This window comes from Fundulus heteroclitus, chromosome 17 (assembly GCF_011125445.2).
Source record: "Fundulus heteroclitus isolate FHET01 chromosome 17, MU-UCD_Fhet_4.1, whole genome shotgun sequence".
In the NCBI taxonomy this organism is placed as follows: Eukaryota; Metazoa; Chordata; class Actinopteri; order Cyprinodontiformes; family Fundulidae; genus Fundulus; species Fundulus heteroclitus.
This window is the reverse complement of record NC_046377.1, coordinates 2,046,403-2,107,350: the sequence shown is the minus strand read 5'-3', so window position 1 is coordinate 2,107,350 and position 60,948 is coordinate 2,046,403. Positions and strand designations below refer to the sequence as shown.

The 60,948-nt window shown below is 40.3% G+C and overlaps 1 protein-coding gene across 3 annotated transcripts; it reads left to right on the top strand.

The window, feature by feature from the left end:
• Nucleotides 1-3,818: 3,818 nt before the first annotated feature.
• zgc:165507 (solute carrier family 16 member 7) lies at nucleotides 3,819-33,619 on the top strand. 3 transcript variants are annotated; one of them, XM_036148787.1, is made up of 5 exons: nucleotides 3,819-3,926; nucleotides 21,105-21,347; nucleotides 30,277-30,420; nucleotides 31,888-32,688; nucleotides 32,800-33,619. In XM_036148787.1, the coding sequence occupies exons 2-5, from the start codon at nucleotides 21,134-21,136 to the stop codon at nucleotides 33,078-33,080; spliced, it is 1,440 nt and encodes a 479-aa protein (XP_036004680.1). In that variant the 5' UTR covers nucleotides 3,819-3,926; nucleotides 21,105-21,133; the 3' UTR covers nucleotides 33,081-33,619.
• Nucleotides 33,620-60,948: the final 27,329 nt, after the last annotated feature.

Below are 60,948 nucleotides of genomic sequence, written 5' to 3'. Positions count from 1 at the left end.
CAACACATTTCTGTTTCCTGCAGGGCCTTTGCTGGGAACAAGCACAATCTAGTTAAAAGGTCTCCACGTGAAGTTATACCTAAATATTCTCAGGTTGCAGAAATAAGAGTTGGAGGATTACTGTAGTCTAAGTCAACAGTTGTGGGGGGTGACAGTGAGTTCAAATGTGGTAAAAGTCAGAAATAAGATCTAAATAAAATAAGGAACGGTGCTGTATTACTTTAAGATTATCTAAAAGGTAAAGTAACACTACTCTCCAACATCTAACAGACTGTGGGAAACTGTGATGCCACGGTTCTCAATCTGTGGCGCAGGGGCCAGCAGTGGTACTTAAACTGTCTGTATTGGCAGTCAGAAGAGCTGCAAACTCCTTTTCTGAGGCGCTGTGAGGAAAATTTCGATAACTCCTGGTTCCAACTGGGGGCCCGCAAAACAAAATGAAGCATTGTATCAAGGGCTACAACATCTAACAACTGAAGCAGAGGGGTCTAATGTAGAGGTAATTTGGTACACACAGAAGAAACAGGATTCAAGTGCGGGTGTGAATTTTAAAGTCAGACAATCTTTAATAGCATGAATGTGCTGTTGCCAAAAGATAAAATAACACCATCCTGTGCTAAACTATCTTCTGGCTTCTTCATCTTGGGAAGAAATGCTAACGTAGGGGTTTTGAAAATGCAGCATGACTCAGGAGCATGGCTCTTTATGCTCAGCTTCAAAGGGCTTGTTATTGATGGTGCATTGTGAGGATGAAAAATTAATGGACAACAAGCTGGCAGCCTGGACCAAGAGGAAATGGAAAACAAGGGAAAACGGTTTCATCCCCGCATACCTAAACCAGCTCATTCTATATCCATCCAAGGTGATAAAGACAACAGAACTGTAAGAAGGTAGCACAAAACAGAATTACTTTAAATTAACAAATGATAGGCACCAGCACCCCCCGCGACCCCATGAGGGAGAAGCGGTTTGGAAAATGGATGGATGGATGGATATAAAAAGGCCGGTCCTAAACTCCTCAAGCGGCATTTTTCCTCATCTTTTGGAAATTCCTAGTTCACTGAGGCACTTTTTTCTTTTTTCTCGCATTTTGCCATCAGTAAGTCTCAGGCGTCTTGCTTCGCGCCCAGAAAGGCGGCAGCACCATATGCCTCTGAGTGATCAAACTAATCCCAATGGGTCGGACACCGATGACCCAGATTGCATCTGTTGCTGCTGTCTGTGGGACTCCCTCACTCACAAACAACACTTCCAGGAGAAATCCGGCCGGTGTGTAAAAGGGAACCTGCAGCCGGAACCGCCTTCGTCACTCACAGTGACACACTTCAAGAACACCTGGGACTAACCCTGAAGCCTGTTGAGTCATATCGTACGGTTGAGCAACATGGCGGAAATACTGTAAAATCCCCCAGATATGGGTTTCAGATCATTTCAGATTAAATCCCTGCAGATTTTTTTTTTTTTTTTCTGTACAAGCAGGCGGATAGGATCCAGAAGGAATCCTACGCTCATTATGTTCTGTGCAGAAAGCAAAAGTAGTTATGTTAACCGACATTTTCCACTTCTGAAATGGGAAAATCTCAAAGGTGTGACATCCATTTGTGTTATCCTGACACCCCTCACTAAGATCCAGTACAGCCAGCTGCCTCCAGAGGTCACCTTACCGGCAAATAGTCCGCCTGGGTGTCGCTGAATTTCTTGCAGCTAACTGTGGAGGAGGCTTCACATTAACACAGTGAAACTCGGTGGTGGCAGCATCATGCTGTGGGGCCGCTCCTCTAGTTGCCCTCAGGAGGACCTGCAGAGATTTACTGCTCAGATGGGAGACTCTGTCAACAGGATATGATGAATTAAAGAAGTAATAAGTGCTATTTCACCCAAAAGTCATTAGGAGGCACAGCAATGATCCTCCTGTGGGGAGGATTTTTTTCTTTCTTTTTTCGGGAAGATGAATCCCGGTAAATACAAGGAAGTTCTGGGAAAAAAATATTAGAGGTTGCAAATGGCTTTGGGCTGATGTTCACCTTTCGGCTGCACTAAAGGGTGCATATTGGAAAAGTATGAGGAAAAGGATTTACAGTTCTCAAAAAAAAAAAAAAAAAAACCTTTGAAAGAATACAGTGATAGAGGGTTAGTGTGTTGTGCGCTTGTATTCAGCTCCATTTATATTGTTACCCCTAAGTAAAATCCAATGCACCCACCTGCCTTCAGAGGCTAACTAAATAATCTACTGTACATTTACAGTTTAACATGAGTAAGGTAGCTCTGGAGGAGCTGCAGAGCCCCACAGCTCTGGTGGGAGAATATCTGGTTTTCAGGAAAACTACTCGTTGTACAGCAGCCTTCATGGAAAAGTGGCAAGAAGAAACCCCTCGCTGAAGAAAACTCTCGAAAAATCCCCTCTTGAAATTTTTCACCAGCCATACAGGGAACACATATAAAAGTAGGTATGCTGGTCAGGCGAGACCAATGGTGACATTTCTGGCCGACCTATACAAAACTTTATTTGTAACAGAAAACAAAATGATCATGCACTTCCCCCGCGGTGAAACATGGTGGTGACAGCGGCATGCTGTGGGGATGCCTCTTTTAACAAAAATAATATTTCACATTTCGACCAGCAGAAATAGGGAGTTGGACTAAATTACTTAATGGACTACCCTTCTTAATAAGGTGAATTTGGCAATTCGTTGCAGTGGGAATCATTTATGCCAGGGGTGTCCAAATTTTTCGGCACATGGACCAAAATTGTCAAGTCAAAGGAACTCGAGGGCCAAAAAATTAACTCTACAAAATATGATCATTTTAAATAAATAAGTCAGATTTTTGCAGGAAATATATGTGCAAATCATTGTAGATCAAAAATGTAAAGGGTTTTGCTCATTTGTTGTATTCATCCAGTTTGCAGATTATTTAGAATAATTTAATTTGTCTCTAACAATAATAAACTGAACTCTTTTTGGTCTAGCAATATAAGAACAGTATTTGAATTGTTCTGTGAAAACGCTTGCTGTAATTAGTCAGTTTTAATAACTGAATTCAAAGAATTAATGCATCAAAGTCAGTATTTGAGTGATTAAATGCCATTGGATTGATGTTACAATGAAATTAAAGAGAAAGTCAAAAGGGTGTTTATTAAAAGATGAATACTTTGTGTTTTACTTAACATTTTCAATTGCAGGATTTTAACTTTTCTGTAATAATTTTGCCCTAATTAAAACCTAAAATCTTCCATCTTCATCAGCCACCTATGCTGGTAGACCAAATCTTTCTTGAAATGCAGTTGTGGGGCCACCAAAAATCAGTACAGGGGCCACAAATGGCCCCCGGGCCACACTTTGGACATGCCTGATTTATGCGGATTAGAGGGTTGGATACAAATACACACCACACTTTTCAGATTTTATCCATAAAATGTATTATTTTCCCTTCACTTTGCATGTATGTACTACTTTGTGTCGGCCATCATAGAATCCCCATAAAAAGCAGAGAATCTGCGGATAAACGTGAACCCCAGCAGCGTTGCGCTTATTCTCCAACCCAGAGCTAAGCGGGTTGAGCTCATAGCAGCTCTATACGCTGCGATCCTCTGCAGCACGATGGAGGAATGATGCACGAGATCAGGAAATAACGATGGAGCCGGTCTGAGCCGCCCTGATCTGCGCCAGCGCCAGTTGCGCGTCGTGCCGCGCCGTGCCGCGGCGCGCCGCTCAGCGCCGCCCTTTCGCAGCAGCGGCAGCAGCAGCAGCAGCAGCAGCAGCAGCAGCTCCGCCGCCTTTCCGCCGGAGCGGCTCAGCCAGCCACTCTCAGGGAAACTCCAAACTCACATCCACCCCCGTTCCCACGGACACACCGCATCTTCCCGCGGCGAAGGTCACGCAGCGCGGAGACGCACCCCCCCGGACGGACCGCATTTCACCCCAAAGGTAACGACAGACGCTAACGTGCGTGTTTACGCGTGGCGACCCGGAAGATCGGCGGAGCTTTCTGTTTCAGGGGGGCTGCATGCTGACGGGAATCCTTCGCGTGTCCTTGCTGGATGCCTGAAGACATCTTATGATGCGTTCAGGTGCCCGCAGAGGGAGGTGGACATCCGAGCCCGCAGAGTTCTAGTCAGCTGGACTGAGTAGGAATGTTTGCATTTTGAAGCCCCCCTCCGGTTCAGCCCTTACTCGGGCCAGGGGAATTAAGACCGGCTTCATCCGGTCCCTGTCCTTACATCATCAGCAGCAGCAGCATCATATGATTAAGCTGCAGGGCTGGCGGAGGAATCCCTCATCGCTGCTGCAGCACATTTTCAGCGACGGATTTGACTCCCGGTGAGTTTTTCCCCACCATGACGGGACGCGATGAGAAGTTGTCTTCAAGCAGCAGGTTGCCTACAGGTGCAGGATGTGACAGCCAGCTGCTTCTGCTCGGAGACTGGGGAAAATGCAGCCAGGTCCCCACATTCTGCCGGAAAGCGCGTTACCGGGCCTAGGCTGGTTGATAAAAGCCAGAATATGTGCCACACAGCATTTGTTTTTAAATTGACCTCTTTCTGAAATGAAACATCGTGACAGAACATCATGACGTCGCCCTTGTGACTCTACTCAACAGCGGCCTCTGTGGCCACAAGTTATAAAAACCAGATGCAATAAAGTAAAAGTACAAAATTTACCTCTCATCAGGAGCGTACTACAATATAATCAGACGTAACATTGCGACCTTTGAGAGAGGCGAAGTGAATGTTGCTGCTTATTTCTTCAGTTTGCCAGCATTTAGTGGGTGGGATATATTAGGCAGATAGTGGACCTGTTAGTCGATGTGATAAGGCACGCTTCCCCCCTCTGTTTCCACTGCACAGGCTAAAAACTGCTTTCCAGGGTAGAAATCTACCCCATTAAAAAGGCCTGTTAAATGAACCCCTGGATGGAGTCTTTCAGAGTTTGCCATTTTCTGCACCCCAGTTCTTATGTTTTCATGCATACTTGAGTCACTTGGCCTTATTTCCACGTATGGCTTTTCGGCTGCGACTCTTTCACAAAGACCACTTCTGTCAAGATTTCTCCGAACAGTAGCTGGGTGTACCTGGGTCCCACTGGTTTCTGCAAGTTCTGTGCTGATGGCACTGCTGGACATCTTCCCCATTTTGTAGGGTAATAATCTTAATGAATCTTGATTTCATCTTCTTCACTAGGTTTCCTTGGCATCTACGATCCTCAACGTTGCCCATTTCTTTGTGCTTCTTCAACAGAGCTTGAACTGCACGTCTTGAAACCCCAGTCTGCTTTTCAAATCTTTGCAGTATTACTACCTCGTGTCTTGTTGCTGTGCTAAATCTCGCCGTGACATGAGGTTGTCTTTCACAACCTCAGCTTGATAGCAGAGTTTGGCTGTTCCTCACCCAGTTTTAAGCTTCCCTTACAGCTGTCTCTGTTTCAGTTCATGATACTGGTTCAGCCTACGTGTGACAGTGATGACCATTAGCACCTATTTGGTATAACAAGTTGATCATACACCTGACTATAATCCAATAAATCACATTGTACTGTATATATATTAATTATTGCCAGATTTTTGAGAAACCACTGCTGTGTGTGTGTGATTTCCGATGCTTAAATATCTGTAAATGTTAAAAAAACTTCCTTTAATTTAGATAGGATTGTAATTCAATATCACAGAGCCCCCCCCCCCCTCCCCCCCTCCATTTTTTTGTTTTAGGGCAAAATATCTGATAATGTTTTTTTTTAAATATCTGATTTCTCAATTTCGTTCAATACACAAAAAATGAATTTACTGCTGTGGGTCTATCCAGGGATGGATGGGCTGACTCCCTGGGTCGCATTGTCAAAAAGTGCTTTTAGTAGCAGGAAAAGGAGCAAGAAAAATAGCGTGATTGTATTTGACCAGGGCCAAACTTATTGCTGGACATCTGGGTTAGAGGACCTCCAAAACTCGATCTCTTCTGTGGTGTTATTGTGTTTGCAGTGTTCGGTGTCTCTGTTGTCCAGGGAAGGAAATTTGGTAAATCAACAATACCGTCAAGGCTTGCAAATTTTGGCTGTGTGTATTCAGGTCTACATCCCATATCTAGCTGTTTATAGTCACTATCTGCTCTGTTGAATCTGCACACAAAGTCAAGTGCAGAAACAACACTCTGTCGGTTTATTATGGGATGTGCTGGAGACCATGATGGCCAGGTGTCACCACTTCCTGTCGTCAAGTTCAGGAACTTTACATATCTACAATACAGCCATGTGAATCATTTACCTAGCCAAATACTGTAAATATACTTTTTAACTATATTTCCTTAAATAATTTTTTGGGGGGGATGGCCATGTGACTGTGATAGTGGTGCAGCGCAGGATTGAGGATGTTTAACTGAAAAAGAGAAGCAATGTTAGCGGTGTGGTTGCTTTCCCAGTTTCAAAAGGATTGGGAATTTTATATCAGTAACAATAGGTTATCAGCCGTAACAGCGATATGAATTTTTAGAGTTGAGCATTTTTTAGAGTTGGGTTCTGAAGTAGAGAGTAATTATAAAGGTTCTAAAAGTAGAATGGGAAGTAGATCTTTTGGTTATCAGGCTCCTCTGCTGGGTAACCAACTTACAGTTTTAGTCCGCGAGGCAGACATCCTGTTGTTGTGCTATTGTTACGCTCTATTTTAAGTTATTCAATAAATAACTATTGGTCTGTTATGTATTGTCTGGTGAATATCAGTCCAAACAGCTGATATTAAGACAATAGTTTAAAGGGTCATTTGAGCACTGGCGTTCTTTTAACAGCAAACTCTGCAAACATGTAGAACAAGGAGTGACAACTTCTCTTCAAGTTCAAAAACGTATTAACAGAAATAAAATTAACATCCAGAGAACATCACTATAGACTGCTGTTTAGCTGAATAAACATATATTTAAATCGACAAATCATCTCTACTAGGCTAGTGAAGCTTAACTAAAACTACTAAGCCAAATTAAGATATAGAAAGGAACTATGTACACACAAAAGCAACAAAAGGACAAATAAAATAGTTGAAAAACGTTATCAGAATAATTTATTGAATCCTGGTTCACTGAAGATTTTAGTTAGAGAACTAAAGTTCATCTTAAGGAATATGGAATGAGATTAAATTAGCTTGACTAATTTAGAACATCTGGTATGTGTTTCAACCCATTCACAATGGAAATCCTGAGTTAAACAAAAAATTATTTAATAAAAATACCTTTTTAAAGAACGATTTGCTCAGTAAAATCAATAACCTTCAGGACAGTTGATTTAATTAATGCAATTATTCCACCGGAAAGCTAGGGGTGGTGTAGCGATCGTTCGCTTGTTGAGTAAATCATAAAGTTATAAAAGACACCATTAAGTCAACATTAATCTTACCTATTAATGATGTACTAATGCTCATCGCACTATCAAACGATGGCGGACTGAGACGAAAACAAGCTTTATGTTTAAAACAAACCGTAGTTGCGTTGACTCGTGGTAGCACTAATGTAATCCGGGGAGCTAATAGCACTATGCTAGCAGACATTCAAAGCTAATTAAAAAATACTTATAAACTGTATTTGGTCGTAATGAGTGGACCGGACGCCACAAACATTGATATCCCATTGATGTAGAAAACCCTTCTGGAAATATGACAGGACAGGACAACTGCGTGTGACACACGCATTTCATCAATTGCACACGCTGACACGCCTTACTTTGAAAATGTCAATCTTACAATGAAAATCTCACTCTTGAAACGCACGCGTACGGACGCTTCGCGTCATGGCGGAACCAATTTGCGGTGCAATGGTTTCCGCACGTCCAGTAGTAGAGGTAACACAGCTCCAAGGACCGCCGCCGCGCAAACAAGTTTCCGTCATCCAAAGTGAAACACTTCTACGGTCCGTGTTGCGTGCGAATTAAATGGTAAGTCGTCATGTGTTATTACAAACTGTAACATGAAAGCAAAGTCCGTCTAAAATAGTGACCGTCTTGAATCGAACAACAGCACCCCCCCCCCCCCCAACCCCCCCCCCCCCCCCCCCCCCCCCGTTGGACCATCTTCAATCGATCAACAGCACCCCCCCCCCCCCCCCCCCCCCCCATCAACAATCTCACTCTCAACAGTCGTCAAAAGTTGAGAGGTATGGCTATGCCTGTTAGCGCCAGGTGTTTTCAAAAAACACTGTGAAAACACATTAAGTAAGCCATTCTAAATTTCCCTGTGTATTTCTCTGCCAAACCTCTGCCATTGTCTCTGGTTGTGGCAACGGGGGGCCCGGTTGCAGTGAATTACGCCAAGGTACAGCTGGCTATCTGAGCAGCGAGCAGACGGCTAGCACGAAAGCGGGGCTGTGAGGAGGCGGCTCCCAATCCTACATGCGGGTCTCAGGCTGTAGGAAGCGCAGCGGTGCGGTGGCTGCACCATGTGGATCTCTGGACGGCAGAGGTGTGGTTTGCTCCAGGGTCAGCCTTTCTCCTGCACAGCTTAGAAAGATAATACACAGCCTGTTTCATGGTAGTCGCCTGTTCAAGTTCCGATGATGGAAAGGGCAGGGATGTACCGTACTAAGATTGGCCATTGTAGGTCTCTTTAGTGTGTGTGTCCCGCTAGTGCTGCGCATGAAAGAGGGTTGTAAGTCTTTATACAGTGGCCTCCCTGTTGTGAGAGACAGTCCCCCGGGGCCTGTAAAAGTCTCACATTTCAGTGGTTTTAAACTTTAACTGATTTTATTCTTCATGGCTTGATTGCACAACAGCCCAAAGTTTCATATCAGTGCATCCCTGGTTCCAGCCTATCTCTCATTTTTGAAGAAGTCTGTGCAGACGAGATAAAGAGGCCTCATGGCGTGCTGTTGTATTAACTGTTGAACTTATTGACCAGACTGACAAAAATGGTCCAAGTTGAAATTCTGACTTCCAAGTAGTCTTCTTTAGTGCATGTTGTTGCCTTTGTGTTAGCGGCAGCAGTGCATAACCTCAAAGTGCTGTTAAAAAGTAGCAAAAATCATTTCTTCTTAATATTTCAATCCGTTCAGATTAATGACTAGGAGTGTAATTAGATCTCGAAATCTACTAAAACGCCACAATATTGCTCATCTAAGGGAAGTATGTACTATTCAAACTATACTAAGATTTATTGTGTCCTTATTTTCCTGCGGTTGTGTTGATGAAGTTGACTACTGTGAGGTATTTTGGCTGGGTGACAACACAAATTAGAACTGAATACGCCGCACCGCTTTTAAATAATTAGCATGGTAACAGTGGTTGTTAAAAACATTGACAGAGGGGAAGACAAAATGTGTACAGTTGGCATTGTAGGAATACCACTGACTGGGGAACTGCTATTCTGCTAAATTAGCAGTAACTTTGCAGCTTTCTGCTGGCAATAAGCCAAAATGCTTTTTCATAGTTTTAGAACGAATCTTGACAGAAATTGATCATCTCCAGTTAAGAATCTAAAATACTAGTAGAACCTAAACTTAATTCTGCTTAAAGGTTCTTTGAACTAAGTTTTTGTTTTGTAAAAGCTTTCTTGTATTTGTTAAAACAAAGAAAAAAAGGAGATTAGTTCTCCCTAAAATATTGCTATTACCGTCTTGTTCTCTTGAATTCAAAAATCTCTGGAGCCTAAACATTGCTTCCGCTTTGCTTTTCTTTCTTAGTAATTGGGGGGAAAACTGCAGATAAGACTAAGCTTCTGTGTACCATTTGCTAAATAAATCATAGCTATTTTTTCTCAACTAAACACATCTTGGATGCATTTGCACATTAAGTAAATCTTCGATGCTTTGTACTGGTTCTGTTCATACCTGTCAGACAGGTTTTTTGTTGCAGCTACTTGTATGTAATAATAATAATAATAATAATAATAATAATAATAATAATAATAATAATATAATAATAATAATAATAAATTTTATTTAAGAGCCGCGTTTCTGGACACTCAAGGTCACTGTACAAAAGAATTGCACTCTGTGGCCCCAGAGTGCAAAACGCTCTTCCTTCAGACCTGAGATTGGTTTCTGTTAGGAACCAGTTGAACTCCTATTTTTGAAGCTCTCCTTTTGATGATTCAGTCTTGTTTTAAATGTGTTTATTTCACTAGTCTGTTGTGAAGTACTTTGTGTTTTTTATAGTTTGAGAGGTTTACTAATTTACAACAGAGAGGTAGAAACACCATAAGCCTCTGACCATGTGGTCTGAGAGGTGTGGGAGCACACAAGCCCTGGATAGGCTGCTGAATGTAGGTGTTGGCAGCCCACATGGAAACGCCAAGGGGACTTTTTTTTATTTTTTTATTTCCAGGCTCATGTTCAGAAATGAGCTCAAGGGCTTTGAAGTGAAAAGGTTGAGTGGTTAGCAGAAAGGGCATTTTCACATGAATGTATTTTACAAAAAGATCACCTGACTGTTCCGTCAGTGGGAAGCTGAAGAAGTGGGAAGTCTCTTCGCCACTTCTCCTTTGCTTTTAAAGCAAGGTCAAGTATGTTTATCCAGGGGACAACGTCATTGTGTTTACTGTAAACCATGTGTGCTTTAGTCCAACCTTCAGAGAGTCCATAATTATCTTAACTCCGTCAAACAAAGTCGGTGCTACTATACTGAGGGGTCCTTAGAGCGTATCTTGCGTTGCCATAACTTTAAGTCCCTGCATGAGATTCCATAAGGGTGGGTGGGGGGGGGGGGGGGGGGGGGGGGGTGATGGTCACACTGGAACCTGCTGACTGTACAGGTCAGGTTACCTCTTTGGAAAGTTTGTTTATCAGGTAGGTGTTTAACTTAAGTTGTCCCAATGGTTTTATGCAAATACTAAACTCTTTAGGATGCTGTGAATTGCTTGAAGTCCCCCATATATCCAAATATATATCTTCTAACTAAATCTAAATGTATATGTTTAATCTAAATATTAAATCGAAATCTTATATCTAAATACAGAGTTTATATCTTAAGGATAATTATTTTTTACTAAATACCTTATATTTAAGTTTTAAATCTCAGACTTAAATCTTCAAAAAATATGCTAATTAACCACACTCCATTTTCATGTTGGCCATGAGTAATTGAAGGAACATGGTCATTTAGCATATTTTCAGGAGATATAAGCCTAAGATTTAGTATATCTATCTATCTATCTATCTATATATATATATATATATATCTATCTCTATCTATCTATCTATCTATCTATCTATCTATCTATCTATCTATCTATCTATATATATATATATATATATATATATATATATATATATATATATATATAGAGAGAGAGAGAGAGAGAGAGAGAGAGAGAGAGAGAGAGAGAGAGAGAGAGAGAGAGAGAGAGATCCATTTTCTCACTTGGTTATCTCACATTGTGTCTGTGTGCAGGATTTTAAAAATAGATTATGTATAATATAATATTTACATGTAGGCTATATTTCGCGTTTCCCTCTAAATGTTAGAATAATGCACAACATGTGTGCTGAATAACAGAAACATGACTAAATGTCGACATTTTTGGCTCTCTTCTGCAAAGATGGTTCAGAGTAGTTTCGATCCCCCCCCCCCCCCCCCCCCCCCCCCAACCCTCTACCCCCCCGCCTCCCCTCTACAGGGTGCAAACCTTGCTTACTTCCTCCTTCCATATGTAGCTCATTGTGATGACTCACCACTGACTTCTGTTTAGTCTTTCTGATGGTGGGGTAACAATATTATATATAATTGAATTTGTTTGATAAGACGTTTGCTCTGTCAGGGCAGTTTGTAGGAGTGGTGTGCTCAACCTTAAGAACATTGTAAAAAAAAAAAGGGGTAGTTATAGACTATTTATGTCTTTGACTGTCCAGAACATTTTAGGATATATATTATTAGGGGTGTACAGTGCCTTACAAAAGCATTCGTGCAAGGTGTATGAATGCTTTTGTATCAAAAACCTGTTGCCACAAGTTCTCTCATTTTATCTGGGGATCTCGGCAGCTTCTCCAGAGATACCTTAGCGGCTCCTTTGAAAAAGTACTACCCATGCCGAGCCGGTAACTTTATGTAGACAACAGAACCTCAGCCCTTCTTTAAACGTGTGCACAACTTTCTCCCTGACATGTCGTTATTACGTGTTTCTTGGATATTATTATTATGCTGTTTGTTCTCCAATGTTTAATTACCAGTGCTCGACTTAGAATTCCACCTGACTGATGAACTTTAAAGAAACAATAATGACACCAAGTGGTTAAAATCGTTGTCAACAATTACACCTACACATACAACACATACGCAATGCCTTTCACAGACACCTGCCATGTTCTCAACGGTCCGTTGAGTTTTTACTTCCACAGGACAGGTGTGTATGATGAATTATTTTCTATTTCTGGTCCGCTTCTCTTACTGGCTTCCATATTTGCAGGCTGCTGCTCTTTTGCCAAAATAAAATACGAAACGCTGCGCCGGGAACTCTCATACGATTGGCTCAGGAAGCAGGAAGTAAACACGGGCTACACTTAGAATCGAAGTAGTACCGGACCGTAGTTCTAGGTTTGAAAGGAGAAAACCGTGACTGAAACATTATTGATGTAGAGGACTGATTGTTTTTAGGGAATGTTACTTCCATCCCAGGTGACAAATGACTTATTGCTCCTTTAAATGAGCCAGATAAATCATCACAAACCAACACACTAGAAATTACATTTTATCTAATTCAAAAGTGAAACATTTTTTATTCACAAAATTTTAAATAAAGGGTCACTCACCTGTTTTGGTTCTTGTCTTAGTAGTTAGCAAGGACAGCTAATGCTAGATAGCTGCAGACTATCCAACAGAACGTAAACATAACTTCTGCATTTCCAGTATTTTGATTGGATGATCTGAGTTTGGGGCCGTAGTTGTTGTGCCCCATGGCTGTCTATTAAGAGCGTGTTGGGCATGAACACAGTGATCTCAGATGTTCATTATTCAAACAAATATCGGTGGGCTGGCCTCCAGTTTACGACCCCTCAAGAGGACGTAGCCTACTGAGCTTGTCAGTATTCTGGCAAAGACTTAGATATGTGTACACAAATGTTTAAAACGGGAGACGCCACAGTTGCTAAGTTATTTTTCTTCATGTGGTCCTGAGGAGACCATCCATATCCCGACTAATTTGGATGAATTTGGTCCGGTGGGAAGTGATCTAAAGAATGGGGAACTCTGTGTTAAATAATCGAGATTGTTTTAGCCTGGACATGTACCCGTTAGCACAAAGTCCTTTCTCAACATTAGAGGGAAAAAGTTTAATTATTGTTTCGGTAGCAACAGCAAACAAAACGTGATGTCATTTACTCAGTTGTTACTAGGTTTCAAACTCAACATTCTAATCTATTTGTGATGACCAACACTCCCCCTTGCTCTGCTTACACTTACAACTTTGTAGTAGTTTGTACACAGACTTTTGCATTACATTTCTCAAATTTTCATTCAACCTAACCATCTGATTATATTGTTAAAACTTTGTATGTGCTGTAAACCAGTTTATTATCGCTGACCGTTTCATGCTTACAGCTTTATGATAAGATAAGATAAGATAAGAATTCCTTTATATGTCCCGCAATGGAGAAATTCGGGTGTGACAGTGGCAAAGACACAGATAGAGACACACAATGATTTGTAAAGAAAAAGAAGGAAAAAGAACAAACTAGTCTAATCTAAAAATTAGCTCTTAAAAAACAGAAAAAGTAAATACCAAAGTAGATATTGCACAAAGCAGTACAAAAGACTCCAGCCTACTTACAGACACGTTATAATATAATGTGCAATATGCATGATGGTGCAGCAGTAATGTAACTAAGGCGTGTGCAAGTTACCTTAGCATCCAGTATACAGGCATGGTTTGATGACATTAAAACCTGGATGACCTTAAATATTCTGCTTTTAAATTCTGACAAGACAGAAGTTGTAATCTCCGGTCCAAAGTCCTTAAAAAAATAAACTGCTTAATCAATCACCTAATCTAAATGGCATTAAATTTGCCTCTAGTAATAAAGTAAAAAAAATAGGTGTTATTTTTGACCAAGACATGTCATTTAAATCCCATATTAAACAGGTTTCCAGGGTTTCCTTTTTTCACCCCCGTCGTTCTTCCAAAATTAGAAACATTCTTTCCAGGAGCTATGCTGAAAAACTGGTCCATGCATTTGTTACTTCAAGGCTGGACTATTGTAATTCTTTACTATCAGGAAGTCCACAAAATGCAGTTCAAAGCCTTCAGCTGATCCAAAATGCTGCAGCAAGAGTTCTGATGAAAATCAACAAGATGGATCATATTTCTCCTGTTCTAGCTTCCCTCCATTGCCTTCCTGTTAAATCAAGAATATGATTTAAAATTCTTCTTCTAACGTATAAAGCCCTTAATAATCAAGCTCCATCATATATCAGAGCTCTGATTACCCCGTATGTTCCTAACAGAGCACTTCGCTCTCAGACCGCAGGTCTGCTGGTGGTTCCTAGAGTCTCTAAAAGTAGAATGGGAGGCAGATCCTTTAGCTATCAGGCTCCTCTCCTGTGGAACCAACTCCCAGTTTTGGTCTGTGAGGCAGACACCCTGTCTACTTTTAAGACTATTCAATTCAATTCAGCTTTATTTACATAACGCCGATTCACAATACATGTCATATCAAGGCACTTTAGAAAGTCTATTGGTTGATATGTCAAAATGTTTCCTATCTAAGGAAACCCAGTAGATTGCATCAAGTCTTGACAAACAGCATTCACTCCTCCTGAGAGAGCATAAAGCCACAGGGGACATTCTTCTGCGTTATCAATGGCTTTGCAGCAATCCCTCATACTGAGCATGCATGAAGTGACAGTGGAGAGGAAATCTCCCCTTTAATAGAGAAGAAAACATGCAGCAGAACCAGAACCAGGCTCAGTGTGAATGGTCATCTGCCTCGACCGACTGGGGGTTTGGGAAGACAGAGCAGAAACACAAAAAGCACAGAAGCACACATTGACCCAGGAATCCTTTCTATGTTATATGACTAGGCTTAAAACATTCCTTTTTCACAAAGCAAGTAGGTAGAGTGGCTATCTCTATACTTATGCTGCAAAAGGCTTAGCCTGCAGGAGGACATGAAGATCTATTTTTTTCACTCTACTAAGTTCTCCTACTGAGAACAATTTTGCATTGATTGCTATTTCAACTTTTAACTTTTTTCTCTTCATATTAGGTAGACCTGATCTGGCATTCTTTTAGCTGTGACACATTGAAAGGATTCCTGGATCAATGTGTGCTTCTTTGCTTTTTGTTAAAGTCAAGTTAAAGGTTTGAAATATACTGAGATATCAGGCAAGTGCTGTTGGGTTATTTCTTGTGGATTAGGATCACTGTTTCTGGTCAGTTTGTGTCAGTTTAACTCATCTGATTTAATCCATTGCTTTGAAACTCTATAAACCCATTAGAACTCACTAGAACCAGTCAGTTAGGGACACAGCAGAGATGACTTCTATTAACTTCAGCTATTGGAAGCAAAATTAGAAAGTGTTGACATTGTAATGACTGAAGAGTGACTTTGCGTTTTTTTTTTTACTTCCTCTGTGCTTAAAGGGCTCATTATAAGCACGCTCTGTAAAGCTGGACTGTTGCTTTTTTTAAACTCTACCCACTGCTCCTTTATGGCCCTTCTATTCACAGCTTCATATTCAAACCCATCAACTTAAGCTGCTTATGGATTACAAGAAAATGCAATACATTGCTGTTGCGTTCAGTCCAAACCAGCATCTCCACTGAGAGCTGCTGTCTGTAATCTGATTAGCATGGATTAGATCCTCTGTGTGGAGCCGTAGTAAAAATAAAAAGCTTAATCTCTAACTTTGATTAAAAGAGAAATACAAGGGACTGATATTACCGAATTACAGTTCCATACACAAACTTAGTTTTTCTTAGCTATGAAGTCATGCACTCTGTAAAGCAATTTAAAGCTGTACAATTCGCCAGCTACAGTCCTGGTATGTTAACTGGCAGTTCTAAATTGCTCTTTAACGTGGGTACACGGTTATTTGTCTCGTCTTGTGTTACTGTCCTTATCCTATGATGGACCAATGACCGGTCCATTTTTGCCCACGTCTCACCTGTAGCTGCCAGATAAGCCACAACCACAAACGGATTTCCAGTTGAATGAATTATTGATACACTAATTTATGGCAGTTAGGAAAAAGTAGAAGCTGCTTTAAAATAAAGACTTCCAAAAAAGACTTCTACCGCCTTCACGTTATTGGGTAACTACCTATTTCAAAAGCGTATTAATAAAGGTAGCTTTAGGAAAATAAAGTCTGCTAGTGTACTGTGGGCAGTTTATTCTCCATCTAAAACAGGCTGACACAGAATGTTTGGAATTGACAAAAAAATTCAATGGTACAGTTGTTTGAATACTGATGAAATTACTAAATCTCCTGCTACACTATGCAGAACCTCTGTCGGCACAAGTTTCACCCACCTTTTGAAGGCCAAACTGGCTCCACAGGCAGGGCAACCTGAGAAGCGATTTAGCCGATGATCAATTGACCCCTTGGGGAAGCAGTAGCAGAATGAAAATGTTGCACCCTTCATTCACACACATGCATTACTTCGTAGACGTGACAGGGCTGGATGTTCCACAAAATCTGCTTCATCGTGTATGTTTACATTAGAGCTGCACAATGTAGGGAATTGCAAATGTCATCATAATATTAATGTGTGCAATATTGCGACTACATCTGCCTATCTGCGGCGATCATTGTCGCGCGAGGCGGGCCCAGCACAAAAAAGACAACATGTGTGGCAATATAACAAGATGTCGGATGCCACCAAATGTGTAACATTTTTCACTTATTAAAAAAAGCCAATCCCCAAAGGTTAGATGTAAATGATACGTTTTGTAAGATATATTTTAAAGTTTTACTGCTGTTAAGGGAACTGTTGGTAAAGCACTTTGAACCGCCTTGCTGCTGAAATGCGCAATACAAATAAACTTGACATGATTTGACTTGGTACAGATAAATATAATAAAGGAACAAGCAGTGCAAAAAAGTGGTTCATGGTGGAAGAAATGACTCTCAGAGAGAGAATTAAATAATGAAATAATAAGTGTCAGTATAATTTAGGTAAGAATTGTTATATTAACATAATTTAAATGTTCATATGCTATAATCTTGCATAAATGACCATCCAATCAATCTACATATGCACAGTTTTGAATGTTTTCATTGATTTGTTTCAGTCAAAAAGTCCTTTTGTAATTCTAAAGCACATTCCATTTGGCAAAGTCACCACTGGCGCAGGAAGTGTGTGCGCAGGTAATGCTGTCCTGCTGCTTAATATAGTCTGACCTGGTTTGCTTGCGTCTTCCCTTTATTGCAACCTAACCAGATTAGAGCAGAGACAAGGAAGGAGAGTAGCCTCGTTTCTGCAGGATTATTGTCATGAGTCACTCACACGCACTCTAGAAACTGAAGAGTCATCCTCACTGGTAGAGGCTCCGTGGTTTTAGTCATGCTCGCTGCTTTGTGGTCTGTGGAGTTCCTCTATCAGACACCAGCTCAGATTAGGGGACAACCTTTATTATTCAAGGATTCTAATATCGAGACGTAAGAAAATAGAATCTGTGAATAGCAATTAATGTTTGAAAAGTTCAGTTTTGACATGTTTATCCAGCTTGTTTGGAACGAAAGCGTGGCTGGGTGGTTAAACTTGTAAGATTGGCTTTACCTCATGGCTGACAGCAGAGCCGGATAAAAGCCGTGTTCAAAGGTAAGCTGCATTTTTAGACCTTCTGTCTGTGTCTCAGATTTGTGTCTTCTAATTAACATGTCTCTGTGGAAACTAATTTAAACAATTAAAAGCTAATCAAAAGGCTAAAGTTACATAGTTGTGGGCTCATACCTGTTCTAATGAACTAGAATGAATGATCCCAAGCAATTAGAATATCGTGGTAAAGTTCATTTATCTCAATAATTCAATTCAAATATTTAGAGTAACGTACAGACCCATTATTTCTGTTAATTGTGATGATTATGGCCTAATGAAAACCCAACATTTTGCCTCACTGGTTACTAATTGAAGCAATTCATTTGAGTTGTTTCAACATTCTCTTTTCAGAGCGTGGAAAGCTAAGTGGAAGGAAGACACCGGGTAGATAAAGGTGCACAAACAATGCGGATCGATCCTCAGTGTCAGGGGGATTGTGAAGCACATCCCAAAAACAGAAACTGTAGACCGGGCTTGAAGCCAACATGTCAAAAGCCACTTCACACAGACATGAACTATAAGCCACTCCTGATCCAGAGACAATGTCAGAAGCCTCTTTCCTGGGGAAAGCAGAACGAGAACCAAATGTTACTCAGTGCTCCAGAGTCCTCTTTTCAGAAGAAAATTCATTTTGCATTTTATCTGTAAATCAAGGTCCCAGAGTCTGGAGGAAGAGTGGAAAGGATTTAAATTCCCAGCAGGACTTGGCACCTGCCCGCTGCTAAAAGTGTTCCAATGACCATGGTGTCATTGTGCTTGGTTGGATGGGCTCTTGTCCAGAAAAAGAGAAGCGATATTAGAGCCAACGCTAAGTTCAAAACTAAAGGTTGCTATTGAAGCAATCTGGGCTTCGTGAGCTGCTCAGTAAATCAACAGGCTGATCTCCCTCAACGCCATGCCAAACCGACACTGTAGTCCATGCAGTAAGGAGCCCAGAACGAGAGTCGTGCATATATTCTATAATACACAGGCATACTTTTGAGTGGGTCTGCGTTTCTGGATTACAAATAGTTTTTTAGTTCGGTCTGATGTAATATTCAAATTTTCTGAGAAACTTAGTTTTGGGTTTTCAGTATCTATAGGCCATAATCTAGACTGAGACAGACATTGTCAATTAAACCGCACATTCACAACGTCCATTTGAGAGAAGTTTTATCACCAGGCTCCGAGTAAAAACAGAAGACACAAGAGAAACATCATAAATATAAGTATTTGTCATCATAAATATAGAAGGAAATTGAACAAAATGTATTTTATATGTACAGAAAAGTTAGACGTAAGACCATGAGCGGTGCAGGTGTGTAGATGCAGTATTGCAACAATGAACGAACCCTATGACGGTGCAGGTAGTTCAGGAGATTTCACAGAGGCCATGTGAAGTAACTGGTTTTGTATGTATGGGAGGAGGGATTGTTGGGAGTGTCGCACTCTTATGACATGTTTCAATGAAGCTGTTGTGGAATCCGGTTGTTCCGCATTTAAAGCTGCTGAACCTGCTCACCACCAAAATGACCAGAAATATCAGGTTGAAGTATTTCCGTTTTTGTGAGACAGAGCAACATCATTTCTGAGTTTCACTTTTATCATCGGATCACAGAAATAACATAACTTTTCGTAGACATTCTATGACGTATTTCTCCTAAATCATCGGAGTGTTTGGGATAAGAACTCTAGATGTTGCCATGTAAGCAAAGTCAGGCTTGACCATGCGCTCTGTAAGCAGGCGGCGCTTTTCTAATTCCCAACGTTAAAATTGGCAGATGTGTAATTATTTCACAGTCATCTATAATTAGACCAACTCAAACTGGCTTCGTTCAGGTTTGCATGTCATTGTCCTGTCAAACCTGTGGGTCGTTTGAAAAGCGTGGCAGGCCGCCAGCACTTTTAGTTAACTATACATCTCAAAATGACGGCCGACTGTTAAACTGACTGATAAAGACCTAAATCATTTCACATTCTCTGCGCACGTTCTAATCTTTTTTTATGAATGTGTAGCCGTTGGCTTTTTATGGCTCGTTTAGTATGCCACTGCAGACAGTCGCTGCTGGTGTATGTGCTGGTACTTCAGGCGTGTTGACTCTGAACACACCGCCTGACCTAATTTTACGTTTCTGTCACCTGATCCCCTCATGCAGAAATGTGCCTATTATCTCCCGAGGCTGGAGGTGTTGGCTCAAGGTGAATAGTGGGTGGGGCAAGCCTGGTCTCTCAGGTACAGTGAGTTCAACCCTTCGAGCCATGGGTGCAAACATTTGCATACGTTTATGATCCCAGGAATGGAGCTCAGGAACGTTGCTTTACAGTTGACAGGTGTTGCACCTGAATGACACTGAGGACGAAGCTTTGTGGTTACGTGGATGTGTGTGTCCTGTAAATAGGTCCTGGCCCCTTAAATTGTCTTCAACAATCCGGGACACTTTCCTATAACTGTCCCTTTGTCTCTAAATCTACCAATTAATATGGCTGCTTGGTTGCGTTTATCTTATTAGTCTCATTTATAAAATGTATCTATCTCATTTGTGTCATACGAGAACCACACTACAGCCACTTGCAGCGTGATAAAAGGGTTGCTTTTTAACTAGTCATTTCTAAAATTAATAATTAACCTATTAGTAATCAGTAATATGTTTGTAATCAATAATTAGGTAAAGAAACAGACTAAAATTGAAGGTTAATTCTGGAGGAAACTGAAACTGAATGTTCAATAAAAGGTGTGATATTATGAAATGTTTTATCAGTATGTTTCTCACATTAAAACAAAGCTTTGAAGAAGTTGAATTCAAAAGGAGGAAAGCCTTTTAGGCCCGGCAGGTTCTAACTCAGAAAACAGTGCTGAAAAGACAGGTCTTCCCTTTTGCTTGGGTCCTTTTTTTGTCGCCTCTCGATAAACCAGGCTTGGGCCCTGGACCTGTGGATGAGCTCATCCCTTTTTCTTAGCTCAACGGTCAGGGTAATCTTGGGCTCAACTGTTCCACCTGACATCGAGCTTGTTTTACCAGTTGTTGTCATCTGGAGCTTGTGTTGGATTCTCGAGGTTTCTCTTTTTGGAGTTCAGAACTCAATGGTTCCCATCTGCAGCGGTCATTGGGTGAGTTGCGCAGTCCGCCCTGTACAGGTCGCCGGTACATCACAGGGCAACATAGTGACACACAGGACAAATTATCATACACACTAATTCACAGCTAACATCAATTTAGAGAGACTGATTACCCTAACCGTTATGTTCTTGGACTGTGGCATGTGGCTGGAGCCCCTGGAGAAACCCCACACATGTACAGGGAGAACATGCTAATGCCATGCAGAAAGACCCCAGGCCGGGGTTTCATAATGCTTAACTGCAAGTTTTCTACTCATTTGTCTTTAACCTTCCTCGTTTTTGTCTGTCATTACAGTGAAAACTCAGCTTTAAGGTGGGCCAGTGATGCCACCCCCCACCACAGTTGCTGCAGTGCCCCCACCTGACGGTGGGTGGGGGTGGGCTGTGGTGTTGGGATCTTTCATCTCCATCGGCTTCTCCTACGCCTTTCCCAAAGCCATCACGGTCTTCTTCAAAGACATTCAGATCATCTTCGATGCCTCCTCCAGTCAGGTCGCGTGGATCTCCTCCATCATGCTTGCAGTCATGTACGCTGCGGGTGAGTAGTTCTTAAAGTAAAACAAAATCAAGGTTTTCAGTTGACATCTGTTGTGGTGCATGGCTCATTGAGAACTCTCGTACATTATAGATTGCACAAGCCTCCCTTTAATGAATTATAAACTGATTGTCCCCAGATATCAGTGTTGACTAACAGAGGTTCATAATATCACCATTAGCTGAAGAATCTTCAGTATTTCCTTCCTAATCAGCCCAGCTAACGTAGCTAACCTATCGTTAGCTAAACTGTTTGCTAGCAACACATTGACTAAGTTCAAGATTTATTATCTTTATTAAAGAAAAATAATGGATGACATTAAGTTGGTTATTATGAAGCTAGGCAAGAAACTTATTTTAGGTGTTTATGGCATTGTGTTAGCACTGCTGTTAAAGCAATTAGGAGGAGGTAGAAAAGTCACAGACTGGTGTAGTTTTACTAAGCTGGAGTGTTATTGAGACTTTGTCCTCTGTCAGGATGAAGGCGAGAGAAAGATTGAACTGTCTGACTTGGATTTGGAAATACTTTTAACCAGGGTACAGACCAACAATCTGTGTTCTAATTCGGAGAAATAGTTTGTTGGAGCTTGTGGTTTTGCACTCTAGATTATAGGTGTTTTTTTTTTTTTTTCAAGAAAATAAAGATGAATGGTGTAGGGATTAACTAAATCCTGTTGCTAAAGATTTGGGTAAGTTAACCAATAAGACAACGGTTGCCTGGACCCGAGGAATAGAAGCCTTTGGCTGATCAGAATTCCTCCTCAGCAGGACGTTGGCACCAGCATATTGCTCTGATCACCCGCTGCATTTAGCACGTTGCTTTGAGACAGCCACTACTCACCCAGGCCGTGCCATGGCTGCCATCTGTCCACGCCGTGATCCTCCGATCAGTGCTTGCGCCGCCGGCACCATCTGTGCTGGTGAGAAACGAGCATGATGAAAGTGCACGATTGGACAGAATTAAACAAAGAGACATTAGGTGAATCTTGGACAGGGTCTACACAGTGCGTTGACATTTCCCCGCACAGACTACAATTGTCGTATTTCTTCGCAAACATAGATTTGTGGAGGAATCCACAACGGGTATGATGTGGCATTCATTAGTTTAAACTCTGATCATCCTGAAAACCAGGAGGGTTTGATAAAAAGCTTAAACAATAAGAAGGCTGTTGGTTATTGCTCATTATTAGCCTGCCTCTAACAGACTGCAGTGCAGGAATAGGTGCACAGACCTCCCTTTTTTAGCTTCCCAAAGACTGACTGTCATTATCCTGTGTTGACGCTGTCAATATGTGCAGGTACTAAGTGAGTGGCTCTTGTTACTCACTCATTCATATTGATTGCACTCATCAGCTATTCATTAAACACCTGCTCTCTTGTCCTGCCTATTACACCGACGATTCCATCAGTCTTTGAATGTTTAACACCTTTCTAATTCCCCGCAGCTGCTTCTGTGTGCTGTTTACACAGCTCTATCATTACTGGGAGGCTAGCTGTTAATGAGCCAACAGCAGCAGACACCCACAAGTAATAACGTAGTGGGTCCAAATGGCTGAAAAGACCTTTTCCCTTATTACCGCTGCCCGGCGCTCACCTCGTCTAACAACATGCAAAACTAAATATCAGCTGCGCATGCAGAGCAGGTTTCAAAGGTACCTGATGAAATCTTTCATCATATTAGCACACTTCTCAGTTTACTACCTTCAAGGTAAATATCAAATCAAACAGACATCTGCATTTGCTTTCTTTTATAAAGAAGAGAAGCAAAAAAGATTGCGTTGTTCTTTTTATTTTATTTTATAAATACACAAACCAGCTCTCAATCTTTCTGAAACTTTTTTTTACTGAGTTTTTGTGCACTGGTCATTTCACCCCTTTGGTATTTTGTACAGCCGCAGTTTTGGTTGTTTCATGCCCAACTGTTTTGGGTTGGACAAGGTATTGTCTATTGGGGTCCGTTCTTCCTACAACTTCTGTCTTGTCAGAATTTAAATGCAGGAAATTTAAAATCATCCAGCTTTTGATGTCATCAAGACATCCCTGTAGTTGAAGTAATAGATTGGATTCATCAGGATTTATGGATAAATATAGCTGAGTGTGATCAGCATAACAGTGGAAATTAATTCCATGCTGTCTGATAATGTTACCAATTGGACGCATATATGTAGTGAAGAGAATTGGTCCCAGGGACTGAACCCTGTGGTACTCCACAAGTGGCCCTAGTTTGAAGATTTATTATTAACATGAACTCCCAGGTATCTGTCAGACAGACAAGATTTAAACCAGCCTAATGCCCTTAATCCCTACAGTATGTTCAAGTATTTCTAGGAGAATATTGTGATAAACTGTATCAAACGCAGCACTGAGATCTAACAGGACAAGTATAGACACAAGACCATTATCTTAGGCCATGAGAATATCATTAGTGACCTTCACCAGAGCTGTTTCAGTGCTATGATGAGCTCTGAAGCCTGACTGAAACTCCTCAAATAGGTAATTTTTTGTAAATGTTCACATAGTTGATTAGCAACTAACTTCTCAAGAATTTTAGATTAGAAAAGAAGATTAGCTATAGGTCTGTAATTTATTAACGTATCTTGATCAAGAAAGGGTTTCTTAAGTAAAGGTTTAATAACAGCTACTTTAAAAGCCTGTGGTACATATCCATTTACTAAGGATAGATTAATCATGTCTAAAACAGGGCCACTGATCAAAGGGAATATCTCCTTAAACAACTTGGTTGGGATTGGGTCTAACATACGGGTAGAAGTTTTAGATGAAGCTAAAATTTTAGATAGCTCAGAAAGCTCTACTGCTTCTAAACAGTTCAAACACCGCGCAGGAAAAGTGTACAAACCCTGTGTGTACCAGCAGCCCTGTGGCATGCCTTTGTTACATGCAAACCTGTTAATTCTGTTCTAGTGTAGTGAGTAATGAATGCAGCGTGTCAACCAACCGGTAATGCAAATCATTGGCATGTGGCTCATAATAGTTACAGCCGGAAACTTCAGAACGAAACTCTTACGTCTCTCTGGCCTAGTCAAAACAAATAAACTCCTAAGGGAATTCCCAATGCAGCGATGGATTTAAGCTCCACATTGAGTATTTGTTTTATCAGTGATTAATCCAAGTTGAAACAGATAGTTGACTGCATCCACTTTCACTCATAAAAAGTCTAAAAATGGTACTTTGAAAACATTTGGCTACCAGAATGCAACCACATATAGGTGTTGGACTTTTTTCCTTAATGTTTTTTTTCAGCAGCCCCAAAATATGTTCTGTTTCTTTATCTTTGAATTTGAATCCTTTGTTTGACAAAAAAAATGCACTTAGGTATGACTGTTTAATTCCTGGTTAACACAAATAGAAAGTGAGCCAATCACATGACAGCAACTTTTAGGTATCCAAAAGTCATAAAGACGTCTCGTTGAAGTGAAAGCTAAGCATCAGAATGGGATTTGACTGTTTACTGTCTGAAGTTATTTACAATTATATATAACAATAATTACACATGTTTTTGCTGTCAGACAGGTTAGAATAATGTTAATTGCAACACAGCACATGCAATAGTTATGAATTTAGGTAATTAATATGTCATATATGCAAATGGAACAATATGCCTCCAGTACAGTCTTTGGTATGTTTTAAATATCCATCAACTGGCCTTGCTGGCATACATGGGCCACCAGGGTTGTGGGGGTTTGAGGCAGATTTGCAAAACTTTTCTTCAAGGGGATTCAAGTGACTTAAAAGGTGCCGTGGTTGTTTGTGCCTGATGGGCTGTTTTTTTTTCCAGAAACAACTGATTTACTTGGATTTCCATACACAGCCATCTCTCAATAGTCCAAAATATCTAGTGAAAATGTCCTGTCAGAAATCAAAAGAAAATGGGCAGACTGAAAGAAAGGGCACACTAGCTCAAATAACCTCTTCTTACAACCAAGGTATGCAGAATACCATCTCTGGACACAAAACAGCATTGAACCTTGATGCAGACAGGGTACAGGAGCGGGAGACTACACAGGGAGCCATTCTTGTCTGCTAAAACTGAAAGCTGAGTCTTTAGTTGCACAGGCTCATGGGAATTTGACAAATCAGATGGAAGGGTCAAAATTTCGTTTACACATGAAAGCGTGGATGCATCCCGACTTGTATAAATGGTTGAGGCTGATGTTTCCTACCAAGTGCTAATTGAGCATCCTTCAAACAGCACTGGCCTACCTGAGTATTGTTTCTGAGCATGTCCATCCCTTTATGACCCCAGTGTACCCTTCTCCTGACTATCATCATCATAAATCATCAGTGACTTTTATTCCATTGGATTACAGTTAACTGTAATCCAATGGGATAATTGGAACTGTAATTGGATTACAGTCAATCAATAAAGCACCTTTGAGGTGCAACTGTGTGATGCCATCATGCAAATATGGATCAACATCTCTGGGGAACATTTACCAGCAAGTTGTAGCGAAGAAACTGACTGGTCCATGAACTCAAATGATCATTAAAATATGGATAGCTCATTGACACATGGATGCAAGTTTATTTTTATAGCAGATGTCAGCAACAAGTCTATTCAAAGTACTGTACATGAACATATTAGAAAAGAAAACAAATAGAGGACGGTAGATTGCAGTGGAATAGCATCAGTAGGACAAGATAAGTTGGACAAATGAAATTTCAGTGAACTACAACAGTTTGAACTGAACATTAACATTTAAAGGCAACTCTAAACCTATAGGTTTTTATCCTTGATTTAAATTAACTCAGGGTTTTAGCACATTTACCGTCTTGAGGAGTTTGTTCCAGATAAGTGGAGCATAGCAACTGAATGCTGCTTCTCCATGGTTGGTTCTGGTTCTCGGTATGCAGAATAGACTTCAGCCAGAGGAGCTGAGTGGTCTGGAGGGTTGATACTCTGACAGCAAGTCTGTGAAGTATTTAGGTGATAAGCCATTCAGTGATTTATAGACTAACAGATGGATTTTAAAATGTATTCTCTGAGATACAGGGAGCCAGTGTAAGGACTTTAGAACTGGGGGGATGTGCTCTACTTTCTTAGTCTTAGTGAGGACGCAGACAGCAGCGTTCTGGATCAGCTGCAGCTGTCTGATCCACTTTTTAGGCAGACCTGTGAAAACACCGTTGCAGTAATCGATTCGACTAAAGATAAATGCATGGATTAGTTTTTCCAGATCCTACTAAGACATTAGTCCTACAGGTGATAGATAGCTGGCTGTTTAATTGTCCTCAGTTGCCTTTTAAAATTCAGGTCTGAGTCCATCACTACACCCAGATTTCAGGTCAATTCAGTGGTTACTAGCTAAAGCAGCTAAAACTGGGTGTTAACTCTTGAGTTCTCTAACACTGGTCCAAAAATGATTACTTCAGTTTTGTTGTTATTTAACAGTAGAACATTTTGGCACATCCATGCATTGATTTCTTCTAAGCACTCAGTGCTTGAATGGGTTCATAGTCACCTGGTAACATGGTGATGTAGAGCTGTGTGTCGTCTGCGTAGTTATGGTAACTGATGTTGTTGTTTTTTACGATTTTACATTTGATTTATGAGCAAGAGGGAGCTTGAAGATATTGAATAGGAGACAACACAACATGGACACTTGGGGAACCCTGCATGTGATTTTTGTGGTCTCTGATGTAAAGTTGCCTACTGACACAAAAAAAGTCTCTGTTCTTTGAGTAGGATTTCAAGGACAGGGATTTGATGAACTCACAGGTTGATGGTCTTATATGTGGTCCATCACTTCACCCCAGTTCTACAGCAGCTCCACTGGCTCCCTGTCAAGTTCAGAATCCAGTTCAAAATTCTCCTGCTTACATTCAAAGTCATTCACAATCTTGCCTCTCCCTATCTTTCTGATCTACTTCAAATCTCAACTCCCTCTCGCAAACTCAGATCTTCCTCTTCCACTCACCTCATTGTTCCTCCCGCCCGCTTGAGATCCATGGGGAGCAGAGCCTTTCCCCGGTCTGCTCCAACACGTCGGAATTCACTCCTTCCAGATACCGCAACACTGAAACTCCATCTTCGTTCAAGTCAAAAGTCAAAACCCACCTGTTCAAGATTGCCTTCTGATTATGACTTCCTGTTGTCTGTAACATTCTTGCTTGCAAGTGTGTTGTTTCTGTTAATCATGATGATGTTGCTTCTTTTGTCCTACTTGTACAGTGTCCTTTGAGTGTTTTGAAAGGCACTTTAAATAAAATGGATTATCATTATTATAGGGGTTAGAGTTATGATGGGTTTCTCTTCCTTATTAATCATGAAATATCTGAAGATGCGGTCTACATCAAGACAAAGAGACCTGAAATTTCATGTCCCTTTTGGAATGGAGGTGTCTCCTGTAAATTCTGGGTTTTTCTCCACTGTGTCATGAAGTCTGCCTCTGATTGGAAAAAAGCTTCTCGTGTCGTAGCCAGAAACAGCAGGACAGAATCACCCGGGTCCTCATCATGGCCTATTTCAGGTCTCGCTGTGCACACCGTTCTCCTGAGAATACCAATTGCCGTTTGCGTATGGTAATGAGGGGAGCTGTTCCTCAAGGTCGGGAAAAGATTTATGAAGAGCAAGTTAAGTGATGACTCCACATGGTTTGTGGTTTTCACAATGCACTGGCAGACATATTATGCATCCTCTGGATGGTAATAAGAACATTAGATTGAGAAGGAACAAAACCAAAAAATAAATAAATGAATAAATAAAGCTCTACACTCCCTGTTTAACTCACACCTCGTGAACTCAAAAGTTTTGGAGGCACAGGTATGAATGTCAATTTTCAATTTAAAAGTGCCAATCAATGATTAATGCTTCCTGTCAGTTAAGGTGGATGGCCATGTCTGGGTAGGTTTGGAGCATATTCCTCTTTCCATGTTGAGATGACAGATTAACCAGAGCGCTGGGAGATGTTCAAGGCTTGGGAGATTGATTTTTAGAATGCACAGACTACCATTGTCCTGACAGTAGATTTTCCCAGCTGAGTAATAGGTCTCTGCAGCTCCTCTAGTTACTGTGGGCTTCTCCCCTGCTTCTTTGATTTCGTTTTCTCCTTACCTAGTCAGTTTAATTACCTCCTAAAAAAATTAAAGAGCTCCAATAATGTTCAAAGCCAGGATACTGTTGTTTTAGAACCTAACCCTGCTTTACACTGCCCCACAACTTTCTCCCTGACCTGTCTGTGCTGTGTCCCTTGGTCTGCATCACATAAGTGTGCAGTCAAAGTTCTGACTGCTTTTGCAAGTTGCTGTATATTTTTTTGGAAATGCTCCTGCTCTTTACCAAATGTAAAGGCGACGTGGCAGAGAAACGTCACAAATCTGGTATGATGAGCGGCTAATCTCTAGCTGGGATGTTAAAGGGGTCTTCATTTCCTGTTAATGCTTAGAGAGTAGCTACGCACAGGTGCTCAACTGTGACAGGTTTATAGGACAATGCTGTAAGAGGGTCTTGTTTGACCACCGAGAAGACATGGCCACAGGATTTACCAAAAAGGGGTGTGATTTAGCAGTGCATTGAAACAAAACAGATCAGGTAATAATCAGATGAATAATTTAAACATCAAAGCACTGGTATTGGCACATTGGTACTAGTAATAGTCCTAGTGAGTAACTTTGCTCCCATTACCCTGTGACTGAGCCTGTGTGGGCTACCCTATAAATGTAATTTTCAGCATCAGGCAGTGATGCTTTTTTACTCCCTATGTTTTATTACTGTAATGGGAATTTAGTCTTTGATACACAGTAAAACAAATGGCTGATCAAAGGATTGTGACTTTTTTTAAACCTTGTGTTGCCACCTCCTCTGAAAAAAAAAATGCAAAAACAGCGCTGCTTTGCTCTTGACTAAATGTACAAAAGTCTCTCCCATTTTCTCTGATACCCCTAAATTAAATCAAGTGTTACCTGCCACCTTCAAGTCACCTTATTAGCAAACGGGTCCACCTTCGCGTGATGTAATTTCAGTATAAATCCAGCTGTCCTGTGAAGGCCTCATAGGTTTGTTAGATAGAGAACATTAGTGATCAAACGGCCTCATCGAGACCAAGGAACACAGAATTCAGGTCATGGAGAAAGTTGTCGAATGGTTTAGAGGAGAGTTAGGTCATGAAACAACATCCCAAGCTTTGAACATCTCAAAGAGCTCTGTCCATAATCTGTAAATTGAAAGATTATGGCGCAACGGCAACCCACCCAAGACATTAAACTGCCAGGCCAGGCAAGGAGACCAATCATTTCTGAGATCCCCATCTCAGGTAGGGGAGAACCTGTCCAAGCTATTTTTCATTCTCAGATCAAACAGCCAAGAAGTAAGCCATAAGAATATTTTTTTTGTGGCTGGAGATAAATGATGTACACCATCTACACCTTGAAATATGGAAGTGGCAGCATCACGTTGGAGGGATTCTTGAGGAGGGAGAGTCAAGCTACTTTTGGATGCTGGGTGGCATTAATATATGCCAGTCTGGGAAAAATATTGAGTCTGCTAAAGATCTGAGACCGGCATATGTTTCCCTTCCAGCAAAATAATGATCTTAAACATACAGCCAGAGCTACAGTGAAATGGTTTCCACTAAATCATATTTAAGTGTAAGAATGGCCTAGTCTAAGTCTAGACCTGATCCAATTGGCAATCTGTAACACTGCTTGAAATCCATGATCCCAGATGCTCTCCATCCAATGTGACTAAGCTTGCAATTTCCATAAAGGCTGGGAAAATGTCCTTTTATGAAAGTCTTTTAAAGCAATAAAACTGCTACCTAATTCAAACTGGTATGACATATATTGGAAAGAATATTCTACGGCTGCTTGTTGTTTCTGGTCTTCAGCACAGTCCAGATTAAATCCTGTGTTCACTTTGCTTTTGTACATTTTAAACATGCAAACAATTGTGTGTTTTTGCTTTTTATTCACCGCAGGTCCCATCAGCAGCATACTGGTCAACACGTACGGCTGCAGGCCCATCGTCATGATGGGGGGCTGCCTTTGTGCCGTTGGCATGATCTCAGCATCCTTCTGCACCAACGTGCTGCAGCTTTACATTTGCATCGGGGTCATCGGAGGTAAGTATCCAATTCAGGAACTCCATTTTGAGACCAAGGTATTAGTCTCTTATTGTACAGCGCTTTTGTTCTGGATCATATGTCATCTTCTAACTTTACATAGCATTTTTAACCATTATTTATAGAGGTTATCTCAGTAAGATCTAAGACCTCATTTACAAAACACGCCTCCTTTTTTCTGTTATTGAGGTCTGGTAAACAATAGTATGCTAGACTGATTATTTTAGGTCTCTTGAACAAAATATACAATATTTATGGGCATAAACTGAGACAGTAGAAAAACATAGGGTTCAGCCTAGTGCTATAGCATTCAAAGTTTCTGTTGTAGCTATAGACTATTAGCAAAGCACTGAAGAACCGTAACTATCTGGACACTTCACTATTATGTGAGAAACATATGTTTTAAACAAATAAAAACCACCAAAGACACCAAATATTAGTATAGAGACACAAAAATATCTGGAAATGTGTGCCTGCCTGGTGCTAAATGCTCAAATTAGCAATGACAGCTAAAATTAGGTACATCATTTCTAGCATGTTGCATATTGTAATGAATGTTTTTTTTTTGTTTTTTTGTTTTTACTTTTGCTATGCTAGCAAACTTTTTAATAATAGTAATAACTTTCAAATGATCTCAATACACCGGGTTGTAGGTTAAATATGAAGACAGCTTTAGTCATTAATAAGCTAAAAATCTTGGGAAATTTATAGTTGTATTCATGTCATTCGTGTAGCAAAAATAACAATAACCTATAATTTTTTTTGATGTTTCCATGAAACAAATCCCTGAAGGGTGATATGACAGTTTATTTACTTGTAAAAGTCCTTTTATTCAGCCACAAGGTCACACTTGTTACTATAGAATAGATTTTACTGTTAAAAACAGTGCCAAAAATATTTTGCAAATGCATTCAGCTTCCATTTGTTCATCATAAACATTGTGGCAAAATTTTGGAACTGCAGTTGAACCTCCAACCATCTTTGAAAGAAACCGAAACCTTTGTGCGCAAATTAAGCTGTGCTCACAAATCAAATATGTTGATTTTATAGGTTTTCTAATACGTTATCTTACAGTTTATTTGTTTATTTGATATTAATTTCATTATTTGAAGATGTTCTCATCTTCAAGTAAGCAACACACGGTTATGTCAGACCAAAACATCAACTAACAGGAATAAAAAAAGGGAAATTATTGCTACTCTTGGTATGTGTACTTTATCTTCTTCACTTGGGTTATTAAATCTGCAGCCCACTCAATAACACTATATTATATGATATAATAAGTGAAAAGCAGTTTTGGAGAGGACGGCGCTGGCATAATCACTAGTTAAGCAATCGAAGCACCAACACTACTCACTGCTGGCAACATTCAGGCAAACATGTTTTTGTCATGTAATGCTAACAGTTTTTTTTGTTTTTCGAGAACTAATGATTTTTAACACGACTCTTTCATGTTTATCATTGCAGGACTTGGACTGGCCTTCAACCTGCAGCCAGCATTGACGATGATCGGCAAATACTTCCAGAAGAAGCGGCCCATCGCTAACGGGCTAGCGATGGCAGGCAGCCCAGTCTTCCTCAGCACCATTGCACCTCTCAACCAGTACCTCTTTAATCAGTTTGGATGGAGAGGCAGCTTCCTCATCCTGGGTGGGTTGCTGTTGAACTGCTGCGTGGCCGGCTCCCTCATGAGGCCGCTCGGACCGCCACCCAGCAAGGTTAAGAAGGATGAAGAGCTGGCGGTCATCGCCACCACGACTGAAAAGCGCACCCTCTGGCAGATAGTCAACAAGTACCTGGATCTAACGCTGTTCAAACATCGAGGCTTCCTTATTTACCTTTCGGGCAACGTCATAATGTTCCTGGGTTTCTTTGCACCAATTGTCTTCCTCGCTGCCTACGCCAAAGACATGGGTGTGGATGAGTACTCCGCTGCCTTCTTGCTCTCAATCTTGGCTTTTGTCGACATGTTTGCCAGGCCCACCATGGGGCTTCTGGCCAACTCTCGCTGGGTCCGCCCCAGGATCCAGTACTTTTTCAGCTTTGCTGTCCTCTACAACGGAGTGTGCCATATCCTTTGTCCGCTAGTCGAAAGCTATACTGGCTTGGTAGTCTATTCAATATTCTTTGGATTTGCTTTTGGCATGGTAAGCTCAGTACTGTTTGAGACATTGATGGATCTGGTTGGAGCGCCGAGGTTCTCAAGTGCTGTGGGACTCACTACGATTGTAGAGTGCTGCCCTGTTCTCATTGGTCCGCCATTAGCAGGTACTCTTCCTGTCTTTGTACGCTTTTTTTTTCTTCTTTAAAATTCATCATTGATGACCCGACTTGCAAAAATGTTTCGCCACTTCACCCTCTTCTGCTCTCTCTTTTCAGGGAAACTGGTAGACATCACCAAAAATTATAAATACATGTACTTCTGCTGTGGTAGCGTCGTCATCCTGGCCAGCATTTGGCTTTTCATCGGAAACTTCATTAACTACAGACTCTTGGCGAGGGAGCGCATGGAGGCAGAGATGTACAAACGGACTGAGACCGAAGATCCCGACCGAGTCCAGGGCAAGAAGGAGGCCGACGGCGCGGCGCAGGCCTCTGAGGAACTGTTTGACAAAAGCCAAAAAGACGAAGAGCCCATGCAGAGAGAGACCAACATTTAAAACCTTCTGCACTGCCAAAAGCTCACAACTCACCCAGCTGCAGCCGTTCAACCGCCCTCTGGTACCATCCCAGCCAAGGGCTGCCTCCCAGTGTTGCCAAGCTCTGGTTGTGGCGCTCATCGGTACTACTCTGAACATAACTGCCAAAGCAACTCTTACGTTGTAGGAAAGGTGAGGCGTATCATCTGTTTGTTGGAGTGCATTAGCTGTGACTACAAGAAGACTACACATAAGAAGCTAATTGTTAAAATATTCCCCATCGTTTCCCTGCCACATTAAATTTAGATAAGCAGTATCTTTTCGGGGACACTGCAGATATGAGTGGTTCTACTTGAATGTTTGTTTTATTCACAAAATAAATGAAAAAAACAGCTGGCCCAGGTGCAGATTTATAGGAATTATCCCAAATGTTTTATTGAACAGAGCAAAATTACAAAGGCAGCTTGATAAAAAAAATGTGTTTGGAGAATGTTTGTGGCTTCAACATCTCATATGCAAGTTTGCACTGCGGCTGAGTGAAATTAAGTAAAAAAAAAAACAATCTGTTGTAGTTTGTTAAGACTTCTCTTTACTGGACACCCAAGGTTGCAAACATCCAAAAGCTACATATGTCAATCCATCAATTGGTCGTCATGTCACCGGGTTTCTCTGTGGTGTATCAGACTGAGAATGTCTTTGACCTAAATGTAAACTAGTGTCTGTATGTTCTGGAAAACATTTCTTTCACTGACAGACCTCTGAGACTCCTAGAGTGTGTCAGTGCTGATTTCTTAATAATCTTTTCTTTCTCTAAACGTTAAACGCTCAGCCTACCATCAATACCACCACTCGATGAAACTGGTGGCACACAGTTACCTTGTCAATGAAGATGTCAAACACCTCACACTCAAAGCGTTCTGCACAACAATGAATGTTCAAAATGCATAACGAAAAACTACTTTGCTGCAGATTCTTGCGTCTTGGCTATGGAAATTAGCCATTTGCCCGGCGGATGTAGATCCTGCCTATATGACAGGGACCCGTATAAGTAACTTAGACTGAAGTCGCAAGAAAAAGACTCTGACTTGACTGACATTTGCACTCTGATTAAGACTCAGACTCTAGACTCAAGGTCTGGAACTCACGAACAGCCATTATCTCATGTAATCAGAGGTTAAAAATAAGCCCGTAAGTGTAGATAATTTGAATGAATGATTAAAAGTGTAGTAAAAAAAAATGGATGCTATGGTAACATCATACAACAAAGAGTTAAAGGAATGGAAATTTTGCATACTTACTTAAATATTTATTGTTTTCGATTGAATACGGAAACAACAACTTTTTTGGGGGGGGTCGATATTAAAGAAGCTAAAAAAATAAATGGCCAGAAATGGTAATTGGTGTCAGAGATAAGATTAGCTACTGTAGTTTTATGCTGTAAACGTCGGCAGCATTTCCAACTACTGGCTTGCAATAGGTATTAGACAAAGTTTTGTTGGAATTTCTCTTTTAGATGGAGTTTAGTTTCCAAGGCCCCCACATACTTGCGTGGACATGAGTTCCCGGACGTCCACGAGCTCAATTTTTTACGATCGCGTACTCGGCGTCACACTTTAAACTGCTCGGAGGCAAGAAGTCTTCACATCACGCTGTTTTATATGTGACGCCGAGCAGTGGCGGTTCTAGACCAAATTTACCAGGGGGGCCAAGGTGGGGCCATTGTTTTTTTCACAGGGGCACAGAACAAAAAAATAAAAAAAAACAACAATAAAATGGCAATATTTAACTGTGGAATAATATTAAGTGAGCCACTTGTGGCTCTGGAACTGCAGTTTTCAGACCCCTGATCTAGCTGTTGAATACTTTGCCCCTAGCTCAATACAGCTAAAGCTAAACGTGAAACATCTTAAGTGTTAAATTCTTTTTAAGTAGAGTAAAACTGTATAGGTAAAAAAATAATTATAATATTGGTCAAAGTGACCAATCAGTTATGGTTTCTTTGCCATTGCAAATAATTATGAGAAGTGTATTTAATATCATGTCTTTAGTACAGGGGCCATAACAGGGGCCAGGACCATTTCTACAGGGGCATGGGCCCCTGTTGGCCCCTGTCTAGAACCGCCCCTGACGCCGAGCTTGATGCACTGAGCTGCTCCCAGCAGGCGGTCGCTAGGACGCGCGGCATCAAAGTTACCAAGTCATTAGGACGAGGAGCTAGCATAATAAAATCAAATCTTACTGGGTTCCTTCGTTTGTTATCGTCCAGTTTTATTAAAAGAGTTAGGTAACTCCTTTAACTGTGCCCAACTTCTGTGAATCCAGAACAGATGTGCTCCACAGCTGGTGGTGCTGGTATCCATATATTATGCTGCCCACCTGAGCACTGTAAGGCTGTGTTGTAAAAACCTGTGCAAAGCTTTGATCAAGTCATAAAACTAAATGCTGCATTAAATGTCTCGGGTCCAATAGTCCCATACTCATATCACGTATGCTGCACTAAATGTCAAATCGCCACGCTTCAACCCCTGACACTGTTTTAAAATGGCCTCAATTCACCGAATTTAATTACAATGAATGTAATTTCCTCTGTGGGCCTTAATAAGGTATTAATGACCAAAACCCATCTGCATAATGGGGGGGGTGGGGGGTGGGGGTGGTCCGTCTACAGGCGGAGCCCATGAGCAACACACTCTCTCAAATATGAATGCAAATATACAGGGAAATGGCTTTCTTGTGGCAGTCCAGTTTGTGATGCATTGCCTTAAATCTGAATGCAGTGATTGCAGGGTAGTTGTACAGTTAATACGCGATAGAACAATATAATGACGGTAAACTTTGTGTTCAATGTGAGACACCTTTTCTGCTGCGATAAAGTAAAAAAAAACAAAAAAAACATGAAATGGTCTGTTCCATTCATCTCCTCACATATCTGTATTGGAAAGTGAAAGCTTTAAGTGATCGTGTCTGTGTCTCGTTGTTTCCATGAGTTAACTGACTAACCATAGACATTCCAGGATGTTACCATGTGAAGGGGTTCTTCTACTAACTGGAAAATGCTCATTAATCCAAATGTGCTGTATAGTGTGCGCTCAGATATAGCTAGAATTCTTCACCCTGCTTTTCAAATGTCGACCGTGTCGCCATGCGGTCTTAGGGGCAGCTCAAGCAGAAAGTCCCTGTCAGTTGTGCCCACACATGGTCAGTCACAGGGTAATGGGGTAGCCCCAAAAACTGCAAAATACACTATCTAGACTTATCAAACCTTGATTCAGTTGTCTATATTTTCATTTTTTTTTTGCATATTCGGGCCATGCGGTGGTTTGTGGGTTGTATCTCGGTGCGCCTGGGCCGCTATCCATACAAGAACCACGAAAGTTGTTGCGTCCAGAATAAGAAGCCAAACACCTCTTAATTTTAAATTTAATTTGTCGTCTGAAAGTAATCGTGAACAAACACCTTTGTCTTTTTCTTCTCCTGTGCTTTCAGCCTAACACGTGCTGCCAATCATGAAAATACCTGTCCATCTGTGTTGCCCACTTTGACCCACATTCCGTCTTTACCCAAGAGTCAGGATAACGCTCAGATTAATCTCATTTGACCCGATCAGATTAATCAGATGCTGCTGTCTAAGGAAGAGTGATCAGTTTTTGTTTAAGAAACCTAAATCTGACTTGAACAGAACAATATAAAACATTTAGTACTGTTGAAAAGTTTATTTATTTTACTAATTCATAGGAAAAAGTGAAACTCCTGCACGGATCCATTGTAAACAGACTTGATAATGTGTTTTTGTTAATCTGGATCGTTTAGAGTGAATGACAAACTCAGAATGTCACTTAAGACAAATCGATTTATTTTAAAGGAAGGATTGAGTGGAAGGAAAATGTCTGGTAGAAAACTCTAAACTTCCTAAGAGGGAGATGAGACACCAGATGCCAAAGTGCAGACGAGCTGAAAGGCGCTGTTTAAGCTTTCTGGGCTTCTTAAAAACCTCAGTAGTGCCTCCAGCTGATCGCCTCCATGCCTCTGAGTATTAAAGTAGTAATTCATTCAAAAGGAGCTGTGACCAAGTATTTTAAAAAAGTTCAGTCTTGCGCATCTTGGCCCAAGTAACACGCTTCTAAAACGGTCTAATCTTGAATGGGCTTTACATCACAGCCTCTCAAGTTTGTCAATCACGTTTTTTAACCACTCCTCTTTCTTTCCACTCATCTTTCTGTATTTCTTGGTTCCGGCATGAACTGCCAGATTCTTTGGCGATGACGTTTTGGTGGTCTGCCCTCCTTGTGGGAAGTGCTAATGTCTGCAGGAAAAACTTAAGAGTCAGCCGTTTTCTATTATAGGGCTTAGGCTGCAATATGGCCATAACATAACAGTTCTGCTTTTTATTAGTCATACTTAATATTCTAATAGTCTGGGATTCAGGTTTTTTTATTAACCATTAGAATGAGCAGAATTAAGCAGTAATACACCGGTCTGTGTCATGAATCTATAGAATACAGTATTTTCCATTGTTGAATTGAAATACTGAAATATTGAAATAAACTTTTCGATTATATTTTAACTTATTGAAACATACTACCTTCATAGACTAAGCTCTATGCACATTAAGATTCTCAACGAGTAAAACTGTGTGATCACTTTCTAACAAATTAACACTGCCCCCTGCTGGTGCCAGACCACTCACGCCTGATTTCAAATCCATCTTGTTTGTGCTGTCCAGAGTTTCAGTCCGTGACATGAACTGGATTGTGATGCGTTATTGTAATAATAGATCATATCTTTTGAAACAGAACAAAGAGGAATACCGGTGAAATCTAGCATTCGGCTTTTTAATATTAGCAGAGCTTGAGCACTGGAGCACTTTCTGTTGTCAGAAAACAAAAAGGACTAAGTTACTTGAAATACAAATCTGAAATATATATATATATATATATATATATATATATATATATATATATATATATATATATATATATATATATATATATATATAAACAACCAATGCTGTGAAAGAGAAAACTGTATTGTGTTCTCCTCAAATAACTTTTTATGTGCAGTGCATTTGCTTTTAGATAATAAACTTCCATAAAAATGAATGCAAATTAAACATTTTATTTATTAAATGATACATATATGAACAAATTAAAAAGTTGCTTGCACCGATAGCCTTATCAGATATTTGTATATATTTGGAAAGAAAAGATACATTTAGAGATTTCCCTTAATTTGGGGAAAAAAGTATACTAAATAATAAATATTAAATGCACTCCCCCTCTTAGATTATTTTTGTAAACAGAAATAAGACAATAGTAAATGCTCTCTTTACTTTTAGTACAAATATATGTATATATTCAAAGATTCCACTGCTTGAACAACTTCTTTATTTGTCACCTTGTTTTCTTTGACTTTATTTGGATTAAACTGTGACTAATTTGAGTTATTTGAAGAAAGAAGCAGAAATAATGTAGCGGTCCAGTAATCAAAATGTAATACCAGAAAAGAATGCCCTAAATTGATACAAAATACAGTTTTTAAATGCTGATTCTATGTAATAATGAGAAAAAAAATCTTTTCAAACCAACAAGGTGAAAAAAAGTTAATCTAATGAGTGGTTTCTCCACGGCAACAGCTGTTGTCATGTGTTTCCGATAACTGCCAGTGAGCCTTTTACACCAGGGAGAAACATCTCCATGGAATTAAAGTCACGTTTTCCCACATGTACTCAACAAGACAATAAAACTGAACAATAACATTTAAACAATAAAACTTGCACATCTCCACCTCAAAAGAAAAAAGCCATGTTTATCTCTGCCTCTGGATGGCGTTTCTTGTAACTTGACCAAATCCTTTCCCGCTGATTCATTAAGATCTCACCTCTGGTGTTCTGAACTAGTTTTGCTCTCTGGAGAGAAGAGCAGCTTGGGTTTTTGATGACTCGACGGTTTGCCACTGGTAGGCTGACGGATTGTAACATCTTTAGCTGTTGAGCTAACTGTGCCTTATTGTGCTATGCGAACTGAACAGGAACAGTGATGGCGTTCGCCGACGGACTTCAAATACCCTGGTACTTTCTGTTTGCAGTTCTCTGCAGTCTTTCCATTCTTGTAAATACTGTTTAACGTTGCTTAAAATCAAAATGCTTGTTGAATACTAGTGTTAAATCTAATCTGCGTATTTATCATGTGTTCTCCATAGCACTAATAAGTATATTTCAATAGTCTATACTTGTAGTTATGGCTGTACCTATATTCTGTGTATAACCACATTTGTGTCATTGTGTTGTTGAGTGTACTCTGTACTCGGTTCCGTTATATCCTTCCAAGAGCAGATGTGTTGTACGCTTTCTCGTCAGGGGCCACTCTGCTGTACGGCATACCTTTTTTTTTTCAGTATGTGTCAGTCAGTCCTTCTACTTCCTCTGCAGCTATCATGTCTGAGAGAAAGAACCGCACGGGTAAAGCAAACTGACCTACAGTATGTCTTTATAATTCTAACAAGACAAATGTCACCAATCACTCTGAGCAAATAAAGTTATTATATTAGGATTGACAACCAAAGACCGTCTCTGAGACTCTGTTTCTTGGTTAAAGGTTCTCTCCCAACACTAAATACAAATTTACAAGACCAAATAAGATGAACACATGTCTGACATTTGGAGTCTGGACGAGGCAGCCGTCGGCTTTGGGTCTCGATTCCGGTTTATGCTCAGGGATAAACATGTACGAATAAATGGAGTAAACACTGAAAGAGTACACGGAAATACATTTCTTGGCATTGTTATTAATGGTAAGCTCAACTGGACATCTCATATTAAAAATGTTCAAGGTAAAGCATCAAAAAGCAACGCTTTGCTGAATAAAGCAAAGCCCGCACCAGAACTAAAGGAGTCCACGTTCTGGACGTTTGTCTGGTTTTGCCAAATCTAACTTATTGTGCAGAAGTTTGGGGCAACCATTATAAAAGTTTACTACTGTCACTAATCACATTACAAAAAAAAGAGCCAAGGTTGCTTTTAATAATGTTGGTTATTGTGAACATATTAATACACTTTTTTATAAAATCAAAATAATTACAATTCATTGACAGTGAAATTACAAACAGCTCTGATTTGGTTTAAAGACAAACATAAAGCACGATCGGAGACCACTCAAAATAAGTTGGGGAGAAAAGCGGGTCTTTATGAGTTAATCAGAATCAGAACTCAGTTTATTGATCAAGTATTTTTACGTAAGAGGGATCTACTGTGTTGCTGTGGTTGCCTGTTCTGCTTTGGTTGCAGAACAGGCAACATGAAAACATGAAGTGTATTGCATGATACGTTATGAGGCAAACGTGCCTGAGAAATAAAAAGTCAAAATAAATCTAAATATATAGGGGTAAATATTGGTTTCAATCTTTTATTACTAGAACCAGCAGAGAGAGTTTTTGTATTTCAGTAAATGCAGCAAAAACAGTCTGAATGTGGAACTGAAGCAATGTCCAAACATAAAACTGTTCAAATTGGGTAGGTTCCTATAAGTTCTTGAACTTCTACCTACTCCGTTTGAGCGCTACTAAAATGTCTTAACATCTCAATGTAAATCTTACTTGTATTGTTGCTCAAAAAAATTTAAAAAAAATTATAATAAATTGTTATACAACAATATGCTCATTATGGGATGCAATATTCAACCGTTATTTTTTATTTTATTAGTACCATCAGTATAGTTAGTAATAGAATTATTGTTTTATTTCATTAATACATTAAATATAATACAAGGTATGATTATTGGTTTTGCTGGTGTAGTTATTATACATATCAGTTTAGGACTGTTTAAGGAGCTTATTTATTGAAATAAGACCACTAAACAATTTATAAGAATAACATTGTTTTGTGTAGAATGTAGTGTGCTAGTAATTAATCTGTGCGCTCTATAAAATAGAACAGTAAGGAGTGACAATGCATGGAGAAGAAGTGGGATGAAATAAGAGTACACTTCAACCCACTCCTTTGAATATGTTTATAACCTCTAAATATTCACTTAAAAAGAAACAAAACATCCTTGCAGGCATAAGACCCATCCTATTACCCTCCTAAAAACATTCAGTCCGAAGCGGCGTGTCGGTGCAGGGCCCCATTAAAGGGGCCATGACAACAAATTTCATTTATTTGAGGCTTTGGGGGTATAACATGGTGTGTTGTGCACCAATAAGACCATTTTGATATCTAGATTGAACACCAATACACCTGCTCAGGGGCAGTCAGCTTTGTCAATTGGCTCAAAAACGGTCATATTAGAAATTGGGTTGTCTTTCTATGTAATTCATATTCTCCAATCAGAGCGCACCATCAAGCAAACAGCCTATCCCCTCCCCTCCCCCCCCCCCCTCCAACTGATTCCCCTGCTGACTTGAGAAGAGGAAGGCGGAGCAGCGAGCACAGGCAGCTCAAACCGCAGACAGATGGCGCTGAAGCCACGGAGCGTGAATAATCCCATATTAGACCTCAAACTAACTTCACAGCGGTTACCAAAAAGGAGAGCAAAAAAGGTCCGCAGATGCGAATACAATTTATGGGAATTTTACCGAAAACTGTTTCCTGTGGAGCAATTCAAGTCTGGGTTTTCCAACAAACGGATTTCAAAAAAACAAAAACTTCTGCACCAACACGGAAGGTTCCGACCACAATGCTGTGATTACCTATTTCATTTCTAAATGCAGACAGTTTAAAATATAGTTGTAGCCCATCAGAGCACAGTCAAATTAGTAGAGCTGCATATCATTACTGAGGAGAGACATTTGGCCTGACGAAATAATGTTATTTATTTTTAAAGAAATTCTTTGGATAATTTACATGTGCAGCAATATCAACTACGTGAAATGGTTTATACAGTGATCTCATGGGACCTTTAACAGGAAAAAGCGGTGTGGCAGTTGTTCCTTGCACCTAACCTGCACCTGTCAAATGGCTGCATTATCCAGTAGTTTGTTTGCAGTCTGCTTCATTCAGTCGTAATATTCTGCTAACAAATAACTAAGTGAAATAATCATTGTCAGCCTGCTACCTTTTAGATTTAAAGAGTTTAGGACCATGCTGTGAAAGCAACAGCTATGATGACTCCTCCAGGAGAGTCCATGCTGTTAGTTTAGTACCTTTCAGTTCAACTCAACCAGTTACCAGCTTTTAGGGGTTTATATATTTTTTTGCTGACGCAGGTGAAAATCAGCCAAAATTAGAACCTTTATAAGGGAAGGGTTAATCTTTTAGCAAGCCAGCCAAACAAATAAATACTACTCTGGATGGGACCAGCAAGTTCTCACTGGACTCGATAAGTGAAGCTTTTGCTATTGCCATAGCATCCAGACCACCAACTAAACAGCTAATGATCAAGCCTTATGCCGCCATTAATTCTGCACAGCCACAATTCCCAGCCCACATTTCAAAGACCTAAGCAAGACCACTCCCTGACCCTGGCTCCCAAGAGTCTCGTTAGTATGCAATGCCCTGGCGTCGCCATGTGTGCCGAAGGTGGGCAGAGTTTCAGGCCACATGTTAATGGAGCAGCAATGGTCACTCTGTGAAGATCCAAGAGCACACCTCTTCTCCGAGGGTCGGGTGAGGGGGCGTTGTCAAGTTGTGAATAGGGAAGAAAACTGCCTTCAAAACAGTGTCAAGCTGTGTTTCGTGTATTACCACAGGCTTTCTGGTTGGCTGGTTTCAGTACTAGTGGTCGGCAATTTGTTATGACACTAGCTCCCAGACCAAACACACTTCACTGGAAATGTTGTGATAATAGATTAAATAATAAAGGAGAGCAATTGCCCCAGAGGAAATGTTATTTTCCTTCTCTTGCCTGTCTGATAGTGTTTGCAACTGCATTGCGTCCACCTCCTCCGCCCATGTGTGTTGCTCATATGTGTAAAATGTGAGCTACGCCGCAGAGGGGGAGAAGATCAAGTAAGTGGAATTGTCTGTCTGGGTGATCTGACATTGAGGGTCAAATTGTACCACGGGTCATGCATGCCAATGAAGCTTTTGAAGACCCCTAACCAAAGTATTGAAAGAAGCAGCAAAGGGTTCCCTACGATTTAATGGTACACTATCAGCAACAAACGTCCAGGGGAAAGTTAGCAGTCGGTGACCTTTAACCCAGTTGTGTATCTGTCTTGCATTTCAGTGTTTCAAGAAACATTACCTTAGAAGAAGAAAAATAAATCTTTGTCATTGCAATTGTACATTGAAGTGAAAATTGCCTTCTGCGTTTAACTCACCCCTTAGGGAGCAGTGGCAGTCTGCGGGGATCAAACCGGGTACTTGCAACCTTCTCAGAGTGCAAGCGGGCTGCTCTAATGACTAGGCGACCCCCTTAAGCTAACTACTTAAGCTAGTCTGCCACACCAGTTTGGACATGTTGAGAAATCTGGCAGCATGAGCGCAACGGAGCTCATGCACCACATATACCAGAGGTTTCTCACTGCTGTACCAATTACACAACTGCTATTCAAATACTGCAGCAATGACATGATAATTACATGACTCAATCACATGCAGCACTATGCAGATGCTCTGTCTGCGCTGGTAAAGATTAACTCACATTGTGAGGCAGAACGCTTGAAGCTGAAACTGAAACACAACTAACTGGCTGATCATTATTTGACCACATGAGGGTATTGATTGAGCATTTAAGTTTCACTCTCTTTAGTTGATCTTTAAGTATAGAGAAAGGAAACGCAAACAAGACGGTGACATCGCTTAAAAAGGGATATACCACATCTTCACACCACTGAAAACCATGGAGTCCACACCCTTAATGCATTATTCAAAATGGCCGTGCATCAGAAGTTACAAACAGACTTTAAACACGTGACAGGACTGGAGGTTGCACAAAGTCCACATCGATCCCTGGATCAGCGACTCACTGAGGGGAACGCTAAAGAAACCAGCATCATTTTTAAAGTGCTGCAAAGGCTCACTCACTGCAGTAAAGGCCGTGGCAACACGACACAATTGTGATTCAGACCCCCTGCATCCATCTGCGCTATTTGTGATCAGTCAGTAGGGTTTGGAGACTGGAGCTTCAAACCTGTGTGCCAGCCAACGAAATGCAGAGTGGAAGACAGGAAATGGCGTCACAGCACAACAGGAATAAGCAGGACTTTTTAAAAACACTGATGGTACTCGACGAGAGAGGGAAAATAATGAGAAGGCTAGCTTGGACCACAGACATAGGGATATCTGCTCATATTTTACACACCATTTGACAGTGGAGCTAAATGTTGCTTACGTTTATTGTCTAGTAACGGAGGTCAAGAGGAGAACAGCATCACTTTCGACACTGTATAGTTGACCGCTAAAATCGAACCCTAACGGGGATTGTAAGATCAAAGCAACTCTAGTTCCAACATAATATGATGTTCTTGAGGAATAATGTACCTCCCCACCAGACTGAGACCGGCGAAAGTGATCGGTGAATCCCAGGGAACTTGTTGGACCGATTTGTAAACAGAGTTTACATATGTGTGAAAAAAGACCTTGTTTCCAACTCAGGTATGTGTTATTTTTAAGTTTGATCCACAAATCAGATAACACTTGGAAGATGGAAGTGAAAATGAGGCTTGGGGGAGCGATCCAGGTGATGACATCGTATCAGAATCTCCGCTGAACATTTCCAGCACATTAGATCCAGTTGCCCAGTGAAAGAAGGAAACCCGCCTATCCTTCATCTTCAACACTATGGTCTCCAAAAAAAAGTTGCTACAGGGCATGGAGTCAATCCTTATTAGATCTAAAAAACTGTCCAAAGTTGTTGCAGGAGCAAAACCATCCAGACCAGCAAATGTCAAGAGTAATTAAACAACATAGATTATGATGTCCTTAAAACTAAATGAGAATAGAAAAATCATGAGGGCCAGGAATCTAAGCAATGCAGAAGTCCTTCACAATTTTCCACACACCCACATTTACTACCACACCTAGCACTTTCCTCTTGTTGTCCCCCCACACCTTCAGTGTTTGCATTTTGACCATCACATACTCCTCCACCTCAAATGAACATTTCCAACCACCCCCAGAGTCATCAAAGAATGTTGACAGAGCTGTGATATCCTGATTACCTGCATACCTACTTTAAAGTTGGTTTATTTGACAATAATTTAGGAGCATTTTTAGTGTCCTGATCAACACCAATCATGGGATTCTGTATGCACAGTGAAGTTCGTTCAGTGTTTGGTTCTAATCTGTGTTTGACTACAGTATATTGTAATTTATATCAAAGTGGATTGCATGAACGCCTCAATATCAGTGGCGTCAAAAAGCCTGTTACTCAATTTAAATCATTTATGTGGCGTCAATTCACAACCGCTGTCACCTCAAGGCATTTTACAAGTGGAACATATTATGCATATCGCGTGGCCCTACTGTATTGCTTCTCAACTGACAAAACTGAACTTTCAGCCGTTACTTGATTTGAATAATAAATCAATGAAGCATGAATCACTATGATGTGTCAATTTATTTCTGCATATTTTACCAGGTTCAAGTCACATGTTCTATCCACCATTAAAGGGCGAATCCCCACATGCAAACGCTGATGTAAAGGACTCTACAACGTCAGCCACCATTTCAGTTTCGGCCCTAACGTGAGTTCAGAAATAACCTAAAGTGAATGCATGCCTGTTACCTTGGAAATTAAACGGAATACACACACACAAAGCATTACGTCTAACACACACACCCTGGTCCCCCTGTTCTTCTGTCTGCCTTTAAAATCCCAGGATCAGCATCCTCTCTGTCTGTCAGTCCTGGCAGTATGCATGTATGCCCCTGACTTGCAGTCTCTCAGGAATATGTGGAGACTGACAGCACCCACAGTCATTTTAGCGATCGCGGCTAAGTCAATACCCTCCACCTATTAGCTAGGATTCCAATGCCGTTCCCCACAACCTTGCGTACCATTGAGAGTCGCTCATTGAAGACTCTTTGGGGTTTATCTAGGTGTCTGAAAGTAGGGGTTCAGCAACTCAGTGCAAAGCGGATAGGCATCATCTCCAACAAATATGAAAGGTAACCCAACGTCAGACTTTGGCAGAGTAGAACTCTTTACTCCAGAGCCCCTGTAAATATTCAATGCGAAAGAATCCGCAATGAAGAATTGCGAAGAAGAATAAAGATCTGATATGGTGAGCCTTGAGTGGCCTGCATGCTCAGCTTGAAGTCAAGCTTGCTAGCCATCATAAAACTGCACTGTATCACTTTTGGCTAAAGATGTCAATCGCCCAACTATGAAATCATCTGAGAAGATTCAATTCGATTCAATTCAATTCAATTTTATTTATATAGCGCCAATTCATGAAACATGTCATCTCAAGGCACTTTCCAAGATATTAGTAAAAAAAGTCAAGAATTCTTTCTAGCCTAATGACGGTGTGGAGTAAATTGCTTTCTTCTTGTAAATTTTGCGACTTTCAGGACATTCAAGTTGGGAAAGGTGTGAAATATTTTGTCTTTCTCTCATTTCTTTACACAACGAAAACCTAAATCTGTGGAAACCTATCAGGTTAAAAAAAAAAAGACATTTTTTTTTACATGGCCATGAAGACATATTCATAGTGAAAATGATAGAAAAAAAGCAGGATCCTGACACTAACATTTGGGGCAACGGGAGTAGAAAGTAAGAAAATATGTAGTGTTTGCATCTTCAGGCGCAGGTTTGCAACGTGATGTGGGAGAAAATGAGGTCTTGTTTTACACAGAGTCTGCTTCTCAAAGGAGATGTTCCACTGAGGAGATAAAACCAGATAAACTGAAGTGTTTTCAGACTGATTCATAAAGAGGAGCAGATTACCTGAATGATTGTGACAAAAGGCACAAAAGGCCTCGTCACAAGAAGAGCGAGTCTGTGTGTAAACTCTGTGCAGACTGCAAGATCTGAGACGTTTGATTTTACCTGGGGTGGCCTGGATGTTTTATACTTCCCAAGGACTCCCCAGCAGAACTCCAGCTCTTGAGTCAGCCTTTGCTATTGTGGTAGCCACGACCACTTAAAATTGTGACCAATCACACAATTACATTTTCTGAACGCTACTCTAGCAAAAGGTTCTGGCCAAAATCTGTGTGTCGAGAAGAAACTGTTCTTGTAGGGCTTCTCTTACCCTACAAGAACAGATGTGATTGATGTGATAATGGGTCTGCAGCTCTGGGAGAGAGCAATTTATTCTGGACGATGTTCTGGACTGCCTTTTTGTCGTGATGGGGGCTGTAGAATGCCATTTGATGCAAAACGGGTTTTGGTAACCACTGACTTACACGATGTCCAAGAAAATGAAATGGCCTGAAAAAATGAAACTTCTCCTTATTTGAACCTCCTTTTGCTTCTCAAAAATAAAAAAAATAAAATGTATAAATCACTCCAAGAGTTCCATGTAAAGCTTTAAGAACCTCACGACATAACAGGGGTCTTGGAAAATAGGTAGAAACGAAGCTTTGCTCGTCCATGTCTGCTCTGCTTCGCCGCATCAACAATCACTGAGGGGCAGACTTCATATCGGATGTGGGCGCTGCCAGCTGGCCGATATCCAGTGCATACAAAGTCAATACTGCCTGTCCCTGGTTACACAGTGCATGCTCTGAAGCAATAACAGCGTACAATCTACCCTGAAAAAGAGCCGCTCCTCCTGCGTCAGCTCGAGGCCCTGTTATCATGCAGCATACAGCCGCGGCGCGTACCGAGCCCATAAACAGCGGCCCGGAGGCGTTCTGACCCGAACTGGACCTCAAACCGATATGGCCAAAAGCTACAAGCTGCTCCGGTGTCTCAACAAGACACGCATTAACCTTCCCGCCGTTATTTTTCATCTGAGATCGCCCACTTTGAAGTGCTTCCATTTAACCTTCATTTAACTTTTGTGTCATGTCCTCCCCGGTGCTCCAGTTTGACAGCGGAAGCCTTTAGAAGTCAGAAAAGGGCCTGCGGCTATAAATGGCATATCAGCACATCTGTCTACTCCAGTGGCTGATGGTGGAGTGAAAAACTAGCTGTTTTTCTCCCGCTGCAAGTCATCTGCCATTTACAGGGGTGATTTCACTGTACCTGTGTCAGAAACTCTGTTTAAAAATGCATAATCCTGGCTTTACAGGGGAATGGAGATGGATTTTTTTTCCCAGACTGCAACGTAAAACCGGTGGGATTTAGGCTTTAGTAGAATGGTCCACTTTGGTTTCAATTGCAGAAATACAAAACTTTTATTTTTCACCACACATTTATTACCGAGGGGCCAAAAAATGAATAAAAAACAGTTTGCTAGAAGTATTTATTTGTGATAATTCAAAAATATATACACAATTATATAATCAACACATGTTATTTAGATATAATTTATTATTTTTGACATCAAAATAAATGTTTTCAGTTTTTCATTCTTCCATATTTTCTTTGCAACAGTCCATCATAAAGTAATTTAAACTGTCACCATGGCTCGCCAGTAATCCCTGGCATCTGATTGGTTAAACTGCTTGGTTAAAAACCAACTACTGTGCTTATGGTAATGCCAGCCATGCATATTGCCTTTAATGAGTATGGTTTAAAAAACAGCATGTATTCACTATGACCTGCAAAAAAATGACTAATGATTCAATAAAATAAATACTTAAACAATCATGTGCTTTGTAATTAATCATTTTCACATAGTTATTAAATTGTGTTTTTAAAATGTATGTTTTATTTAGTAATGATTTTAATAAATAAGTAACATTTTTAAACAACCATAGACAAATTTGTTTATTAAGGTAGGCAATTAAATTTTTACTTCAAGTGGACATATAGTGAAAAATTCCTTAAAAATATTTTTTGTTGTGAAATCGGAGTCAATAGGAGAGCACAAAATGTGAAAGCAGTCTTTCCAGGTACTGCGTACATATCTTTATATTCAGTTGGGGTCATATTTTTCTAGCCATTCAGTTTTCTCTGTTCTCTGTTACGTCTTTTGAACAATTACATCACAGTATTTGCTACGGAACTGCTAAACAAGGTCTTGGACTTCAGACTTACCAATTTCACAATTCCACCATGTTTATTTCTCACTACTAATTTGAGGTCCAGGCTGAAGGGAGCCAAAGCGTCAAGTGAAAAAAGTGAATATGTTGAGTTTTTGGGTGTATTACTCCACACAATTCATTATACCATCCCCCAGCAGTCTACAAATATGGCCGAAGTGGGTGGAGTGGAATGCTCTGTGGCCTGGGAGTGCGGCGGGGTGTGAAGCGCCTCCTTTAGATTTAAAGAGACGGCTCCAAAATGAGTTGCTGTCAGATGCACCTCAGAACAACGGCAAAACAGGGGGCCGTGGGGCAACAATAACAAGGAATTCAGACCAAAGCGTTGCAGTTCCTCTTCCTATAGACCACAACTGAATGATTTCAGCATCATATGTCACATTTAAGTTATCACTTGTATAAATGTACATATTTAGTCACTAATTACTAGATTAAATTGCAGCAAAATTGGCACTTGTTCAACTTTGTACAGAAAACAAAACCAGTAATTCCGTTATCCTACTGGTTGCCTCACTTTGGGGCTGTGAACCACACTATATAGCCGTTAAACTAACATGAAAATAGGACTTTTACATGCATAAAAAAAATCAGGATTCTATAGGATAATAGGTACTCTTTTAATCCATTCTTTCATTTGAAATATCTAATAGTTTATTTTTAAAGTGTTCGGTCATTTTTTTCCCGTCTGACAATTAATATATCCCTCAAATTTAATATATATGACGTGGGAATAACTCCATGATATTACTCATTCTAATCCATGCAGATGCTTTGTCTGCCCCGATAAAGGTTGACGCAATTCAGATGGTCTTAAACTTGGAGTGGCTGACGAGTCAAGATATTTAAATTCAGTTAATTTATGTGGCACCAATTCACAGCACATGCCTTCATAAGGCACTTTACAAAGTCAATTCTATCAAATCATAATTGGGTCATTTCCTTGCAGCATTCACTCCTACTGGATGACCATGTAGCCGGCTGAAGTGCGAGCCATGAGAAATGACAAAGACTCCTGGATAGTTGTTGAAACGATTTCAGAAAAAAATTTGTGAAAGTCCGGTTGCCTCTGATTTAAGCCTATTTGCTGTTTCTATGTGAGGAAAAAGTAAAAGGGTAATGGCGGTACTAGTTCCTTTTGTGGCTTCATCTAGGTAAGAAAAAACTGCTAGCAGATAAACTCTGAGCCAGCTTTCAAGTCTAGATGATGAAAGAGAGCAAGACAGTTAGTTGTAGTAAAAGATCCGCCAAAAACTATGTCTATGACAGAAACAGGGCACGACACGTCCATATGTATCATCCATAGGAGAACATCGTGTTGCTGGCAGCAGTAGCTCTGCCGATTTGCTCCCCTCCAAGATGGCGTCACAGCTGAACAGAATGCCCGGTCAGGTGTAGCTACTATGAAGAGAAAAACAAGAGACAACATAAAGTTAAAAGCTAAAACAGCACATAATCCAAGATTGGAGAGTAGTAGAAGGATTTAGCGGCGTGGGAGAACGTCGTCATTACGTTCTCCAGCAGCCTAAGCCTGCAGCAGCAGAACTAAAGAGATAGCTCAGGATAGCCTAAGCCACTCTAACTTTATCAAAAGGGAAAATTTTAAGCCTGGTCTTAGAAGTAGACAGTGTTGTGCAATCAAGCCACGAGGAAAAAAGTCAAACGGAGTTGTAAGCGAGTTCAACTGAGGATTTGCATTGTGAACGGGTTGAAACACATACCAAATGTTCTGAATTAGTTAAGCTAATTTAACTTCATTCCATTCTTTAAGATGAACTTTGTTTCTTTAACTTAGATCTGCAGTGAACCAGGTTTTCAACTATTTTATTTGTCTTTTTGTTTCTTTTGTATGTAAATAGTTCCTTAGCTTCTTTTTTTATCTTGATTTTGCTTAGTAGTTTTAGTTAAGTTTCACTAGCCTAGTAGAGAGGATTTGTTGATTGAAATATAGTGTTAATTCAGATAAACAGCATTCTATAGTGACGTTCTCTGGATGATCATTTTATTTCTGTTATTAAATTCTTGAACTTGAAGAGAAGTTGTCACTCATTTATTCCAGTGCTGGCATCATTCCCTTCAACTATTATCCTGATATCAGGTGTTTGGGCTGATATTCACCAGACAATACCTAACAGACCAAGAGTTAGTTATTAAACATTAAATAACTTAGAATAGAGTGTAACAATAGCACAACAGCAGAGGAGCCTGATAACCAAAAGATCTGCCTCCCATTCTACTTTTAGAATCTTTATTATTACTCTGTCCTTCAGAACCCAACTCTAAAAATTGTCAACTACCCAACAGAAAACTTAAACTAGAATCCCATTTCGAGTCGGTGTTCAGTAGGAAGTCCCCTGGTGATGTCATTTAAATGAACAGCGCATTCATCCTGGTTAACTGTAGATTTCTAAGTGAAGAACTGCAGCAAAACCAAATGTGTTGGGATGTGGACAAGCAATTTTACTGTGACCACACGTGGACATGCCATCAGCTTTAGCATGATAGGAATCCCCTTAAGGTAGGTTATTAACCCCACACACCTCTCAGCAGAACCCCAGTTAAAACAAGCAAACAAAACATTTCTGTAATTTAACCAGCACAATCGTATGCAAGTGAATAAATGAACTGTATGTCATTTTTTTTCATTTAGAGTTCTTGTTGAACAGATTTCTTTCTGTCTGACTGGGTGAGTTTGCAGAAAAAAAAACTGGTAAGGGCATTAAAAATTCATTTTCACAAGCACTCCAAGTATTTTAACAAGATCATTCTTGCTTTGTTTGGCTTTGAAAAAGTTGGACCTTCCTCATCTTCGCTTGTTATTAGTTTTAGTCAGGCTCTAAGGTTCCTGCCCTTCCTATTTAGAGCTACGGATGCTGGTCTGAATCGTTGATTTTCACACAAACAGCTAAACGTGTACAGTTATGTGCCGAGTGCATTGTTTTTTTTTTGTTTTTTTTGTGGTTGCAGCTCATCAAAATGTGCCTCTGCAGGTGACGGGCACCGTCTGGGCGAAAGTCTGACTAGAGAACATCAGCAGGGATTTTGATGCTTACTCCTTGGTTTTCCGTCTAATTGCGGTTTTCATGGCTCGGTAATAGATTTATCAAGCAAAGTAGCCTTCAAACAGAGCGCTTTGATTTGGGTTCCACAAGCACGGCCCGGGGTGTGCAGCATTATCCGGCGCTGGAGGGGAATAATGAGTCCAGAAGGAAAATCGTTTTTTTTTTTTTTTTTTTTTTTGAGCATCTGAGGATGTGACAGGGGCTTCCCGGTGCTGGAGCACAGATAAACTCAGACAGTGAAGATCTGCCGAGGCGCTTTGATCTGGTCCGTCTTCCCATTTACCTCCTGATGACGCTGCACTTAGAGGGGGCACGCAGAACATGAGGCCTTCACTCTGACTCATGGGGCCCCCTTCGGCTGCGGCTATGGGCCCCGGCGTAGATGGCTGCAGCACCGATACGCGGCCCCCATCTAAAATAAAGCCTTCTCTAAACAGCTGCAGAGGCCCCCACTGTGTGGAGGGATCACCTCCAGCATCTTTCCATCACCCCTACTGCACATTTAAAAGCATGGGCCTGCCCATAGAGGGCGCTCTAAGCCCAATTCTTTTTTTTCTGCTTTCATTTAATAAGAGAGATATTCATATAAGCTTCAAAGGAGAAGAGTTTTATAGAGGTGGGTTTTACTTTTGCAATACTTTTGTCTTCCAGAGAGACAAACTCTCTCATTGTTGTCTCACGGTGAGGACTCTTAAAAGGAAATCGCAGGAACGAGGCAGAATGCTAAGGTCAAAAAGGCCTGTCCAACTGTGAAAATAAAGCCATGATATATCTATCTAAAAAAATAAAAAAATAAATAAAATGGGAGCCCGTTTAAAGTGCTTCACAATCCACCAAAGCACAGAACGTACTGTTAACATAGAGGCATGAAGGCAGGTTTGGGGAGAATTACAGAAAAGAAACAAATACATCAGTAAATAAAATTCCACAAACGTGCTGTTTCTTGGCAGTACGGCATTCAGCCTTGGATTTGTGTCAATTGAGCTTTACTCCATAATTACAAATAGATTTTCAAGAAAAGTCTCTTTTGTACAGCAGAATTGGATACGCTCCTATAAGATTCAGGGTCCTCTCTCTTCTATAAGTCCCTTCTGTCCCAGAGAAACCCTGGGGACCCTCAGGAAGAGCTAAACTGTGTTGTCCCGGAATAAGTTCCCTGGGTTTCCTGCCAGAACCCGTCGCCTGCCACAAGAAGATCAAGGATAAGCAGCCAATACATGAATGGATGGATAATACTGTGACTATTTCAGAGTTTATTTCCTTAATAAGAGAGTTGAGTTCATTTATGTATTCAACTTAATATTATTTTTAATCTTTGACTAAAATTAAATGTATGTATTAATTTATGTTTTTCCATCATTATTAATGACCCAGAAGTATTTATTTGACTGAATTATTTGTGTTTATGTTATTCTTTTGCGCCATATACAGTTGGAATTCTTTTTCTATTTCTTTTTTCTATTTCAGTTTTTCATGTAAAACTGTATTTATTGATTCATTCTATTTTTGACCTAATTTCAATATTTTCATGTTTCAGTCAGTTCTTTATTTTCCGTGTTTATGTTTTTGCAGGCACCATTCACATATCAGTCTTTCTGTTGTTTTTTCCCTTATACAGTTGTATTTAGTTTTTTATTCATTTATAAATTAACTTATTTAGTGATTGTATTTTTTAATAAATTTTGCTGTTTTAGTCAATATCTTAATTATCAATTTATTTGTTTACTTCAATATGATTGCATGTATCATGAACAGTTAGGTAACAGTTTTATTGACTTTTAAATTGACACACATTTATGTGTATACATCTATCTATCTATCTATCTATAATATATATATATATATATATATATATATATATATATATTATATATATATATATATATATATATATATATTATATATATATGATATATATGGAATTGTCTAGCTGTTCAATCAAATTTCATTAAATCTCTGTCTGTGAAAGAACTGAGTTTTTTTTTTTACATTGCTTAGACTGCTATCCTGCTGACGTGATTCTTTAAACATTCCTTATTTATATGTCTGTATCTAATGAGCACCTTTTGAGCTACAGCACCTTTAGTGAAGAAGTCAACAGAAAGTCCTCTTATCTCTGCCTGAAATCATGTCCTTCAGCACAGTAGCACGGTTTGTCCATCTACCAAACGAAGCCCAAAGTGGGTCTCTGGTTTTTGGTATTTAATAGCAGCCAAACCGCTGACGTCGGTAATAAATGCTGCAGGTAACAGCAGATTTGAGCCATGCATACACCTTGTTATCTCTGCTCATGCGACTGCTTGTTATTCGGCTCTTTCTGCAGACAAAAACCATCACTATGAAAATGTTGCCTTTGCATGCAATTACTTCAGGTTAGTTACAAATAGACGTGGAAATATTCAGGAACAAGGAGCTCCTGAGCCCAGCGCCGATCCTGCCGGCACAGTTTATGCTCCGAATGTGTGACGCGTGTAAGAGGAAATCCGCAGGAGGAGTCCGGGTCAGGCAGGCAGCACATCTGCAGCACATCTGCAGACCGCCTCATAGTGCTCCTTTCAGCTCCAACTCAAGCAGACTCACTTAACGTCAGATCGCATCATCATGTTGTTCCTCCGTGCTAAGAGTCTCTTCAGTTTATCCTGCAATGAAAGCATGAGTTTACCCAGACTGGGAGTTTTTTTCCCTCCCCACTCTTTCTTCCTGAAAGCAGGCCACGTTTTGAACGATCGCACAGCGAGCTGCCTTACTTGGGCAATTCCCGTCCGTGCCGGCAAGGTTAGCCAGGATTCATACAGCAGCAGGCGGCATCGCTCACGCCGGGACGGGAGGTGAAAAGGTCATCTGTCTGAAAGGTAAACCAGTCGGCCTGTAGATCAGCCGAATCCAGCAGGCAGGACGGCTTCTACAGCCCAGTTAGAGGCTTCATACCTCATCGTTTTGTCACATATCAAATAAATCTAACGCCGCGATGATCGACTTCAGCGTGTTTTATCGGGGTTTGTTACCGGGAATGTGAACTGAAAGGAAAATAATAGACGGTTTCTCGCCATTTCTTTAAGAATAAGATCTGAAAAGTGTGTCCTCCTGCTGATAAAAGCCCCACACAGCGTGACGCGGCGCAGAGTTCGTTCTCTGCTGCAAAAAGCGTTTCGCAAGTTCGGTTTCAGGTCCCATCATGGCAGAGCACCTCCTCCCACATGTTTGCTGTCTTCCCTCCATGGCCAAACAACAAACTCAACTATGGCTCTCTCCGGATCATTCAACGCTTCCATCAAAGGCAGATTTTTGACCATTGTCCTGCCAGCGGTTCCTCCCAGTTACGCTGGGATTTCTCTCTGATTGATGTTCTCCTTTAGCCTCGTGAGACCATCCTGATCTCGCGAGCTTTCAAGGTTTCACTCGCAGATCAGTCTGGCTACTCTCCGTTAAAGAAAATTTGGAGCCGTTCACCAAACGAACGTCCAATCAGCGTTGGCTTTGAGGCGGGTTGAAGTGTGACGCAACGAGAAGCGCGACAGTTCAGTCTAAAGAACATGGCGGCTTCAGCCGAGGAAACTAGCGTTAGCGTGGCTATCGAGCAAGTTTTATCGGAATTACAGAGTATTTCTTTGCTGAGCTAACGAGCCTTTACCTGCAGCAGCAAGAGTAGCTTGGCTTGTGGTTGTGTTTTAGTCGTCGCTCATTACAGAGCGACGACAAAGCATGTTGACGAGTACGTCATATGCTTCGTTGATCTGATTGGTTCATTTGGCCCGTCTATCACCAACATAGGCCAATCAGCTAACCAGTATTTGCGCCCCTTCCCAAAATTACTTCAACGGAAGGTTTCCAGATGGATATGCGGAGCAAATCCATCTGGCGGAGTCAGGTAAGTTCTCCTTGCCAGATCTGTCAGTTTCATTTCCTCTTAGGAACTAAAGAGCTCCAATGATGTTTAAAGCTTTGGGGTGTTGCTTTAGAACCCAACTCCGCTGTAGACTTCTCTGCAACGTTCTCTCTGACCTGTCTGCTGGGTTCCTTGGTCTTCATGGTGTCGTTTGTTCTCTAATGTTCTCCAACCAACCTCTGAGGGCCAGAAACAGAACACATGCATCAATATATTTACTAATCAGTTGACTTCTTAAGGCAGTTGGGCTGAATACAAAAGCATGCTGCAGTTATTAAGTTTATTCCACTGTATTTCCACCTCATCATAACGCATTGTTTGTTGGTCTAGCTCATCAAATCCAGATGAAATACATTTAAGTTTGTAACGTGACATGCAAAAACATTTTAGCATGGTACGGCATCGTTAGACTCTCAGGTTGGACGTTAATACCGACTGACTAGTGCTGGGCTAGGGAGGCAGAAACTCTCTGCACCTTTGGGACTAAGCTCATAACTTTTCTTTTTGACAAAGAGTATATTTAGAGCTGGCTCGGATGACTCTCAGCCATCCATTTAGATATGCTGCCACCGCCCGGTGCTGCTCAGGGACTTTTTAAGACATATTGATCTCCCTCTCCAACTTTCATGTCTCTACTCTCCATGTATATTCCACTTTTTGCAGCCTCCGCCTTGGTCTCCTTTCTTTCCGTTTTCTTTCTCTTTCCTCATGAAATCCGGCATTTTCAGAAATTCTCCTTAAAAATTAAACAGTATTACGGCAATCAGGACAGACCTATATTAAATTAACTTCTCACTCAACATTATTTGATATTTACTAGTTTCATGAGGTATTTTTTGGTAAACTGCAGCAATAATAATAATAATAATACAAATCTGTTCACTCTAATTGGTATCCCAGAATCAGGGCAAAGCTTCACAAATAAAAGCATTTTCTTTTCCAAACACGTTATCACCAGAACTGCCGCCTCTTTAGAAGATGTGTGAAAAGTCTATATTTTATTATAACGGCATAGTCTCACACTAGACTATTTAACTCACATTAATGTAACAGAATTGCATTTTTGCCATTTCCTTTTTCACCTTTTAAAGCTGATCATAGTATTTAGAAACTTTTAGTCCTTAGTGTAAAAAAAAAAAAAAAACACGATAAAGAGGCTTGCTGCCACTCAATAAGGGAAAGACAAGAGGTTATTCAAGTAGGGCACATGTTTGCTGAGATTCATATGTGGTTCAGTTATAAGGTGAATATGGTTCTAAACTCAAGTACCAATAATGCGTGTTTTATGTTAGAAATAAAATTTAGCAGCTTCAGCTTTATTGAAAAGTTGTAAAATCAAGCAGATTATCCTTCTATAGCTTCTTTATGTCAAATCTGGCTAAATTTTTTTTTTTTTCATTTTTTCCCCCTTTTTTCATTTTTCTTTCTTTTATTTTCTTTTTTTCCCTTTTTTTCCTGCAGAAGAGAAAAAAAAGAGAGAAAAAAAGAGAAAGAAAAAAAAGGAAAAAAAGAAAGAAAGAAAAGAGAAAAAAAAGGAAAAAAATAAATTCCTTTTTTTATGTAATTTCCATATGTGCTTTATGTTCAGCTAATGAAAGCAAGACTGGGGAACCCTCACAGTTGCACGTTCTGCACCTCAATAAACCACAAACAAAAGGGGGGAAATAATTTTCTTTAAGATTGTTTCCAAATGTCTCCGTAAAAACAACGCTCCCTCTTCATTCTGGGTCTTCCTGCTCCTGTACGGCACTGCCAGTGCTGCGCTGCTTAACAAGATCAGGTAGCATCGACAGCTTCCACTCCTTTAAGTTTATCCCACGGAGGGAGAAAAGCAACTCTTTTCTTGAACACATTTTTCTTCTCTTTAGTTTTGTATGGATCTGATGTGCTTCTCTTCACCTTTTTGGCCCCGCTGACGGTAACCGTGGCCTCCCTGCACAACGTTTTACACTACACAAGAATGTGGAGCTCAGTGCAGGTGAGAAAAACCTGATTCCTTGTTTTCAGGTTGTGTCTTCTGCACTATGGCAAAAGGGGAACTTGTGCAACTTTTACCATTATTTGCTTGTCAGATCCATGGAGGTGTGTATTGGTGCCGAGGAGCACAGGCTTCCACACATAAACACTTTAGTCTCATATTACATCATAAAAATACTGACTTGGTGCTGAATTATGTTTACTGCATTCACGACTGTTCTCCATCACATTCTGTCTCCAGATACTCTTAAAGTCAATTTACAAAATGTTGAAATCCATGTAATAACTCGTAATAAATGTGTACTTCATGCTTAATTAATTATGTCTGTTAATGCTGATCCATTAAATCAAGAAATGCCTCTCGTGTCGTTTTTCTAATGCATTCAACATCTCTTATTCTGTGTCTCTGTTGCAATGCTTGTTCAGTTGTGCTAATGTATCTTTTACATATTAGGTGCTAATATTGAGTGCAACCTCAATTCTGCTCCAATGTCTTGTCGTGTAAAAGTATCAACAGAACACCAGTTGTGGTGCTAAGAGTATATGGATACTGCAAAGTAAAATGAAAGAAGAAGGTAAAAGACAATTAACAAATAAAACGTCAGAAAATATTCAAATACTATGAAGTATTTTCACCTAAAAGCAGACTTAAATAATAGCGAAGAAGAAGAAATAGAAAAGGTATTTCTGTTTCACTTTCATTAGTTCAGTATTGTGATAGTTTGCTGTGGAGCGAGGTCCTTGAGTTGGGAGTTGAACACTAGCAATCAATTGTGCCGATCTTAATCAACAAACAGCAAAGAGTCCACCACAAAAAAACACAGGCTTTCGCTGAATTTGCTCATTTATAGAGAAATATATACAGTAGTTTGTGAAGAACTTTGGCAGCTGCATCCCCCTGTAGCTGCCATTACCTGGTTAAGTGAGACTCTCCTCTCCTCACAGAAATAAATGGTGGAAAAAGTCTAAAACACAAATGCTGCCAAAATCTTTTTTAAAATATTTGTTTTAAATGCAAAAAAACGAAGCCCCGTACAAAGTTTTGGACAGAACAATAAATACCCTAGTGATTTTTATGGTTCTGGAGAATAACTTTTCTGTAAATGTTGTCAGCTCACCTTTAACTGGACACTGGACTGGACTGGAATGATACATGTGACAACCACTTACTGTACATGCGCCATTAGAAGAAGCTAGCTGGCACTAGCCAACCACACAGGCTACCTGTTGAACATTTAACTAAATCTGTAGAAGCGATGCATGAGTTTATTCACCGTTCTGGTGCTATGTGGCGACTCAGAGTTCTTTAGAAGAATCTCAGAAAGCTTTACCTGTGTGTGGCACACTGTTAACCAGATCTGTAATTTGGCAGATCCATAAACGGGCTACAAAGAATGCTACAAAACTTTTACATAGCTTAAACTATCGTTTTCACACGCGGTTCGATTGGGGACAAAAATTGCAACATTTTTACCATTTTCAGCTGGTGCGGTTTGCTTTCATGCTACCCTTTGTCAAACGAACCAAACCTTTTGACCAACCTGTTCACCTCCTCGCCTGTGGTGGCGCTGCACCAGGAACCATTGAAATAATAGCATTGTTACATAATTTTTCTGGAAGTTTCCCCAAGTCCCTTTTGGAATAACTGTGCATGCGCAACACCGGCTTACCTTCCCAGAAAATAGTCCCCTTTGTGTTTCCACAATTAGAATAATTGTTTTATAATTCTTATAGGATCTTCTCATAAAGCTCGGAAAGAATTTGGTTTTGTACTACAGAGATCAAACCGAAATAATAAATATCTCCGGTCGGTTAGCTCACTCACCCATTTCTAAACGACTAACCTTTTGCTGATATCGTCAGCTGAACTTTGTTCTGTGAAACATGTTCATTTTCATGAGGAAACTTGAATAGATCAGTGAGGAAAGGTCAGATTGGCAGATGAAATAGTGTGACTAAATCAGCGCTAATCAAATCTATGAATTCACTATATTGTGTTGTAATCTCTAGGTGTGACTCACTCTCCTATGAATTACAGGTAAAACCTGAAACCACGTCAAATCCACATCTATTTCATTAGCATTCAGTGAGGATTCATAACTTAATGAACAATTTGCAAACCTGTGAATTTCTGTTTCTTGTTGCGAAAACAGATTTTTAGAAACTCCGTTTGTGGCGTAGCTTTCATGTGCGGACTGGAAGTCTGCAGGTTGATTGATATTTCGAAGCCTGCTGTGTGCATCACTCTTTGTCCAACAAGTCAGAACAATCATAGAGCTGTTTTTAGAGGTTTTTCCTCATCACCATGCTCAATCCTGACTCCTGCAATTAAACCTTCAATCGAAGCTTAAGAAGTCAATGAGTAGCAGTATCAATGAAAACACAAGCCAGAATATTTCAGGTCATCTTTAGCCTTGCACTTTTTCAGTCATGTGCATTATCTGCTTCTTTTTCTTTGGATGTGAAAGCCGTTGCTAAACGCTGGAGCGGTAAACGTGTTGCAGCATCTTTTATTGGCGTCCCAAAGGCAGTGTGGATGCAGAAATGAAGGGGAAAAAATCTGGATAAAAATGTCTGGAGTAAAGTAACTACTTGATGAGAAAGCCATTGCAGGACTAGGTTTCCCAGTAAAATCTAGTAATATTCGAATTAGTTTCTGCAAAAAACTGTTTATCAAATGCTTCCCATTCCGTACTTGTTGCATGATTATTGAATAAGGTGTGTTTCTATCTGATGCTGCCCTTTTTGCTGCAGTTGCTTGATAAGTGGATTACTCTACTATCTTTTTGATTTAAACATTGTATTTTATTAATTCCTGTCAATGTAGCTAGAGATCAATGCAACAATTTATGCAACAAAATTGATTTACCTGCAGATCGGCATTAGAAACATGAACACAGGCTTCATTAGCTGACAAAAGATCCAGTTTCCTTT

Coding starts and splice junctions, on each gene's coding strand:
- zgc:165507 (XM_036148787.1), top strand. CDS start 21,134: ATGCCACCCCCCACCACAGTTGCTGCAGTGCCCCCACCTGACGGTGGG. Junction 30,421..31,887: donor TTGCATCGGGGTCATCGGAG/GTAAGTATCCAA, acceptor TTATCATTGCAG/GACTTGGACTGGCCTTCAAC. Junction 32,689..32,799: donor CATTGGTCCGCCATTAGCAG/GTACTCTTCCTG, acceptor CTCTCTTTTCAG/GGAAACTGGTAGACATCACC.